General features: G+C 41.4%; 2 protein-coding genes across 2 annotated transcripts; both read left to right on the forward strand.

The window, feature by feature from the left end:
• The first annotated feature begins 570 nt into the window (after window positions 1–570).
• On the forward strand, window positions 571–32,418 carry LOC119647311 (transport and Golgi organization protein 1). The gene is made up of 11 exons (XM_038048229.1): window positions 571–735; window positions 883–2,976; window positions 19,424–19,911; window positions 19,991–20,123; window positions 20,180–20,499; window positions 20,570–20,713; window positions 20,776–20,936; window positions 20,993–21,094; window positions 21,154–21,371; window positions 21,440–22,027; window positions 31,816–32,418. The coding sequence occupies exons 1-11, from the start codon at window positions 621–623 to the stop codon at window positions 31,902–31,904; spliced, it is 4,452 nt and encodes a 1,483-aa protein (XP_037904157.1). The 5' UTR covers window positions 571–620; the 3' UTR covers window positions 31,905–32,418.
• A 13,786-nt stretch (window positions 32,419–46,204) lies between these two features.
• On the forward strand, window positions 46,205–61,591 carry LOC119646666 (protein ANTAGONIST OF LIKE HETEROCHROMATIN PROTEIN 1-like). Its single transcript, XM_038047196.1, has 4 exons — window positions 46,205–46,509; window positions 46,569–46,968; window positions 59,873–59,975; window positions 60,055–61,591. Exons 1-4 carry the CDS (start codon window positions 46,270–46,272, stop codon window positions 60,617–60,619), a joined length of 1,308 nt encoding a protein of 435 aa, XP_037903124.1. The 5' UTR covers window positions 46,205–46,269; the 3' UTR covers window positions 60,620–61,591.
• The last annotated feature ends 10,498 nt before the right edge of the window (window positions 61,592–72,089 follow it).

The raw sequence follows: 72,089 nt of genomic DNA on the forward strand, positions 1-72,089 counted from the left end.
AAGTTTGTGCGAATAGCTCAATCGGAATGTTCATTATTGGTGCCCTCGTTTATATCAGGACATGTGGAGCTTATGCAAAAGAATATTTCACAAGAGAGATTAAATAGATTGATAATCCTTATAACAAAATTGGTGGATGTAAAGGGCGATATTTCAGTGTAAAATCGGTTGTAAAATTTGTTTTTTATTGTCATTATAAAATCCTAATGCTTATATATTTTATATTTCTAGATTTGAAATTAGCATCTTAAGGTTACAATCCGATCTTGTCCTCATACATCTCAAATTGAGCTTAATTGTCCCTATCTAGTTACGAGTGTTGTTTGACAAAATCATAGGAAATTTTATTTTTTTGTGTTCCGTTTACTAAGCGTTCCGAATGTATTTTGTAAGATAAGAAAATGCGCAAATAAATACTAGATAAAAGAAAAGGTTTGTTTCGATGCCCGTGTAACGACTTTCCCAGCTTCCGGTCATGTTGCGTATTTATTATTTGTGCTGCCGCCCGCCGGAATATAGACCAACCAATCAAGTTGACACACGAATTCCAGCACTGCTGCCAACGTTCAGACAGTTCCAAGTTGTATGATGTGGCGAGCACAGAAGTGTCAAACGATGTCATGATGAAAAATTCCGTGGATTTACTAATTTATTTCGTTTTGTTTAGTTTATTAACCACATTAATAAGCTGTGAAATTTCGAATAAGCGTTTGTGTGCCGATCCAGAATGTAAAAGTAAGTAGAGCAGGCTGGAGACCGAGTGAAAGTGCGAAGGTTTCAGGAGACCATTGTTGCCCTCATTTCCGAACGCAATTCCTCTTTATTTATCCGCAATCGATGATATTTTCTCATTGGTTCTCGTTGGTTTCTTGTCTGGTTTAGCTTTGTTGTCATTAGCGCGCACGTTAATAAAGTACAATTCGGCCGAAGATGGTGTCCTGTCGTTCGCGATCAATAAGGACGTGCGGGTGTACTCCAAGTCGGCTGGCTCGAATCCGAATATGTGGGGAGTCGAGATTCAGGGACAGCGGGGGTACGTGAACAAAAACATGATTCGTGAGCATCGGTTGTTCGTGAAGTCCTCTGAAATCACTTACGAAGTGCCCACCGAGCTGGAAGAGCTGCGCTTGAAAAAGTTGGAGAAGGAGAAGGCCAGGCTGAAAAGCTCGGAGCCAGAGCAGCCGGTAATAGAGCAAACGACAACGGCTCCGCTACCGGATCATATTAACGAGAACATTGTCGTAGATAGTGTGGATGATAACTTGACGGTGGATGTCACGAGCGGGACGCCTTCCCGCGTGAAAAAGGAGGTAATTGACGGAACGACAGTTCTGATCCCAGATACTGATCAACTGGAGGTCAATGCCCCCGAAACAGAAAGCAATGAGCCTCCGTCAGTTTCTACGCCCTCCCCTAATAACAATTCAATTGAAAACCTCAAAGATGAGGAAGAGACTGAAAGCTCAATCGAATCAGAAGAGGATGAGGAAGAAATATTGGCGGAAGATGATGATGACGAAGAGGCATCAGAGGCAGAGGAGAAACCCAAAGAGGAGGAGGTTCCTCCGCTACCAACTGCACCCACAGACTCCCTCAATGGTGTCGGAAAGGCAGACGAAAATGAGCCTGTTGTAGAACAAATTAAAGCTTCAGCTGATGCCGATATTCCCCCATTTCAGCCGATTCCCGACAGCACAGTTGAATTCGCCAACGCTCAATTAGAGCAAAACACAAAGAGCGAAGACGTCTCCGATTCGAATGAACAAGAAAACCTAGAACCCGTAACTGAAACTGTTAAGGAAATGAGCACAGATTCTATAGATACGCCTAGCGGGGAATCTCTAAATATTTCAGATTCTCATACTGAATCTGAGCAAAACGCGACTGAAAATGTGGATCCGGCTGTTGATTCAACTGTTGCTGGCACAGAAAGTTCTGAGCCTGAAAGCGTTCCTAAAGTGGAAGATTCTATGAATACGGATGAGAATTCGTCCAAAGACAATTCAGCGAAACCGCCCTCTTCGGATGAAGTTCGCGCCGGTAATCTCGAGGAACCTAAAGCAATTGACGGTGAGAATATTACCAGCCCTGAAACCAAAGATCCTGCCCAAACAGAAGTAGTCGGAGACACCAATCCTGAACAAGAGAATGTTATAACTTCTAGCGATGTGCCTCCGATTTCGCCTCTGTTCCAACATCACAATCATAACCATGGACACGAAGGTCTACACGCTCCTGGCCACCTTCACAGTCACGATTCAATGCTTTCACCAGAGTCGATCGCAAGTCCATATGGACACAGTCATGAGCTTCATTCGCACACCCATGATCATAACATTGATGTCAACTCTGAGAGTGCCTCTGAAAATGTATCTACCGAACTCCCACACATTCAGTACACAACTCCAGCCTATGATGAATTCACTGTTCCAAACCCACTACACGATGGACCAGTTACCTCAGCTACCTCAGATGAAACAACGACGACAACTAACACTGTTGCTGAAACTCAAACTGAAACTCTCCCTTCTGCAGACGCCAATAATCAACAATTGAATAACGAATTGAACTCGCAGTCTTCTGAAATTCATGAAACAACACAAACTACATCTTCTAACGATCAGGAAACTAATCACTCAACAGAAACACCAACTACAGGAGGAGAGACAGTTGTTGAAAGCAAGAATCCAGAATCAGTGCCTCACGGAGAAGGCACTGCAACACTCATCGAACCACCTTCACACACTGGTGACAACTCACCACAACGTCCGACGGAAACTAACTCCGAACTCCCTGTTACCGCTGAGGCTAAAGGGCTATTTGATAATATTTTGGATACAGTGAATACCTTTTGGTCTCAATCGAAATCAGCAGAAGATACCGCTACGCAAGATTTCGATGCAGCATTAAATAAACTACTGTTTCCAGACAAGAGAGTAGTGCATGGAAATCAACAACCAGGCGACGTGAACGAGGGTGAGTATTTGAAATGCAAATTTACAAGTCGCATGTCCCGCTTCATTGCATCCTCTCCGCGTGTTGCATCTTAAACCTTCTACCGACTAGAGTGAGTGGCCCCGTGCCCCATTAGGTGCTGTAGTGTCTTAGTTGCTTGGAATTTGAACAGCACAGGCAAATCTAACTCTTTATTATCAGTGGAAAGTGTTATTCCCTCCGACGGAAGTATAAAGTAAATGGTGTCAAATTTTAGTGAAGGGGATGAAGTCAAAGTAGCCATTTATGTAAAATCTTTCGCCAGCACCTAACCCTAGTTTTTGATCTTGTTTTGGCAACAACCGGGTTGAAATATACTTCGCGTGGCGATTACAAAAATTTGTATGCATATATTCTGTCCCCCATAATAGGAACGGTCCCTAAGTGTTAAGATCAGAATAGTTAGAATATGAATGGCAAAACTTTCAGTTACGTAAAATCCTGAGACTGCCATAATCGGAATTCTTATCCATTCTGCAAATTTTAGTAATTGTTCTTGCTTCGCATAGCACTCACTAGTAACGTCAAATCGTCTTGTTTCATAGCATAATAACAAAGAAGTTGTTGTTTCTCATCCAATTATCAACTACATTCCTCTACGATTGCAGCTCATCATAACCCGACACCTTTTAATGGAAGGTGTCTCCAAAGAAAGTTTACATTCAAAAGGTCGACAAGAAATAAGCCGTTTTTCGAAAAAGCGTTCATTAATAATTAGAATAAACTGGGAATTTATTTCTTAAAAATAATGCCGTCCAAATATTTACCCTCGCGAACGCGACACTTATTCAACCTTACAACGAAATTTTTGACGATGACTTGGCAAGTAGGCTCTATAATGACTCCCATTTTGTGGTGGATATTTTCTTTTCACTGTACCTGGGAAGTAGGTTTATTAACGTAGACTTTGATTTTGAGGAAACGCCATCGAAAAAGTTTATAGGAGTCATCTGGACTTTGTGGGGGCGAATTGATGCCACCTCCTCTGGAAATTAATTTGCTTGGAAAAATTTCACGAACTCGTGTTCCATCTTGCCTGCTTAGTTAGCTGGGAGAATTCTGCAGTTTAGGCAATAAAAACTCATCCTAACATCGCCAGAAAAGCAAGGGCCGATCACTTTTGGCGAATGAAAGGATTTCTGATGCTTACGTTTCGAATTGATTGCACTCCAATAATGGCGGCGGTTCTACCTGCTTACGTGCATATTAACGGATTAGGCCACTGTAGAAATTTAAAAAAAAATCTATCTTCTGTTCTTTTGCTGAAAGGATGCCCTAACCCCTTAAGAATGACATATTCAACGGATTAAAGTGGGAAAAATATCTAAATATTTCTATTTTGAATTTTGACTCAACCTCTCTTTGACGCGTTTTTTTTTTTCAAAACTATATTTTCGAATAAATCTTGGCCGATTAACCTAAAATTTTAACTGCATATTTGTAATTACATTCTGCATGGAAGTAATAGGATTTGGTTTGATAAATAATTTTCTGGCTATTTTTGTCGAAATTTTAAATCTGAAAAGTTTGAAGGCAATCCCACTATTAATAACAAAGTTATAAAAGGTCAAAATTTTGTTACGTGAATTGATTGCACGCTAGAACGTGTGTGTGAACACTTATAAAAGGCGGGTGTCATGGGATAGTTTTAATTTTCGTTTTTTAGCTTTTTTTGTAGTTATTTGTATATCAGCATCAATTATTCTAAACAGATCATATGCATTTGTATGAATTGAAAAACGTGCACAGAAAGTTCCGCATATAAGATGAACACAAAATCTTTATACCTGAAGCGTCCAGCTTCCAGTATTCCGACTTGTTTTTTTTTTATACCTCTGCCAATGTTACAGAAGTGTCTCCAAATACATAATAATAATTAATAATGACCCATAACGAACCAGTTAATCTGGACACAAACCTTGACGCACCTCAGAAGACTTCATTTGAGGCCGTAATGGGCCGCTAGAAGGCAATGTGGCACCCGTTGCGCTTATCCGCAATTGTTATCCTAATTTATTTGAAGAACTCATTCACAGCTGGGAGGACTGATATTTAGTTTACGATATAACTATCCACCATCAATTTCTCCATTGGTGTTCATCAAGGAATCGCCTTCGCCGCTCCTCTTTTTAAGGTTTTGTGGAAAACAAAACCTTACTAAAATCGGTTTACTGCCTGTCTGTTACACGCAGTTTTCTTGGAGACGGTTATAGCGATTGGCACCGAATTTGTTGGAATAGTGGGAACGCATACAGTAAGTTACATCATTCTACGTCGGGTCCCCACACATGCAAAAGGGAGGGGTACATTTTTCTTTTCACCAAATATAGTCATGTAGGTTATTAAATGAAAGTTCTCGGGTCTTAGTTTTAACATTTGTTAGAAAAGTTGGGAGTGCAGGGATCGAAAGAGATCATTTCTTTAACGGACCCATTTTCAGAAACTATTCAACAGAAAAATCATCAAAAAAATCAAGAACTGAGCAATTTAAATATCTCGGATCAACGCTATCAGCTAATTGTGAATTGGGTTATAAAATTGTTTTAGGCATTAGTGCAGCTTCGATGAGGCGTTCCACAACAGGCGATCGTCTCAAATTCAAAATTTACCCCAGCGTCGTTCGCCCTGTCGCCTTCTATGGTTTAGAATGCTGATCGACTATAAAGCAATCAATCAATGCCGTCTCGCGGTGATTGAGGTAAAAATGTGACCAGTGGCGTGACAACTTTCGAAATTAGGAGATCTGTAATCAATATGGAGTGGTACGGATGAGAAGCGTGTTCGATGATGTGGAACTGCAATTCGCGTTCATGAAAATTCACTTGCCAAGATTGGTCTGAACGTCGGTCAATGGAAAAAACAAAAGGCTAATCAAAACAACGTTGGCTTGATACGCTACATGATGACTTGAAAGTCTCCATCCAGATCAGGTGAATGACCGGCGAAATCGATCAAGGTGAGCCGAATCTGCTCCTGAACGGGACAAGCCCGAAGAACAAGTGGGAATTTAACTGTGACTTTCCTCTGTGATAGTTTAATGGAATAATTTGATAGAAAATATTTTGATTTCGAAAGTGTTTACTCCTGTCGAAGTGCTTGTGATCCTGCAATACTTGTAAGCAGTAATCTTGACTGGGCCTTGCCCTTTAGAACACATCGCCTCCAACTGTCTGAATTCAACTTCAACTTTCTTCTTCTTTAGCGTTTGTCCCATGTGGATGCATTACACATGTAAAACAAGTTCATCGTTGTCTGCCAGCAAAAATCCGAGATATTTAAACCACTTAGTTCTATGCAGATCGCTAGTGCTGTTTCATTGCGGTAGGCTGCCAAAAACTCTGTTTTATTCAGATTCTCTCACATGCCTTGCTGCATGTAACAGCTTCAAAAACTTCAGCTGCTTAAGATCCGCGTTGTTGTAAGGTGCTATTAAAACATAAAGAAATATGTAGGGCGCTAGACCTTTAATGTCTTGCGCAAGATGGCGTTGTGAGCAGTTACGATTGAATACGAGTTTCTGTGGTACTAGATTTTGCCAAAGTGTATTTCAGATAGATAAATTTGTATGGCACAGGGCCATATGCCTTTTCTAGACTTAGGTTTGCAATATAGAGAGAACGAATCATCTCACGGGGTTCCTTCAAATAATATACGGATTAGTGTTTCTACGGTTTAAGACAAACCCAGCTAAGTTCATGGTGATTTGAACGTTATCGCGAATGCGTTTGATAAGAATGAATGAATCAAAAATCTTCACAACCGAATCGTACGGTAATTTGACCATTCGGTCTTTCTTTGCCACATTCTTCTTCCATATTGGAATGGTTGCGCTGTCTCGCCAAACAGATGGTGTTCTATCCTAATCAATAATAATAATATTAATGGTTGGTGCAACAATTCAATTAGATTTCGGTGTCGAGAATTTTAGAACACTTCATTCAAGACCTTAACGGTACACTAGGAAACAATATGGTTAGCATTCCGTCCGGCCGTGATTATTATCCTGATTTGACTCAGGTAGTCATTCTCAGCTTAGTCGACTGGTATCCGACATCCAGTCATGACACAAATCTGTCTGCCACCAGTGAGATTTTAACCGTGTTCTTCCGTTGTGACAGTCTAATGTTCCAGTTCTCGTCAATAACGCCATTGTAAGACTCGATGACCGCGAGTGTTGGGTCCTAGCTTTTTGCTTACCAAAGCACAACTGTAATGGAAAGAATGTTGTCATTAAGATAACAGAATCATTAGATATTCTGTGCGCATTGTTTTCGGTTTTTGACAAGTCGATATAAATCTTCCATTTTATCGTACAGGTCTTTGCTGTAGGCGTCTGATGTAATAGCGGTGGCTTTCTTTGCTTGACGTTTCGCATTCTTATAAAGTTGGACATTCGGCAGCGTTTTATTGACAAGGAATTTCTGATAAACATATTTTTTCTCCGGGGCCTTGATTTAGACAAGGTCGTTTCAAAGCCAAGTATCGCAATAGATCAATCGTTTTCTATGCTTGAGCGTTGCTTAACCGTCTTAGTGGACTATGCTTCTACGGCGCTGGTAATGTTTTGCGAAATCGCTACTATTTTATCCGCGGCGGCCTTCGCATTGTTTGAGCTTTGGGCAGGATAATAATCAGCTGCCGATGTTGAGGCGCGATGGTTCAGGAAGGTTTGGAAACTTCCTTATCAGCAGTCGTTAGGAAATGACAGCCTGTTATGAAAATGTAGAAGACGAGGCAATTGTTTAATAATATATGTATTGGTAATTACAAGCCATTAAGTGTCGACAAGAATGAAATTACGCTTGAGCATATTGTGTGTCTTCAAGCGCATGCCCCGTTGTATTGATTGCTGTCTGTCTTTTCTCCAACATGACCATTGAGTCACTCGCAATTTTATAAGGATTTGTGTCGATAAATTTTTAAAGGGCGCCTTACCCGTATCGGGTAAATCTGTCATAGCGGGTAGGCGGAAAAGAACTGAACCATGATGTCAGTTAAGGTGGTGAGCCTCCGCCATCTGAAATTAGCCGCTGTCAAGTAGTGTCAGCATTATTCCGCCCTTCACAGCCGCCATCGGGACACAGACTTCGCTCACTGGAAAACTGTCAAGAGCGAAGCTCCACCTAGCCAGTCCGTTGGCCCCTCCGCCCTTCCTTCTTTCTATATTCCTATGATCAAGAACGTAGAGGATGAATTTAATCGTGTCGGCTCAAACTTTTCAGCACATCTATCCACTGCACCCATTAATATGGAGAATGTTGCCACTCAATACAAGGTATGATTGGTGGTTAAGCTATCGGTTAGAATTACTATGTTATGCTTAAAGCCCAGCCACGACTCCACTTTGTGTTTATCCCGGAACACATGATCGGTGTTTCACTCCGCCCTGATTGGAAAGTCCGCAGCAAAGTTCCTCTTGAAATTGGGCTTGGAATTGGGGTAGTTCGTTGAGAATTATCAGAATTCCAGTGGTAATTCCTTTGGGATGCTGCTATGCCTTCAGAGCTTTACTACCCAGCATCCAGACTTACGGAGTTTCACACCACTGCACGATACAGTGTATTCAATACGAAGGTTTGTAATGCTACGAGTGGAAATAGGAGATCATCCTGAGTGGCCGATAACGACCTAGAGGGCAGAGCTATCCCAAAAATCTAAACAAATTGGCTAAATTGACCGTGAAGGTCCGCCCACAAAGATTGAAGCTCTATCAAAGTGCTCGGTCGACACGTTCTTGCACGCCTCTGTGCTAGCCAGGTCCGGGATGGTGGGGGGGGGGGGGGTCCTTTGAGCGCTTTGATCCCTCACGCTTCATTACTAAAAACCAACGTGTCTATTCCGATGCGTGGGTCCGCAACGGATTCTAAACTCGCCACTAATTAGGATTTCGCGATGGCCTATCGAATGAAAAACAGAACGCGAACTAAATTGGAAAATAGAAAAGAGAAAAAAAAACCGGCTCGACCGCGCGCGTGGATCTTCCCCTCCTTGATCGCGGCACTCGGGTCCGGAGACTTACGGCTCCACGCGCGCGGTCGAGTTTAGAATCCGTTGCGGACCCACGCATCGGAATAGACACGTTGGTTTTTAGTAATGAAGCGTGAGGGATCAAAGCGCTCAAAGTACCCCCCCCCCCCCCCACATTCCCGAGCCTGGCTAGCACAGAGGCGTGCAAGAACGTGTCGACCGAGCACTTTGATAGAGCTTCAATCTTTGTGGGCGAACCTTCACGGTCAATTTAGCCAATTTGTTTAGATTTTTGGGATAGCTCTGCCCTCTAGGTCGTTATCGGCCACTCAGGATGATCGACCTGATCTCCTATTTCCACTCATAGCATTACAGGTTCATACAGGAGTCAATTAAGGGTATTCGCCGGGCCGAACTGCAGAGTACCAGCAGCACTTGAAGTTCTTTGGAAAACCGTAACTCTCTTGCTACAACGATTTTTTATTAAATGTATACATGTATGAACGACTTCATTCTTTCTATAGTATATTTGCTATTAGCTTTATAGGATGAGATCTTTCAGGTCTTACATATCATTACATGAGTTTCTTAAAACCCCCATACATCTAAATGGAGAGTGCAACATTTTTTTACAGAATGTGGCCATGTGGGATATCAAACTTAGTACTTTTCGAAACTGATTCCATATTTGATATCAGGTGAAACATAGGGGAGCCAGGGCTCAAAATATGACCATCAAAAAGTGTAACAGGTCCCGTTCTCAAAACCTATCCAACCGAAAAATCTGAAAAAAAAATAACAGTGGTGCATCCTTATGAAATCTAGACTTCAAAATACAGCCGGTTCCGATATTAATGAAATAAAGTTAATAATAGTATATTTCCACATTTTATAAATTTACCCGGGAACCCGGCTGTGAATCCTTGGACAGACTGTTTCTAACGACTACTACAAGGTGCGCTGTGGGAGCCGGTTTTTGACAAGATCATATTTGCAATATTCCCGTTCACGTCAAAGAGCATCACAATTGTGCATTGCTACCTACCAACGGCGAATTTCAATGTAGTAGAGTAAGCGGGGCTTGCTAAGCGGACATTGTAATCGTAATGGATGATCTGAAGGCCAAGGTAAGCTCTGACAATTGATCACGCTCTGACAATGCCTTAACGGGGAAGTTCTTGATAATTGTAACAACAACGTTAAATGGTTTGTAGACATCTGCAATTTCCACTGTGTCGACATCAGCAGCACACTGATCGAACAAAGAACCTGGGTTTCGTCGGGCCGGCAACGAATATGTAACCAGAACAACCATTATCTGATAGTTGCCTTCCATCGTTTGCGCATTGTTGTTGGATCTACTTGCAGGGGAATAGAATCAAGGTTCCCAAATTCAATACGAGCCGATCCACATATCGCCCTGCAATAGGAAGACTTTCACAAGACTGAGAATATTGATTAGAACTGGGTCGTCATCAAAACTGCCTTCGTGTTTAATGAGGTTGAAGTTGCCGATCACGTCCCAAAAAGACGGTACAAGTGGTGAAAAATTATAGCAGATCGATTAAAGTAAGGAGCTGAGAGCTCTGTGGTTGACTGAGAAGAGGGATGAGCGCGGCGTGCTGGAGTTCCTTTGTCGTGGAAAAGTACGAGAAGTGCAGCTTAGTGTGCGCCATGACAAAAGGAATTCCATCATTTGTTGGTTTGTGAAGCAGAAGCTGTTGCAAATAGCAACCATTCCACGATCGTATATCGTATATGAAAAAACTTGCAATTGGTCGTTGTCCCTCTGTGGTACCACGTGGACTGCTAGTGGTAGACTTCTCATCCACGATGATTGGCAGATGGAAAGGGAAGAAGAGCACTTCACGACGATTCTGAATTGTATAACACCCTGTAAAGTTACACCTGTTGGGTATAATACATCGTGACTAAACTGCTAGGTAGAATCTCAGAGCAAGCAAAGCGGAGTCTGCCAGTATTGTCCCTGATACTTTTCCCTTTTGCTATTGATGCTGTTCTTCATACTGTCTTGTCTGTCTTTTTCCTTACACCCCTCGACTATGTTGACGTCATCTGCCTGCCATATTATCTTCACTTATATCATCGATCTGCCTATGGCGCCCCCGATCTTGATGCCGGTTGACGCATTAGCAGCATTAAATCTCCCTTCAAATATCGCGAGTAAGGAGGGTGTACATGCAGAACGGAATTGGATGGTTTTCCGTGGGCTCATGTCTTGTTTGTGCTATTATTTATGGCGGAAGCGGCTCTCATAAAACGATCAATCAATGTTTCTTATAACGTGGCCCGTATTCAAATAATGTCCAAAAGACGACAGTCCTTGGCCTTCAGGTTTAAAAAAGAGTAACGTTACTAAATTATACTGCGCCGGGCCGCATCGCTAACAGTGCGATTCATTCATATTTTTTTTTATATTAAAGCCTTAGCTTTCAATCTAAGGTATTAGAGATTAGATTAGATAAATTCAAGATATCCAAATCGAAACTTCATCGATAACTGAAGACCCCATATTAGTGTTTGATATTTTGCAGTAATTGCTATGTATAAGAAAATAATTTCGCACAGCATCAGGGAAAATTGCGAAATCATTCATCATCAGTTATTATGGGATGAGATTAAATTTTCATTTACAATTACACGCAACAGTCAGACTAGAAAAATTTCGGATCAATTTCGTAGTTTCTTGGAGTAATGCAATCAAATATAACTTAACATTTGTTATATGTTTGCCCGTCAAAATTTTCCCATTGCAACCGTAGATGTAATGAAAAATGAAACTCTAAATTGTCCAACCCTGTGAAGCAAATAACATAGTATAGCAAAATCTTGTCATTTAAATGAGACACATGAAAAATTAGATATTAACAAGATTTTACAGATTACAGGACGCATTGAAGAAGGGTATCATGTTGGATGTTATGACATGTTACTGGGGGAGAAGGCTTCGGCTCTCGAAAGCCTATTTGCTGTCTAGAAATCCGACATGTTGACTGCCTCACAGAAAAGATTGAAGTGCAGAGGCCATAAAGCGTGAATCTCCAAAGGGAACCACCACTTCTGTGAGTGCTCGAGGCCAAAAATTTACTGTGGCTGAAGTCCCCGAGCAAAATGCGAGGGAACTCCATAGCAGCGGGACAATCAAAATTGAATGGGTACTATTCAGGGTACGAATGCGGATAATCCCCATCAAGTGCTACAGGTGTCTGGACTATGGACACACGTTAGTAACTTGCAAGGGCTCGATAGGAGGACAGCATTCCGCAGATTGGGTCAGGTAGGTCACCAAGCGAAAACCTGCCATGAAAGGGAAAATTGCGTTCTCTGGAGGGATTGTGGCGCGTCTGGCGAGAGCGTTGCACACACTGCGGGTTCGGGGCGGTATCCAATGTTTAGGGCGGAACTAGAAACGGCTAGGGCGCGACTAGCATGATCCGCATCCTACAAATTAACATGCACCAAAGTGTGACGGACCACTCGATGCTAGCACAGTTCGCTGCGGAGATAAAGGTTGATCTTCTGCTAATCAGCAAGCAATACCAGAACAGGGACCGCCTGGCATCTCAACTTATCGCTACCATCTGGGTTCGGGAGGTGTTCGACTTCGTGTTCTTGCCCAAGGCCGCGGGAATGGATTTTCTAGATTCGTGTTGAGGGATAAGCTTTTTTAGCTTTTACCTGATGCCGAATGAAACGAACGGCGCTGACTTGATGTTCTGGAGGACGCCGTTTCGGGCACCGAAGTGCGAATCCTGATAAGTGATTTTATGATTAGAGACGTTGCATGGGGCATGCCCCAGCCAGACTCCAGGGGAAAATAAATTCTGGAAATGGCGGGTTCGTAGTTTTAAACACCGGATTCACGACAACGTTTCGGCACCCTGCCAGCGAAGGAAGCATCCCTGACATCACTTTTCCGTTGAAATCTCTGGCACCATCCCTGGACGGGTGGTGAGTCCTAGAAGGCTTCCCGGCAAGTGATCACCAGTATATCGCGTTCGAAGTGGTTGGCACTACTTGTCGTTGTGCACCAACCCGCTCTTCGTGCGTCGGGAAGTTCGTCGAAGCTCTTGCAAAAGGCAGAGTCGCGCTAGAGGGCGGAGTAGCGTCGCAGTTGATGCTGTTGTAAACTCAATGGTGAACCTGATAACGACAACGTGTGAGGCTTCTCTGCCGGAGGGCCCCCAGCCGTAACAAGCTTTCTATGTACTGGTGGACAGCAGAAATTGCTAACTTACACAAAGAGGATGATAAGCCGTTTGGCACAAAGTTTACACGCCTGCGAGGAGGCATGCGCCTTAAGGGTAGAGTATGGATAACAAAAAGAGACTCCGCAGTGTGATAGATAAAAGCAAAGCTCGCGGCTGGCCGAACCTAGTCAACGAGGTAAACGTGGAGAGTTAGCTATAAACTTGTCACTCGGAAAATCGGCGTCCTGCGGAAACCCTGATTATTAAGTACTAACTAAATAGATCGCATTGTACGGGCATTATTTTCCAGACATCCCGTACGGGTTGATGTCAATAGCGCAGAAAGTATCGCCTATTGCCCCCTTTTTATGTTTGGGCTCTTCTTATTGCGAAGGAGATTGAGCTCGAACGGCGGAGGGACTGGAGGGCAAGGGGTTCCCTGAACTAACTACTCCCTTCCTCCCCTCTTTTCCCATTGGTGAAAGTGCCTTGACTTGAAGGCTCCAAAAGCCGGAAATGCGGCAGGACCCGAAGTAGTTCCCGATGACAGAGGTATTTAGTTGGTAGTTGAGTGCGTATAGTAGCGGGAGCCCGTCCAGCTATCCCATTTAAAAAAAATGTTACGCCACTGGTCTAAGGCAACATTTTCATCTCCTTTACCGCGAGATGCCCTTCATTCCCTTTGATCTGAGATATCTAAAACGGTCAGTTCTGGGCAGATCAATGCCACTGACAATGATATTGCCTGTATGATTGGAATCGGTCGTCAAAAAAAGATTCAATCGAAGACCGGTTTGCATGAGGCGATACACTTTTGGACAAGTTGCTCGAGGTCAGCTTTGAGACGCTAGGAAAACATCATCTGCATAGAGCAGTGTGTAGCATACTAGCTGTTGGATCTCCGTATAACAGCGTCCATAAAAAGAACGAAGAGGAGTGGTGAGAGGGGGTTTCCTTTATGAACAGGGACATAGATACGAAGCAGTTTTTATATACCTGCCACACTTCGAACTTAACCCTTCGGATCATGGAAGAGGAATTAATCCAGCATTCGAGTTCCTCTGACATTAGGTTTTCTCGCAGAGTATCATCATCACATCGGTTTGTTTGACATAGGGTCAAACGCTTTCTCTAAATACAGCAATGCAATTCAGAGGGGGCAATGTTTTTCTCGGTGTTTCGCAACGTAACGGCTGATGCTGAGGTGCGATTATCTCATAGGTAACGGCTTTGCAGTGACGGTGATAAAATGCCGGAATCTTAAATCCTCATTGCGTGCTCCAAACCCTTTTCCCCCACGGCACCTGTCACCATCTGCCTCTCTAATCACATGACCGATAACATTCGCCCGCAGTGACGATATTGTCAATGGCAGTCAACTTTGGTGTTAATATGTTAGATCTGATGGTACCTCTAACCAGTTATAGCGATCATCATTCTACGTCGAATTTAAAAGGGGGTCCCCATATATGCAAATCGTGTACATGTTTTTTCACCAAATTCATGTGGAGTATCAAATGAACGGACTCGATTAGTACTTTCCAAAGCCGGTCTTGGTTTTGACATTTGTTGGAAAGGTGGGTTGCGCAGGGGTCGAAAATGATCATCCCTTTGACGGACCCATTCTCAGAAATTACGTGACCGAGAAATCTGAAAAAAATCAAGAGGCTGGCACTACATGGTGTCTAGGCTCCGAAATAGCCTCCATCAAATAAACTTAATAATAGTATATTAATATAATTTTCAGTAATTGGCTTCAAAACAAATTCAATACTATGAATATCAATATCGTCCGAAAATGGATACTCTCACATAATATATGCATATATTAAATGCAACGTCCGGCAAATGCACACTCAAATATTTTTATATAAGAAATACACAAAACTCTCATACCTGAAGCGTAAATCTTCCAGTTTCCCGGTTTGTTTATTTTTTGAGGAGTAATTTTGGGCAGTTATGCATTCGTTTGGACACATTAGCAAACGTGGCTCCCTTTTCGGTATCGCGAAAAGATGTTAAAACTGCTTCGTAATAATTTTAAATCTTTGTGCGCAACATACAATATATTTTGTTACTTCATCGTTTTACATTTTTAAGGTTTTGTGTAAACACAAAACCTTATTAAAATCGGTTTACTGTCTGTCTGTCTGTCTGTCTGTCTGTCTGTCTGTCTGTCTGTCTGTCTGTCTGTCTGTCTGTCTGTCTGTCTGTCTGTCCGTCACACGCAGTTTTCTCGGAGACGGTTACAGCGATTGACACCAAATTTGGTGGAAAGCTGGAAACTGTGAACGCTCACGCATACAGTGAGTTACGTCCTTTAATGATGAATTTAAGGGGGGTCCCTATACATGCAAAAGGGGGGTGTAAATTTTTTTTTCATCAAATATAGTCATGTGGGGTATCAAATTAAAGGTCTCGGTTAGTACTTTTCGAAGCCAGTCTTAGTTTTGACATTTGTTGAAAAGGTGGGGAGGGCGGGGGGTTGAAAGTGACCATTCCTTTACGGGGGCCATTCTCAGAAACTACCCAACCGAAAAATCTGAAAAAAATCAAGAGGCTGCCACTATATGGTGCCTGGGCTCCGAAATACCTTCCACACTGATATCTGCACAAATAAAGTTAATAATAGTATATTACTATAATTTTTAGTAATTCGCTGCAAGACCCCCCTTAAGTTCATGCTAGGACTACGAAATTTCGCAACAATATAGGATATAACATAGAGCATGATCCTACCAAGTTTGGTGGAAATCGCACTATTACTAACAAAGTTATAATACGTCAAAGTTGTCGCTTCTTTGCAAATGCAAGACTATGAATGTCAATATCATCCGAAAGTGGATATTCTCACATAATATATGCATATACTCGTATTACGTACTACGTACTAAGAAATCCACAAAACCTTTCGTACCTGAAGCGTCCAGCTCCCGGTATCCCGACTTGTTTTGGTTCAAGTGGCCATCAGATATTCCGTTAAAACTACGCCAACATGGAATGGTGCTGGTCATCGTGGCCCTTGGTTTCCTGTTGTTAAAAAGGCCTGACCTTGTCATCAAGCCATACGATTCTCGTGTTCCTCTAAAAGCAACTCTTAAATGGCGAAAATTATGGAAATTCTACTAAAGCAAGGATCCAGTTGAAAAATTTAATCATTCTGTAACCTTTATCCTAAAATGGGCAATGTATAATAAAAAAGTTCAAAATATTGATCTTCTTTATTTTCATTATATCAATAGTGAGGGAATGAATGCAATTTTTGAGATATTTAAATCGCTCAGTTCTGGGCGCGGCGTGTATTGCATCAATAATTTCGCAGCTCTTGACAAAGATTGCTCGAAAACGGTAGTCAAAAATGCGTGTCCAGATAGCTTTCTTCTTTTTCTTCAGCCTTTGTCCCGTTCACAAGCGGGGTCGGCTCGTCGTGATCGGCTTCGCCATTTGGCTCTATCGGATGCCTGATCTGGGTGCAATCTCGAGGCTTTCAAATCCCCATCCAGCGTATCAAGCCATCGTTGCTTAGGTCTGCCTTTTGGTCGTTTACCATCGACTTCGATGTTCAGACCAATCTTTGCAAGTGAATTCTCGTTTGCACGAATTGCGTGACCATACCATCGAAGACGCCTCTCTCGCAACTTTTCCACGATCGGTGCAACCCCATAACGATCGCGGATATCCTCATTTCGGATGTGATCTAAACGTGTGACGCCACTAGTCCAACGTAGCATCTTCGTCTCCATTACCGCAAGACGCCGTTCATTGTCTTTTATGGTCGGCCAACACTCAGAACCATAGAGAGCGACTGGACGGACGACATTGCGGTAAATTTTAGATTTGAGACGTTCGTTGATACGTCGATCACAAAGGACACCAGTTGTGGAACGCCACTTCATCCAGGTTGCGTTAATGCGTGAAGCAATTTCATAACGCAGCTCTCCATTGGCTGATAGCGTTGACCCGAGGTATTTAAATCGCTCAGTTCTAGGCAGATCACTACCGCTGACAGTGATTGTGCCTGTTTCATGGGGATCGGTCGTCAAAAATTCAGTTTTGTTTAAATTCAATCTGAGACCGTGTTGCATGAGGCGATCATTCCATTTTTGAACAAGTTGCTCGAGATCATTTTTGCTATCAGATGCTAGGAAAACATCATCTGCATAAAGCAGTGTGTAGGGCGCTGGACGTTGGATATCCCGTGTGACGGTGTCCATAACAAGGACAAAGAGGAGTGGTGAGAGGGCACTTCCTTGATGAACTCCGACAGAGACACGAAGCGGTTTTGATACACCTGCCATACTTCGAACTTTACTTTTCGGATCATGGTAGAGCAATTGAACCCAGCGCACGAGTTCTTCTGGCACGAAGTGTTGTCGTAAAGCATACCAGATGAGTTCGTGTGGTACACGGTCAAACGCTTTCTCTAGATCCAGAAAGGCAATGTAAAGAGGGCGATGCTTCTCACGGTGTTTCTCCATGAGTAACCGCGCAGCGTGTATTGCGTCAGTAGTTCCGCAGTTCTTGACAAATCCGGCTTGATTCACGGTTATTTCAACGATTTCGCGAATACGGTTGTCAAGAATGCGTTCAAAAATCTTCATGGTATGGGAAAGTAACCGGATCGGACGGTAATTTGAACATTCTGCTGGGCTACCTTTCTTTTTCCATATTGGAACAGTGGTACTTTCTTGCCAGTCAGATGGTGTTCTTCCTTCCTGAATAACCCGGTTAAAGAATTCACTGAGCCACAGTGTTGGGTCCCAGCTCTTCGCTTTCCAGAGCTCAGATGCGATGTCGTCAGGTCCTGTTGCTTTCCCCGATTTCATTTGTTTTATTGCCTCCTCGACTTCAATTGCGCTGACTGGTGGAACTGCTCCAAATGTCGGCAATGATTGTGGAAGTGGAGGATGAGCAAATTCTTCAGTTGAAATCTGCTCGAAGTATTCTCGCCATCTATCCGTTGCGGCTCGACGATTGGTAAGCAAAGTACCGTTCTTGTCATTAACACAACAGAAGTGTTCGATATCCTGTGTGCGTTCATCACGGCTTTTAGCAAGTCGGTACAGATCTCTCTCGCCATCCCGAGTGTCCAGTTTATCGTAGAGATTTTTGAAATGGTTCGCTCGGGTGACAGCGACCGCTTTCTTTGCTTCCCGGTTGGCATTCTTATAAATTTGCCAATTAGCAGGCGTTTTATCGTCGAGAAATTTGTGGTAGAGGCGTTTCTTTTCACGGACCTTCATTTCAACATCATTATTCCAAAGCCAAGTATCTCGGTTGATGTACCGCTTACCCGGCTTGGTGACCCCGAGGGTTGCAGAGGCCGCTTTGTGGATCGTGTCTTTCATTTGGTTCCATGATTCTTCCACATTCGTAATGTTTGGCAATCGTATGAGTGAGACCACTTCTTCTTTCTTCTCACCAAATCGCCACCATTTAATGCGCGGCGGGCCAGTGCGTTCCTCACGCCGTTTTATCGGTGGCTTGATTCGCAGGACAGCAATCAACGGCCGATGTTGAGGTGCGATGGTCTCATAGGGAACGACTTTGCAATCAGTGACAGTGGTAAAATGTTGTCCAGATAGCTGTCGTATGGAAGGTCGCGGTTCAAATCTCATTGGTGGCAGTGGGATTTGTATCGTGATTTGACGTCGGATACCAGTCGACTCAGCTGTGAATGCGTACCTGAGTCAAATCAGGGTAATAATCTCGGGCGAGCGCAATGCTGACCACATTGCCTCCTACAGTGTACTGTAATGTACCGTTACGGTCTTGAATGAAGTGCTCTAACACACTTCAAGGCCCTGATCCAAGACGGATTGTTGCGCCAACGAATATTATTATGGTATAAGGTATTCACCAAACTCTTCAGTATTATTCTCTATATTTTGAACTATATTACTGCACTACTGTTCCGCTAGGATCAACTTAAGGGGACACTCTACCAAGCATAACAATATGCTATTATTTATTATAATTTGAGCAGATATCGGTAAGGAGGTGGGAAGACGTTGTTTTTCACAAATCTTTCAAATCAGTTCGGATATTAGAATTAATTCTTTTAGAAATCTTAGACTACTTTCTAACGATTACTGACGAAATCTGACATCCTCATTGATCACCAAATCCTGTACGTTGCCATACTGGTTCCTTCTCTCCAGAAAATAAACCTACATAAATATGTAAATTTAGCTTGAAATTGGTTAAGTTGCCGCTATAAAAATTATATATTTTCTTTCTTTTTTATTCAGCTGAAGATGGCTACTGTGAAAATTTGTCACCAAATGCACCATGTCCAAAGGATTCTGGACATACTAAGCCGTGGGAAAATCGCGAAACTGACGGCACTCGACATCAGCATTCTGAAGAATGTTCTTGCGAAAATGACTACATCTCACTAACAATACAAAAAGTTTATGAAATGACTGACTTCATCATCTGCTTGGGAATAACCGGTCTAACAGTTCTGATATTCACGTTAGGATATTACTGCACCGCAAACGGACGAAAAGAAAACTCGTTAGTATCGAAATTGAACATAGTCGAACGTAGTTTATTAGCTTCGAACAAAGAAACGGCCATACTTAAAAATGAACTTACGGAAACATTGAATAAGTTAGCCAGCATTGAGGACAATTCGTTTGGCTCAAACGATATGGTGATAGCATTGAAAAAAGAGCTGGACGAGAATGAATTAGAAAAGGAGAAGTTACGGGAGCAAGTTGTCAGCCTAGAAAAGGTAACGCCACGAACCATTTCACTTTACGAAACAATTTCTTTGTATACGAAGAATACTCATGTTTTTCGTTTTTGGACAGGAATTGGAAAATGCCGCTGAAGCTGGGTTGGAGCTAAATAAGATCGTCTCAGAGCTCCTTAATAACCAAAGTGGTGATGATTCAATTATTAGCAGCGTCGAGGAATTACAGAAACAGCTAAACGAACAGCAAAGTAAATATGCCGATTTTTGCCTAACTTTTTATGCTAAATTTCTTATTTTTAAATAGACACAATCCTCGAGATCAACACCACTTTAGCCGAGAAAAGCCGCGAAAATAGTGAATTGCAAATGCTCATTGGTGAACTTAATGGAAAATATCAAGAGCAGCTTGAAGCACTGAAAAACGAAAACGAATCGTTAGTAAATGAACGCAATTCACTACAATCTCAGGTCAGTGATGCGAAAAATATTTTCGAAGGAGAAATGACGAAAGTGTTAGCACCCAAGAATGAAGAAATTGAAAAATTGACAAAGGATCTAGCAAAACAGTTGGCAGAACTCAACGAAATGCGGACGAAATATCAAACCAGTGAGGCAAGGGTTGAGGTAAGTAGTGGAACAATGAAGATAGAAGCAACAATGGGATTAAGTGAGTTAACCGATTTGCTTCGTACAGGCTCTCGAGGAAAGCTTAGATAATGTGAAGAAGAATCCAAACATCAACGTGAAGGAATTGCTGAAAGTGACTGAAAACAAAACTGAACTTCTCGCACTTAAAAAGGAACGCGACTCGTTGAAAGAACGATTGGAGGGAGAAATGGTAACGGATTATTTTGATTTTGCGTAGTTCAAAATTCAATATCATAAAATTTCAACTCTTAGGAAGCACGCAAATTGCTTGAAGATCACGTTAAAATCGTCAGCGAAGAAGTGTCATCCTTGAAGCAGGAATACACCCAATCTGAAAAGGAAAAGTTAGAAGCGCAGACCCGTTTGGAAGTTCTGTCTGGATATTTTAAAGAAAAGGAAACTCAATTGCAAAAGTATGTGGGATTTAAAGTTTATGGAATAAAGTTTATTGAACCTCTGAAATTTGCAGGGAATTAAGCGTTAAAGAAGCAATGTGGATGAAGCAACAAGGCGAAACTACGAGCACTGTTGAACGGGTTCGCCTGATGCAAGATGAAATTCAAGCTTTGAAGTAAGCAATGGTAGTGTGCTCTATTTCTGTCCTTTATTGAAAATATTGATTTTGCTTAGATCTCAAAATGATTCATTGCGTGCTGAAATCGAGGCACAGACTGCTGCACATAAGGCGCAAATAACATCGCTAGAAAACCGTGCACACGAGACATGGCTTGCAGCTCGTCAAGCTGACCGTAAATTGGAGGAGGCACGAGCCGAAGCGACAACGTTGCGACGCAAGTTGACAGCCATTGCCGGAAATGGAATTGGGAGCGATATTAATTTACAAAACAGTGAGTATCAATAAATAAACACCGATTGCAAAATATAATAATAATCTTTTTTTTAAATGTTTTTCCAGAAGTGTCAAATGCGTTGGACGGTCTACCCAATCACGATTTAAATCAAGCACCTTCACCAATACACATGGAATCGCCAGGTTCTCCATTGTTAGGCGGACTGCCGCCACCACCACCATTCCTTCCACCACCCTTTATGGGACCCCCGCCTCCATTTATGTCAATGCCACCGCCTTTCATGCCTCCCGGCGAAATGCGTCCTCCACCATTAGGCCGGCTAATGTCACCACCACCACCACCACCCGCCAATAGATATTCGCCTAGTTTAGTAGATGAACGCGATAGGTATTCGCCAGAGAATGGTAGATATTCGCCAGATAGTAGATACAATTACAATGCCGATTTGATTTCAACATACGACACAGAAACAGATTTCAGTCCGCCACCAAGTCCCCATGGTCGATCACGAGGTGGTGGCAGTGGTGGTTATAGTAGCCGAGAACGAGATCATGATCTGGAGCGAGACCGAAACCGAGATCGTGATCGTGATCGAGATCGAGACAGAGATCGGGACCGGGGTCGGGATCGAAACAACTACAATAAAGCTTATTCACCGCCACCAAACTCGGATCGGAGTAAAAAAACAAAAGGTAGTTGCTATACGGATTCGGAAGACGATAATGATTCGGATTGGTGATGTGATTGTTGTCTTAGAGTTTATTTAGTTCATTCTGTTATTATTTCTGTACCATTATTACCTGCAATCATGTAGTAGTTATGATAATGGCTCGTCATTGTGCATTTATTTTGTACGTACGGCATCCAGGCTTTGGTTCATTTCACATTTTTATTATTAACTAAGTCACCATTTGGTTGAGATAGGGACCCTGCCGCCAAGCGCAATGCTTAGTATGGACTATAATTTAATGCCAAAATAATCATTGTACATATTCGACTCGCTGTTGGTTTTTTCATATTAACAAAGTATATTTTTTAAGACAAGATAGAAATATATTTCTGATTTTGTTTAACGTCATTTTCATTTATTAACGCTCGGAAGTGTTGAATGTTATTGTTCATTTTTTTCGACGGAGGACCGGTACCACTTCTCATTTAATGCACCCACATAGACATAAGGATCATCGCATTTCACGCTCATGGCATTGGGAAAATTGGCAAGGAAGAGATACATTATTTCAATAAACAATAAGAATAATCTGGGAACGGGTGTACAATCTACCTAACTATAACGACTCAAGTCGGTTTGGTATAATCCCTTCAGTGTTGGATCTCGACTATGCAATGCAATTCACATCAATAGGCGTTCCATAAAAATATGGAATAGATAACTAGTATTAATAGCAATTACAAAATAGTTTGCAAGTAGACTTTTCTAGATTGAAAAATATTGTCGGTTGTCATCAAATTTGGGCTTCTTATAACTATAAAGATAAATTTTAGAAATATCCCTAAGCCAATTTAGAATAAAAATGCTACCTCATCCACCGTGAACTGAGCGTGAATCTCGGTGAATGGAGCATGGAGAATTCTTGGAAACAGCATTCGTTCCATTGCGAAACCATTCTTGTATTCCATTTGACTTACAGCTATAGCTTTTGTTATACAGGAAAGACGTTTGTAACCTAAATTATACTGCCAAGATCTACTGTAATATTACGACCAAACCAAAACTTGTGACACGAATTTATTTAGTCGACGCCGAATGTAAGTTCACTTAAAACTAAAGGCATCACGTAGTTTACCAGACTTCAAATTTCCGAAATAATCCGTGGCAGCTTTTTCCCTTGTTTTTTTTATGATGATTGTCAGACGGATGTTGGGCTTTTCTCTTACCCAGCTTCTGTTTTAATATTCATTCTACTTTAGGCTGTCCGAAAGCGGACTTAGCACTATTAATATAACATCAATTTCGGTGTCGCCGTCATCAGAAGAATGCTACCTAGATATACCAATTGTTCGACCAATAGTGTTCTGGCCAATAGTGTAAATAGAAAGAGTGCGATGACCAGTCAGACTGAGAACCTTGATTTTATTCGTGTTCATCGTCAAAGAGCTATTTGGACAAGGTCCATGACATGGTGGGAGAGCAAACAAATGTTTGAGGAATAATATCCTAGGCCATTGAACACTTCCACGTCCTCCAGGCAAGGTAGCATAGAAAATGTCAATGATAACGAGAACCAAGAAAATTATTTGTGACCAGATGCAACCCTTTCAACTTCAAATTCCTCGGAGATTTTATCTGTATACAGCACGTGACATTACGCGCCATCAGATTTCATTCTGATAATAGCCATTAGTTTTTTCAGAATGCCTCTTCTGCGTAGAGCATTCCAGATACATGTTTATCCTGCTTAAAGCCTTCTTGAAATCGTTGAAGGATCTAAATAACGCGCATTGTTCCACACTGATGTGGAGGGTACTAATGTGGTGGACATAGGATGGTGCAAAATGGACACTAGTTTGCTCCCTGTCGATCAAATTTGCGAGGTGTCCCTTAATGCGTTCGAGAATGATTCGTCACGGGTTCAATTTTTGGTTAAAAAAATTTATTTTATTATTGACTTTGGTTGGAATGACATTTGAAAATATGTAGTAAGAATATGAAAGTCATATTCGATTTTAAAAATTCGTAGCCAGTGTATATAATGCGGCAGGTCAAAGTTGAATTTTGATCCTCTTACTTTTTGTACCGTGCCTTTCTCTCCAAAATGTCTCCTTTATATGGGTATGTTACACATTCCCATTTTGTCAGCATGTTGTATAAATAGAAGAGAATACTTTGGAAACTGGTTTCACCGGTTATGATTCGGATTGTGTACTGAAAAGTGACTACCGTCATTGCTGTAATAAATTTTGAAACGCGTTTTTCTCAAAACAACTGGGTTGGCGTGGGTGAAAAAACACTGCATCATTCATTTTGAAATTAATATGTTATTGTAGACATTCAAAGCAATAGAATGAACCTCGGAGACGAAGGTAGGTGCTAAATATTATGATTAATATCAGGTTTTTTTGTCGCCAAAAACCGAAAAATTTGAAAACTCGATTTTGGTTCATTCTATAGAAATTTTCATGCTGTTTAAAACGTTATTTTTCGTTTTTTTTTCGAGGTCTCTTTACCCGAAATCACCCACGCCATCAATTTTTGACATTTTATTAAAAAATTTGTAGCAAACAAAAACCAGCTAGGAAAATTTCATAAATCCTTTTTCTTTAAACTTTAACATTATAAGTTTGAAAAAAGTCAAAGTTTGAACCCATCGCGTTCCTTAATGAAGTATTATCCTCGCAAAAACATGGAGCACGTAAATAACCCCCCTTCAGTTGTCGTACTCCAGGAAGGTGGCGTTTTTCGGAATATTACCAATCATCCTCCTTTACCATTTAGCTAAGAAACTCTTGCAAATAACTTGATTGGCTTGAGGTGATATATTGTGTAATAAATGTTAGCTACAATAACTCATTTGATGTAAGCCGCAGATATTTGGAAGAATAGAGCAATTGCTAATTTGATTTGCATTTTTTTCTTGTCTTCTCATTCTCTTCAATTAGCTTCTTCACATGATTTGATTTTTTAACTAAATCAACCAACCAACTGTTGGGCAATGACATCGCCATCCTCGATATTCTGCTGTTGTCAATAGCTGATCGACCTTCAGTTTTTGCACATTCTACACATCAGGAGTTCTGGTCGAACTACGTATATGTATTTTCGTTAATAATTTCTTATTTTTATTGAGGATTTCAAATAAAAATAGACCCGATTTAGTTGTTCTTTAACAACTGCTCATTATGATTATACCAATTAACTACTTTCATTCAGTTGTTCATAGGATATGATACTAGGTTTGTCTGAATTTGTTTTCCATAAAAGGTACCTCAAGAGTTGTCGCAAATAAAAGTACACTATACTATATGCTCCACATAAGCCAAAGTCTTCTCATAAATTTGCAGACCTTAGTGGTCAATTGTACTCGATTCCCGTCTAACGGAATATCCCGGATTCATTTATGTATCGCAAGATTTCCGTTAGTGGATATGATGCTATCCGCTGTAGTTGGAGCACATCACCACCAAAACTCGGATGTCTGATGCGTCCGTAAGCGGGGCACTCATATAAAAAATATTCCGTAGATTCCGCTTCCCCATATAATCTTGGATAATTCCTATTCTGAACATATGGCCAGTCAGAATGCCCACAATAGTTCTGCAAGTCCTCCTGCTTTTCGACAGGATAAACTTTGCAGTATGTTTGTTTGGTTCAGAGAGGAAGGAGGGTTTGGTCTGTCTAGCAGCATTAAGGCTTCGCCACCTGTCATTATGGGAAGCTTATTCCCAGTTTTTGATAGCAGCATCAGCCAATGCTACCGACACCCCAATTGCTGGTTCCGGTCCGGGCATGGGGTAAGTCGAAGCCTCTTTTGCTAACGCATCCGAAATTTCATTTCCCTCTACTCCACAATGACCAGGTACCCAGAGTAAATCCAATCTGGAAATAGAATTCAATCGGTTTCTACATTCCTGAACGATTTTTGAAGTGATCAAAGTACTACTCAACGCCCTCAATGCAGCTTCACTATCGCTACAGATTGCGATGCGGCTGCCCTTCAACAGCTCGTCAATCATGCAAGCTGCAGCCTTTAGGATCGCATAGGAAAAGCCCATTTCTCGTTTTTATTCGAGAGGCTCCAGAACCATTTTCTGTATTTGAGCCATCGGTGTAGAAGACGTCAGTATATCCCGACACGCATTCTTCTCGTTCGTCCCAGTTTTCTCTCCGTTTCAAGATAACATCATATCTTCTACCAAACAGATGTTGATCGTTTGGTTTCCTGCGATATGACTCTCCTCATAGTTCGAAAATAATTGCCTGATGACCGCTCTGTATGTAGTCCTCGCTAAGGTGCCAGGACGTACTACCTGCCAGCGAAGGATATACACACTTCGGGTCTACAATTGAGGCCCCTTTTCCAAAAGGTGTGTACATCACCTTCGTTCGTTAGAACTATGTCCTACTGAGCAAAAGCCTTTACTAATAGATTTCGGTCCCTTGCATTATTATCTCTTCTTCTCTACTCGGGGGCACATTAAAATTACCGCCAATCACCTTTTGTCCCCTTGCTTCGAGAACAAGTTTGCCATCATTAATAGTAGGTATGTTACTGTGCCATTCTCCCAGAGTGAGTTTAAACTTTGTTACGAAAGTCATCGTTTCTGCCTAAGCTGGATTTTTTCAGCTCAAACATGATTTCGCCTTGGTCCTTGGATCTTGCTGACATTTCCCCCTAGATCTTTTGAGCTAGGATCATTTTTAGTTTGTCTCGCTGTGATACTGATAGGAAACTTGATGGTAAGTTTAAATCTGTGAATTACCATGCATGTGGCTAGAATCACCATATTTACTTGAGCTTATTCTAAACATAGTATCCATACCTTTCAAACCATGATTTTTTCTTGAAAAACCGTGGTATAAAGGGGCATATGGCAGGACCTTTCCTATTCAGTCCTTCCGTTAAAATCCAGTGAAATGAACTCCAAGCCTGTTCAGACAACTTCGCAACGTTAACAATAGTTCGTCATTGGTATTATTCACCGGAATTAAAAAAGTTGCGCAATTCTATGGGCACCGGACCGTTTGCTCTGCAATTCGTAAATAATAATAATAATAATCGTTGGCGCAAAAATCCATATTGGATCAGGGCCTTGAAGTGTGTTAGAGGACACTTCATTCAAGACCATAATGGTATACTGCAGTACACTGTAGGAGGCAAGGTGGTCAGCATTGCGCTCGCTCGAGATTATTACCCTGATTTGACTCAGGCACTCATTCACAGCTGAGTCGGCTGATATCCGACATCCAGTTACTATAACAAATCCCTCTGCCACCAGTGAGGTTTGAACCGCGACCTTCCGCTACAACAGCCCAGCGCTCTAACTACTTGAGCCATCCGGGCACAATGCCCATCGTAAATGCGGCCTAAAATGATATTGAGTGCTACTACTGGACATTGAAAATTCATTTTCACTGGCTCAGCCAAGAGCAACCCAGATTTTTGCGCTGGTTGAAACTCTCCAATGTTCCTGCAGACTGTCACAAAGAATCATTTCCATAACCGAATTGACCACATACGTATCACTTCATTTTTGTATGCTGGAAAATTTAGAGGCTTCTACTATGACTGATCATAATTTAGTAACAACAAAGTAGTCTTGGAATTGGCTCAAATACGTTGAACCATCGAGGCACCCTAAAAAAATTAATTAAGGAGAGCGGCGAAGGAAAGAATGTATTTGAATGTGAAGAGGTACCTACTATTACTAGGTATGCTTATTGACAATACCTGAAGCGGCCAACGCGAGCCGGGAAAGTGAAATGCCACCATATGCAGAGAAAAGCAAATGAAATCATTGCACTAAAAGAAATAAACAGCGCTCCGAAAATTATAAAAGGTTTCTCACTACTTTCTAGGTCATTTTAAGTGCTCGAGATGTTTCCAAGAAAGATGAAGAAGGAGATGCCAAAAAGGGGGCACCGGTCTAGAATGTAAGGAATGGAAGAATATTTGCGTGTTTCTTGCCATCGACGAGATAATATTTAAAATAATCATGGAAGGTATCAAGAGATATCTCGAAAGTTCGATCAAAAGAGAGCATTCTGGCTTCTGCTTTGGGTCGTCTTGCACTGACAATACTGCATCCTGAATCATTTCGGAACAATGTGGGGAGTTTATACATAAGTCCGCTTCACCTGCTTTTCATCGACTTAGAGGAGGCTTCTGCCAGCGTGAACACTGAGTATATCTGGAATGCTCTATGTAGGCGGAAGGGGAATTTCGAAACTAATAATTATTATCAGAGTGATATATAACCGCGCAAAATGTCAGATATCAAATGTTGTACGGAGTCCGACATGGTTGTATCCTGTCACCAATATTATTTCTTCTTGTTATCGACGCCATTCTTCATGCATTGTCTGGAAGATTCTTCAAACATCCTGAATACGCTGATGACGTTTTCTGGTTCTTTCACCGAGTCAAGAAATTGGAAAGGTTAACACCAGCAAAACCAAAGTTCCATTATGACTAGTCATGGCACTCCTCCTATCTACATTAATGGGGAGATGTTGATCAGTTTGCACATCTAGCAAGCGTTGTTTCTGTCCTGCACTATATCCGCTTTCGGATATAGCGCAGTACAGTAGGGGTAGCGTGCGGGATGTCCTGGGGGAATTGAAATCGGTTTCAAAAAACCGTCCACAATGACATGCAGGTGCCCCAGTCAGGCGTAAATGACAACCATATATGTATGTCTAAATCCGAAATTCCCACAAAATAAATTCGTGTCCGAAAACAAAACCTAGCGACAAACCCTTTTTTGATAGTTCTGGACTTTAACTTCTCTGTGGAACTGCTCAAAAGCATTTATCGGGGAGGTAGATCAGTCTTTAATAATAGTCCGTGGCATTTTTTTACCTTTTTCCGTTTTCTTTCTGTTAAAGGTTTTCATGAATACATAGTTCGTAACATCTTCCCGAGCTCGCTCAACTTTTCTTTGCCTCCAGCAACAGCAAGAACTCTATTATATTTTCTAATGTTAAGCACTTTTTTGAGACAGATCCTAACCTTGTTTGGTGTTTAGTAAAGCTCCGGCAGTAAAATACAAAATGCTTCTACTTTTGTAGTATCGTAGTGGTCAAATTAATGAAGACATAGTTGATAACCTCCAATTTTACTCAAAAAATCTGTTTCCTCGTACCGGACTTCGGTGTGGCTTCATAATGCTGCAGTATTCTACACACTTGATGGTAAGCTCACAGCACTGAGACAACACAAAGAGGAACATAAACATCCATGGAAATCAAATTTCAAATTATGGCAATGAGATCAAGAGGCCGACGCTCAATCAGCTCATTTATACCGCCGAAAGCAACTTTCTAAGAAAATTGAGAAAACAGATACAGATACAGTTTGACACGTGTATCGGTCTACATGAGGAAGAGTTTTCCCTTGGTTTCGCTGTTCTTGAGGTCAGGCTGAAATTCTGTGGCTTCCACTGTGTGCGGAATACTTCTTTATAACATTCTATAAAACCCCTCTATAAAAATTTGGTGTTGTCCTAACTGCTACTTCTAGAGCCTTGTTCGAGTCTCCATCCGGTCTCAGCATCTTATTGTCTGTGAATTTCGTCGCGGCATCTACGATGGTACTCTCAACCAGATACTACAGATCGTCGAGGGTTACAGAGCTCATATCTCTCGGGAAAATTGTGGTAGTTGTCTCCAACAACAACTTAGAACGAGCGATCAGTGCCTTTGCCTTTCAGTAATAGTATCGGCACCTGATATAAACCACTCTATGCATATCCTCAAAATGTTTGGTTTTGTCTTTCGCAGTAACCATTTGCAATTTTTTCCTCGCGTTTTGCCAGGCACATGTATTTTCAGACAATCTTCAATTACCGACTTCTATTAAAAATTGAGTTTCGTTTTTTAAAAGTGGTAAGCCGAGAGAAAGAGAAGGTGCAAGCCTGCTGCAATTTTCCAATAAACATTGAAACCTTCTCTTTTATACATCATTGAGGGTTTGTTAGGCAAGCATCAAGATTACACTGCGTGTATTCCTCACACGGGCAAGGTCTACTACCGATCCTAATTGTCTCCTTCGGAAAGTGTTGGTTTTGGTCTTGTTCACGTTTGCGACACATTTTGCCAAAGAAGGTGGTAGAAAGCCGATCAGAAAAGCGGAAATTAAACTCGTGCTAATATATCTGAATCACTGCCTTGCGAGTTAATGCACGATGAGGCCAATTTACCAGCATTTATCGCACTGGGTTCCGTTGTCTTAGCCACCAAGCCACCCATCCAATGTGTACTTCACCTAATGCAGTCTTTTATAGAACAAAGCTTATTCAATTGGGTTTGCTTTTCTCAAAAAATCCTACATCGATTGAACTAAAATTTGGTGGGCATATGGAAATTATGAGACCCGAACCCATGTCATTAATTTGTGTGTTCAATTTCTCCAAATGTATCCGTGTAGGATATCAAATGAAAGGCTTCAATGTTTTTGAATCTTAGTTTCTACTTCCGTTACGAAATAAGAGAATAAAAAGTCAAAAGGTGTGTAAAATGAGACAGCACCCAACCCAAAGATCTGAAAAAAATTACGATGATGCGCTTATATGAAATCTCAATATATATTAGACCCTTATATTTACGTACTCAAATGAACTTAATAATAGTATTCTACCAAGTTTTTTCAATTTACTCATCCGAGGAGTACTAAATTGAGCAAAACCATAAAGAACGTGGCGAATAATACTGGAAAGTTTAGTGATTATCGCGAACAAAGTTATAACACGTGTCCGGACGGCTCAAGTGGTTAGAGCGCTGGGCTGTCCTAGCGGAAGGCCGCGGTTCAAATCTCACTGGCGGCGGTGGGATTTGTTATCGTGACTGGATGTCGGAAACCAGTCGACTCATCTGTGAATGAGGACCTGAGTCAAATCAGGGTAATAATATCGGGAGAGCGCAAAGCTGACCACATTGCCTCCTACAGTCTACTGTAGTGTACCGTTACGGTCTTAAATGAAGTGCTGTAACACACTTCAAGGCCCTGATCCAATATGGATTGTTGCGCCAACGATTATTATTACTAAGTTATAACAGGTCGAAGTTAAAAATTTCGTATAATTCCGTGTCAAATGAAAGGTTTCCATTAAAGAAAGAAGCAAATTTGAAATTGTTCGCAAAATGTACGAAATTATTCAGGAAAAGTTTGAATTTGCCTGGAAAAATTATTTGGGGGGAAAAACATGGAATTTATTGAAAAGTAGGGATTGTGACGAAAAAGCTATCGATATATGTAATAATAAACTATCGGCATATAGTGAAACTGGTTTGATAGCAATGGCTACTGCCAAGTTACTTGCAGCTGCTATTTAAATGCAATAATCTTGATCTTTTTGTTATCAATGTTGAAAGAGACTTAGCCATGATCTGTTCTGCACTGGAGAAAATTTCTAATCCATTGGTGATATTTATACTTCCTAAAAATTTGCTTTGTTTTTGCGCTACTGGTCTGGTAAAATGCCTTCTAATAATGCTTAATCCAATTCCGATTGAGTCCAATTTGCTTTTTCCTGAAAATTTGATTAAATTCTTTCATCCCATTGAAACATATTCGCAAACTATTAAAACAATTAAAATCCATTACACCTTCCATAATGCATGCATTGTGATACATTTACTCAACTGTACGAAGATTCATCGAAGAAGTTTTCACAAGTGAAAATGTTTTGGAGTGTTATGGAAACATCTGAGAGTAAAGGTTTTTGAATATAATTTTTAAGAAAAATATTGAACACTCTATGATCGACACATGAAATAATTTTTTTTTCATACTTTTCATTGAAGGTGTTCTCAGCTCCGGTTCAGCAGATTCATACGACTCCCGGAAGGGGAGCAGAGGCAAAGGGAAGGGGAAGAACAAACCGCTTGTGTGATGGGAACTCGGTGATAGCAATATGAGGACACATGCCTAGTCTTTTTTATGGTAAATCAAGTTATTTGAAAGTGGTTTTGTAACAAATATCCAAAAATTTGTTCACTAAAAATATCAGAAAAAATAAAAATAATTACGTTACACAAAGTGTTACAATACAAAATTCTTTTTCTTTATAAATGTATGTAAGTTCAAATGTCGTAAATATTTTAACACTAATTGCATTTTTTTATTGATTCTCTTAAACGATTTTTCCTAGGAAACAAATTTATTTTCCGAATGATTATTTTTATTTTTGCTATTTTAAGTTGAAAAAGACGATTGAATATGTTCGAACATTAGTTACTATAAGCACTACAGCTAGCGTCAGAATCCTTTAGGTGTAATATAGCAACTTATTTGTTCCTTCGGAACGACTTTGTAAGTTATACAAACGGCGAGAATATAAAGTGATACGAACGTTTCCGAACTTTTCGTGTTATATTAAAAAATAAAGCGAAAAGTAGCCAAACAAATTTTGCCTTTTATTTAGTCTAGTAGTCATTACTTTACATACAAAACAACTACTAATCATTGAAACGTAAGAGTTAAGGGGGTAATCCCGTGTGTCGGATCTGCGGAATCGAATTTTTTTTTGGCATCAATTGTATCTGGATATAGTGTAGAATGTATGGGCATTCGGTATTCGGAGTCGTTTGGAAATTATAGTGTTAAAGACGTGGTAAGGCAGATGCCAGATTTATGTCGATCGCTGTAATAAATCTCATATTTATCGGTCCGAATGACGTTCGAATGACTTCGCTAAAAGGACAAGAATTGAAGCCAAGACTGTACAGGTTTATGGACTAGGTATAGCAGATTAATTGTCAGTTAAGGTTTTCTGGCTAAAAATCGCATTGTACTTTTTAAATGCGTTTTTCTCGAAACTGCATGTTGAAAATCGGCTGCCACCATAGCCCAAAATCTATACAACGAAATTCTTTGAAATTTTCACCACTTATTCAGAACATATTTCTACCGTCCGCAAACTAGGATAATTGCGATTCATTCAGTAGTTTTTTTTTATTCATTGATGAAACCGTGAATAAACACCAAAATTCAGAAAAAAAAGTTTAACATGGCACCAAAAATTTAGCTTTTAATATTTTTTAATAATCTTTGTTTGCAGACTGTAGTAAAGTCTGTACGTTAAAATGCCGTTTACTTTTTTTCTTTAAGATGGCCGTAGCGCCCCCTAGCGTGGCAGCAGAAAACACCTTTTTTTGGAGGTGGGTGAATAAATTGCTCTGTATTTCAATAATGAACAATGTGATCGGGCTGGAAAAATTACTATGCACGTTTAAGATATTAATAAATCTATGGTGAAAAATTCGAATTTGTATCTTTATCCAGTTCTTCACAAAAAAATTCTAAAAAAAAGCCAAAAAAACGACCCTCACACGGAATGACCCCCTTAAGGTGAGACTTTACAGCTAATAAAGTAGATCTGTATATTATCTGATCGTTGCTAAAAAAATGCATTTAAAGCTTGCTTCTAACATTTACTTTTGTTAAGTTTTCGGTTAGTCTTCTTTTCTTCTAGTTTTAGTGTTTATAGTCCGTCATCATTTCTTCATTTACCTCTTTTCTTCACTATTCCCGGATAGAAAATATTTGGGAATAAATGTAATGAATTTCATTCAGTTTTGAACTCTCCCAAACAAACCTGGATTCGAATCCCAGTTGTCATAGGTGTGTGTGTTCGTATTGTGTTTGGCTCGCTGCTGTGAGCTTATTACTTATAGCATTAAGTGTGGTGATAGTGAAACTGAAGCACCATCTAATTGTGATGCTATATACTCCACCGAGAGGTGAACATGAAAAACTAAATAAAATTCATTCTGGGCAAAAAATGCAAATAAAAATCGGATTAGAAATATTGAACGCAAGCAGCGAAAATAAAGCACGAACTCATGATGAATTCTTTTCATCAATTGGGAAAATAAAAGAATTTAAAAACAAAACAAAAATATTACAATTACATTTGTTCGTATATGTGTTTTCATATTACTTATTACTGTTATTGTTTTTATTTGTTTTGAAACTAACCTGTAGCGCAAGATTTCTTTCTCTGAGTCTAGATGCAGCTGGTTGCCGATAACCTGTCCTAGGTTGCCCCCGAATGGCAACGATAAATTTTTTTCTATCGATGCCTTATTTTGTTCGCACAACTACTGAAACTGTATCAGGACTTGGGTTAATAATGATAGCAGGATTTGAAGTGCAATTCCTTTTACCATCAAAATAGTGCTACCACAACGGTAAATTCCCTCTGATTTGACGAATCAGATTTGAAATTTCCAGTTTTAATTTTCAAACGCCGAATGCGGGTAAAAAAAATTGCATTGACGTAACAGCGTACATTCCAAAAACCATCTCCTTCCCTGTAAGATTAATAATAATAATAATAATCGTTGGCGCAACAATCCATATTGGATCAAGGCCTTGAAGTGTGTTAGAGCACTTCATTCAAGACCGTAACGGTACACCACAGTACACTGTGGGAGGCAATGTGGTCAGCATTGCGCCCGCCCGAGATTATTACCCTGATTTGACTCAGGTACTCATTCACAGCTGAGTCGACTGGTGTCCGACATCCAATCACGATAACAAATTCCTCTGCCCCCAGCGAGATTTGAACCGCGGCCTTCCGCTAGGAGAGCCCAGCGCTCTAACCACTTGAGACATCCTGTAAGATTACCGCTCCTTATCCGAGGCATTGCTTTTAAGGAAAACGTAAGAGATTTAAGGGTAATATCTTTAGTGCCCTATAAACTGCTGTTTTCTTAGCGTTTCACAGAAAAGCTGATTTCGAGCAACTCGTTCAAAATTGTTGTTCAAATCATTTATTTTTGACAGCCGATCAATAGGAGACAAACACTATCTCCCCAGGGCCGGAGTCTTCCTGAGGGCCTGGAATAGAAATTTTAATGAAGAAAGGGATAATACGATGAGCCGCATAATTTTCACACCAAACCCGTATAATTTCCATCCCAGGCCCGATTTTTTCGCATAATTTTCAAGCCTGGCATTGGGCACATTTCGATGATTTAATCCGTGCATGCCCAGAGCCATGTTCGTTAATGTGCTCTCTTGGTGCAGTTAGAAAAAAGATAGTTTCGCATTAAGAATAAGAAACAACACATTTTGCATTGCCAATTTCCCACCTGCTTTTTTGTAATAAACATGGTCCATAGCCACACCCTCCTGAAACGCACCAGGGGTCTCTCCGATCCAGGAAAGAAATCTCAAGCACAGAGCCAGCTGTTTGACAAGTGGAGATCGTTTGTCGATTGCAACCAAACGCTATTCACTTGTTTATCATACATTGTCCGTGACTTTCCACTTCACGCCATTCAGAGTATTGCCTTATAACTCGCCGTATTGAGGAGACTCGCATGATTCTTATTGCAAAATTAAGAAAACAACATTTTTTTGCGAAAACAACAATTTTTTATTTCCTAGAATGAGTGAATATAAACTTATAGCTAACTTATGGACTACCTTAACAGTTAAACTTAATCTAAACTTATTACTAAAAAGGCTATGGGAAAAAAAAAATATTTACATTTCATTTTGGAGGAAAAGTCGAAAAAAACCTCCACTCGGTGAGCATATCTAAAAACAGGGGGAGGGGTGCTAATGATGGGTAGGTTTAAAAAATTGATAGTCGGAGAAATTGCCTGTGTAGAAGACTACTCTACCTAGGGGATCGAACAGACGGTTCTGGGACTGGAGGGATAAAAGGATCTGGGGGAACAGATGAGTCAGGAGAAGGTTATCTTCGACGATCTCGATCTGCATGGCATTGGCGACAAAAGGATTGGGATGGGATTGGCACTTGACCAAGAAGTTGAGGGCAAGACGGGCAAGGAAGGTGTCAATGCGTGGGGTTTGACAGGACTCAAAGAGGATCTGGTTGGAAATGTACTTGGAGTGGTCTTCGTTCTTAAAGATGTTGGCGCAGTGGCGAAAGATCCTGCGCTCTCTGAGGCGGAGTCGCTCCATTTGGGATGGGGAGCAATCGGACCAAAAAATGAAGCCGAAGATGAGGGGTGGGCGGATAAGCTGTTTATAACAAAACAGCTTAACGTTTTTTGGAGTTGGGATGTTGTATTTAAGGATATGATACAGGGACTGGAAGGCACCAGTTGCACGGCCTAGTGCCTTCATTATATGAGGTACGTGGGAGAGGCGGGAGTTCATTGTCACCCCGAGGTAGGTGACTTCTTTAACAGTGGGAATGGGCTCGTCGTGGACTGTGAGTGACAATGATCTGGTGTCACTCCACATTTTCGGCGCTCGTCCAAATAAGCATTCAGACGCGCTTTACCACGGAAGATGTCTTTGGTGGCCGTATAGATGATTAGGTCATCCGCGTATTGGAGGATTTGGATGGGACACGGGTGTGAAGGTGGTTTGGGGATGTCTGCGGTGAACAGCGAGAAAAGAGTTGCAGACAGGACTGAACCCTGGGGAATGCCGGCGGGACAAGTATAGGACGAGGAAAGGTGTTGCTGGATGCTGAATAAGGATTTCCGCCCATCTAGAAAGCTAAGTATTAGCTTACAGAGGTGCGGATGGAAATTGAGGTTTTCGGAAAGCTAGTACGTGAGTCCGTATTGCCATACGGAGTCGAAAGCTTTCTTTAGGTCAAGGAGACAGGCTATGGTGGGTGTCCTCCGATTGATACCCAGGAGGATATCAGTCTTGAGGACAAGTAGTGCGTGCTCAACCGAGTGTTTAGTTCGGTTGGCGAATTGGAACTCTGGTAGAGTGTTGTTGGAAGTGCAATGCTCGTCTATGAGGGATTTGATAATCCGCTCGAACATTTTGGTGGAGGAAGAAAGGATGGAGATAGGCATGTAGCTATCAGGATTAAGTGGATTAAGGTTCTTTTTTGGGACGGGAACTATGCGAGCATTTTTCCATTCGGTGGGGAAGTGAGCGTTGAGGATACAGTGGTTGATGATCGAGGAGAGTGTGGTGGAAATGTTGGGGGCGCACTTTTTTAAACCTATGGAAGGGATTTTGTCCAGACCCACTGATTTTTTGTTCTTAGAGGCTGCAATTGCAGCTTCCACTGAACTTGGGCTCACAAAGTGGATGGGAGAAACATTATCATGTTCATCGGGATGGATAAGGAGTTGAGTGGAGAGGTTTAGGTTGGGACTGGGTTGGTAAAAAGTTGGTGTGGATTGAAGTTTCTCCATGGATTCGCTCACAACACTTTCGAAGTGTTGATCGCGAATGTGGAGGGTGCAATGGTGCGCTTGAAGGAAGTGGTCGGCTAGGATGTTCACCTTTTCGGGAGTTGTGATATTCTGTGGGAGGATGGTGGTTTGTTGGGAGGACTTGCCTAGCCGAGGACAAGTTTTTCTGAGTTCCCTGAAGGTATCAGGGTTCAGTTCGATGTTGGAGAGGTGGTTGGTATAGAGTGTTAAAATTCTATTGCGGATTGACCTGTCAAGGGAAAGGATTTCTTTACGGAGAGGAGAGGATTGCGGAGAGTATCTATTCCTAAATAGCCTCCGTCTTAGGGTACGTTTGTATTTGATATCCACGAGAAATAAGGTTACGGTAGTTGAGGGACCGAGAAGGTATCAGTTCGTCAAATACTTGCTGAATTGCTTCAGTGTACTGACGAACTGTCCAATCTATAGTGTCTTTGGAAACTGTTTCATTGGTAGGGAGGAGGAGGGGTTCAAGTCTGGATTTAAGGGTGCGGTTGATGAGTTTCCAGTTCGCCTTCTGGAAGTCAGGGACCAAAGTGGGAGAGGGCCTGGTGGCTCTGTCGGGGAATGAAACCTCTAAGACCACGGTATCATGGTCACTGATACCGGGGGTTGTTTCTAGGAAGGGATAAGTATTGGGATTGGGTTTGATGGTGAGGTTGCTGCTGATTAGGAAGGGGTCAAGGCAGGAATGGTAGTACTCTTTATTAAATGAAGGGAGGGCAGGGCTGAAGTGGGAGAGGTTAATATTGGGATTAGAGGTGGTTAGGAAGCGGTGGAGAGTTTCCCCGTTCTGGTTCGACCGTACATCGAACCATGACGGGTGCCTGGCGTTGATGTCTCCCCCTATAATTATGAACCAGGACTTGTTTGCTCTCGGTTGAGTGGCACAGTAGGATAGGATCGAACGGATGTCATGGGTATCAAAGGATTGATCGGGACAGTAGACAGCAGCTACGAAGACCAGGGCGAATTGGGTTTCAAAGGAAATAAGGGTAACCTCAATCGATTTGAAGCTATTGGGCGGCGGGAAAAGTTGTTTGGTAAGGAATTTGTCGGAAATAAGGATGGCCGTTCCACTACAGGTTTCTCGGCCTAGCGGATTGGACTGAGGACGGTCGGACGGTAGTTTGCGGGGTGGTCATTGCCCCCGCAGTTCACGCACTTTGGCGCCTGCTCAGGTGTTTTTGAGCATTCGTCCGGACCATGAATCATGTTTCATTTCACGCAGCGGGACGCGAGATGGCAGTTTGTTGCTGCCTGACCCAGTCGTTGGCAGTTCTTGCATTGCAAGACGTGCTTGTTGTTGATCTGCTCGAAGCGTACCAGGGTATGTTGGATCGCCCTGATACACGAGATCTGCTGCTCCGAAAACGAGGAGTCGAAGGTGACCAGCCACAGATCTAGCTGGACATTCATGGTTTTCGCCCAAGTTGTGACGAAAGGCTTGACACTCATCGCGCTGGAGGCTCCTTGCGCCTTTAGTTCTTCTAAGATCTCGGCAGGCGAGAAAGAAGCGTCCAGGCCTCTGAGGATGAGGCTTGTGGTTTTCTCTGAGGGAAGGGTGCAGGTGAAGAGCTTGTTCTTGATCCCCACCAGGGTTTTTTTTGCTACAGAGTAGTCTTCAGGCGTTTTTGTTAGGATTTGATGAGAGTTACCTGATTTTTTAATCAGGTAACTGTTGGGTAGGGCACGCGAAATGGATTCTTTAATATTCTTGAAAGTGATTAGTGGCCCAACAACCTCTTTCGACTTACCTCCTTTTTAGTTGGTACTGGAACAGATGGTCTCGGCTGTTGTTGTCTTGGTGGTAGTTGTTTGGCTGCACCGACGGGCTGTCGTTTTTTTGCTTTGTTGAGGGAAGGGAAGGCCTCAGGTTGCGACCCGGATGGAAGGGCGAGTGGCGCCGGCGATGTTTGCTCGGTGTGGACAGTGGTGTCCATCATCTCAGCTGTTGTCGTTGGTGGGGTTGGCGCTGGGGGAGCGGTTGATGTCCCGAACGTGCGGGCGATGGTCGCTTCGAGCAACTTGATGACGGCCAGGAGCTGCCGGTTATTCTCGAGTGCTTTGCGGAGTTCCCTGAAGAGCAGCTTGTTCTGCTTGCGCAGAGCTACGGCATCGCGGATGGCGCCGACGAATACGGAGCTCTTGACCGTCCCGTCCAAGCTCGTCTGCGAGTCGGACTCGCAGTCACTGGAGAGCGTTACCTCAGACGCGGTCTCCATTCCATCGTCTGAGTTTAGCGGCTGTGTTTCGCCTGTCGGGCTGTCAGTCGCCTTCCTGCGCTTCTTCCGGGTCACCTTGAGGAACCCGGTTGCGTCAGTCTCACTCATTGTCTTTCACTGATCTTGCTTTTCACTGTTTATATTGTTTTTTTACTGCTTTGAGGATCTTTGAAACCAGTAACTCGAGCATGGATTTTTCGAGTATTTCCAGGATTTGATATTGCTGTGGGATTTATTATCAATAATATACGCGTCTTACCAACTAACAGCAATTTAATTTTTGAACAAGAGCGTCAACTTTGACCTGTCATAACTTTCTTAGTAATAATGTAATTTCCACCAAACTTGCTTTATATTATACCCTATACTACCGCACTGTTTACAGGATGAACTTAACTAATTACTAAAGAATATAGTAAGATACTATATATTATTAACTTTTTTCAGATTTTTCAGTTGGATAGGTTGTGAGAATGGGTCCGTGAAAGGCCCTCCCCCCGCCGTCCCGCTGTGTACATTAAATGACAGCTTTAAAAAATACTAATCGCGACCTTTCATTCGATATCCGATAAGGCTATATTTGAAAAAAAAAGTGCACCCCCTTTTTGCACGTATGGAGGCCTTCTCCCTCAAATTCATGACAGAACAATGTAACACACTGTATGCGTGGGCGTTCACAATTTACACTTTCCAACAAATTCGGGGTTAATCGGTATAACGGTTTCTGAGCAAAATGCGTGTGACAAACGAACAGACAGACAGTAAACCGATTTTAACAAAGCTCTGTTTTACACAAAACCTTAAAGATGAAGTCTTTAAGGGGGCAACCATATTAGGTTTTCAGAATCGATTTTTTTATTAGATAGATCGCTGACTTAGCTATCCCAGAATACGGTGTAAAAATTTCATAGCGAAATCCGTGCTCCTTTAGATTTTATTAAGGTAGAACGGAGCGACTATTGGATTCAGGCTCAGGCTCGAAAGTCCAGGCGGGAGTCTCTTTATGTCCTTACATAGTCTTGAAGCACTATGTAAATAGCGTATTTATAATTACTTGGCGTCAGTACTTTGTACGTTCACATTTATATTCATCATAACTATTAATTTGTTTGTAATTAAGGGTGAGAAATGTCTTCACTTCAAAAACGCGATTTTTCAAACACGCTTTTCTCAAAATGACGTTTTTCACATTTGCAGGAATTCTAACTCAAAAACTAATAAACCAATCATTGTAAAATCTGGAGGTGTTATTCTTTGTAAAATTACCAAGAATATGAATCGACACTTCGTTACGATGAGAGTACAGTCCCATTCACAGGCGGGGTTGGCTCGTAGTGATCGCGAGGCTTATCCAGCGTATCAAGCCGCCGTTGTTTCGGCCAGCCAGACCGGTTTTTGCCAAGTGAATTCTCCTTAGCGCGAACTACCTGACCATACCATCGAAAAGGTCTCACATCCAGTTTTTCTACGATCGGTGCAACCCCATATCGATCGGATATCCTCATTTTGGACGTGATCAAAACGTGTCATGCCACCAGTGTAATGCAACATCTTCGTCTCCATTACCGCAAGACGTCTTTCATTCTCTTTTATAGTCGGCCAACACTCAGAACTATAGAGAGCGGCAGAAAAACGAAACTGCAGTAAATTTTAGATTTGGGACGTTCGCTGATACGGCGATCACAAAGAACACCAGTTGTGGAATGACACTTCATCCAGGTCGGATTAATGCGTGAAGAAATTTCAAAATGTAGTTCTCCATTGTTGAAAACATTGACTCGAGATATTTAATTCGCTCAGTTCTGGGCAGTTTATTGAAGCTGACAGCGCTGAGCAATTTAAATATCTCGAATCAAAGTTGTCAGCCAATGGAGAACTGCGTTATGCTTCTCACATAGGGGAACACTAAACTGTTTATACCTGAAGCATCAAGCTGTGTAGAACGCTTGACATTGCGTGTTCTGGTATGTCCATGATGAAAACAAAGAGTAGTGACGAGAGGGTGCTGCGTACCATATCAATTTGTGTGTCACATGATATTTCTCTCTCTCTCTCTCTCTCTCTCTCTCTTCTAATTTGGGGCACAAAGTCACATCAACTTACTTAATACGGTTTGGATTTCTTCATATGCTCAAATATCGTCTGGTATCCCAAAAGCAAGCATGGTTTGCCTTTAATATTGATTCCATCTGGTACAGGCATAATGTTCCTAGAAAATTAGCGCCGTAGTTTTGGAGATTTATAGTACCTTTTGAAAGTCCAGTCAGCTTGTGCGAATAACTACATTACATCAAACTTAAATAGGATGACTAACACATGAGCAACGAGATAGAATGTCCTCCACGGAAACAAATAGATCCTGTGGACGGTGGACATTTTAAAACAAAGTAACTGGAACTATTTGCCAGCAGTCTCTGCTTTTTGATTCTAAGATAGATTTACAAATATGGATGCTACGGTATTGGCGTTACTCATTTCCAAAGATCCAGAAATTTTTATCGGGTAATTTAAACAAGCTCCCCACATCTGGGTAAAAGGCGCTGCGGAAAATTTTTCAGAAGGTTGAGCATACAATACTTGAAGCTGAATATAATACACGAGCATTTTGAAATGAATGAATCCTAAATTATACAACAAAATATTTATTTACTTAATCTTTATTAATTTATTTATGTTCTTTATAGTCAAAGTAGACTTCTTGAAAAAACGATGATATCACTCAGTGAAGCAATTTCTATTCTGTTGACTTGCCCCAATGTATGGAATCTCGAATATGTAAAGATTTTTTAAAAATAACAAAATGGCGAATTTGCATAAACAAATCTTCAAAATCTTTGCTTTGTTTATGTATAGAAAAAATATTTATTATTATAAAATTAAATATTTTGAAGGTTCCATAGATCGGTGTTGGTGTATAGAATAAGGGATTCAAATTTCAACTAAATCGGTTAATTACTTTTTTGTCAGTGCTTCCTCGAAATTTTGAAAATGTGGTTTAGAGTAAAACGCGTTTAAAGTTAACGGTAACGGACTGTAGGTTATTAAATTAGCAGTGTCACACGAAATGATTGTTGGAAGTACCCGGTTTGCGCGGAAAGCGGTCCAGAAGCAAACGTGGGCCCCTTCAGATGGGACCACTTTAACCAAATTGACCTGATCTAACGCCGCCACCTTTCAGCCTTGATGAATGTCAGAACATATAGGGGCCAGTATAGACTCGGATAAATATCTCGTTGGCATGCTGCTCCTAGCTCGAATAACAACACCGCCCAGAATCTTATCTGACAATCAGGTGAGAGTTAACACTGAAGCCATCCACGGCACAGCCCTCCGCAACACCTATAAGGGGGAAATGGATGCGGCAGTCAACAGAGATCCTGGAGATGAAGCATCAACAACTTTGCAAAATTACCAAGAATATAAATCGACACTTCGTTACGATGAGAGTACAGCGCTGGATCACGTTGGCACCAACTTGATCACCAACGCTTTCACCCAACCAAACTCCCTTAACAGGTTGGCCAGCCGTAAACACCGGCTGCATGTGATAATATATGGAACCAGATGGCACGTGCTGGAGCTAACCCGAATGCCCTCAGGGCCGGCGTTCTTGGTTCTTAGATATTATTATTAATAATAATAATAATCGTTGGCGCAACAATCCAATTGGATCAAGGCCTTCATTCAAGACTGTAACGGTACACTACAGGATTATAGTACCCTATAGGAGGCAATCTGGTCAGCATTGCTTTCGCCCGAGATTATTACCCTGATTTGACTCAGGTACTCATTCATAGCTAAGTCGACTAGTACCCGAAGTCAAATCACCATACAAAGTCCACTGCCACCAGTCAGATTTGAATCGCGACCTTCCGTATGACAGTCTTGTGCTGTAACCACTCAGCTACCTAGTTAATATCACCGAAATTTTCTTTACCAAAGAAGATAAACTGCTAAACGGCCTAATAAGGGAGGGGACAAAAATCACAAAAAAACTAACGCGCGAGGGATAGACGGAAAAGGGCTAGTGTTATGATAAGAAAAATCCACGCTAAAAGCTTCATACACTTTTGGTACGTAGCAGTGGTACAATCCCGAAGCGAACCAGCATAGAGAACGAATGAATCTCTCATGCTGCTTTGACGAATACCCGCATGCCCACCATTTCTCACCACGTGCTTTGAGTAATAGCTGTTCTTTGTGTATACATTTTTTATGCATTTCTTGCATATTGATGAATTGCGTTTTTTTATTGCTACGGAAGATTGATGTCTGAACTTTACTCAATTAAAGAATCGGCAATTGTGGATTTTTGCCGATTCTAGCAAACACAAAATTCAAATAAAAGTCGAATCGAAGTTAGGAAAATTGGCCTGTCTTAGTTCCTACACTGGACAGGTTGGTCACTAGTTGGTTCCAAGTAAATTCTGACTTTGTTTTTTCAAAATTTTATTTTCTTCAAAGAAATTTGTCATTCAGCGGGGTTATGGATGGTATTGTATAATCGTAACAGGAAACTAAGATCTTAGCCCCGTTTCCACGGGCATTAGGTACAGTATCTTTTTATTTTTGGTAGTTCAAGATTTCTAATTTCTTCTCAATTTTCACTAAATATAATAATTATTGATAAAATATAAAACGTGCAAGTGCTTCAAAGTATTTTCCGGGCACTTTGACTTAACTCGGTAGAATATATTCGAAAAATTATAATTTTATTTTTAAGTTAAGAATGTCAGGACTGCCCATTGCCCATTTTAATTTCCTTAATATACGTATATAACACATTATTTCTTTCAAAAGCGTTTGATCTTAATAATTTTTTTAAGGTTTTGTGTAAAAGAAAACCTTATTAAAATCTATTCACTCTCTGTCTGTCTTTCTGTCACATGCACTTTGCTCAAAATCGGCTGAACCGAACGAAATTTGGTGGACAGATGGAAACTATGAAATTCCAGCGGGTGACATAAATTTTGGTGGAGTCTAAAGGGGGGCTCCTCATACATGCAAAGGAGGGATTTAAAAAAAAATGTCGCCGGATGTAGTCATGTGGGGTATCAAATGAAAGGTCTCAATTACAATTACTGTACTTTCCGAAACTGACATTCGTTTTTAATCGTTTTTAATGGAAAACTGCGTTATACTTCTCACTAAAGGGACAAAAAAACTTTTATACCTGAAGTGTCAAGCTTCCGGTTTCCCGGCTTGTTTCTTTTCTGTTAATGCTTAGTTGAAAACTTATCTGCAATGGAATATTGGTTGGAAACGACAGCCTCCTAGGCTATGCTTTCCAAAACACTATCATCCAGTGCCGTTAGTCCGAGTGGGTTCCTTTTTCAATGTTTGTTAAGTTATTCCATCAAATGGCGGTGTCCCTCATGGGGGTTTGAACGAGCAACGCTCGGACGCAACCACGGTTTTCGAGCCAGAGTAACAACTTAATTGGAATTTCGGGTAGCTAAAGAGGATTCAAAAGTGCCACTAGGACGGCCCGATTTTTAATTCTCGATTACACGTTATTTGCTGAATATTTGGTACCGATAAATAAGCCTTTGGCGAAAGAATTCATGCCGAGACTGTCAAGCACTTTTCAGTCACAAGACTTCTCTGCTACCAGCAACCGGCAATGGCGAGAAACGATCTGCTCAACTTACTAAATTTTCTCTGTACTTTTCTCATTTCTTACGTAAAAACTACGCGTTTCGGGGAAGCCGTGCCACGAGCCCTCCCACGTTCCCGTTTTTCCCCGTTTGCACGGCAAAGCGGAGCAGGAAAAGCCATAATGTGGCCGAACCTTGGTATCTCAAAAATTTGAATATCCAAACCTCGAAAGCGGGCAGGAAAATTATATCAATGTACCAACTTGGGCTAATATAATATTTTCAAGGGTCCTGTTTTTGCATTATTTGTAAAAAAAGTGATGAAAATTGAAAATTTTTGAATAGCTGTAAAACTCTCAAAGGTTGTTCGAAATATGACTAATCTAATTTCTAATTTTGCTACTGAAAAAATCACAAAGCAGACGTGAAAATAGACCTTCTAATATGGTTTCTAATTTAAATACCATAACATCATCGATATAGCATCTAGAAAGATTTCTTTGGCCTCTTCGGGCTTTCTCGCAATCAGTTGCCCCACCTGTTCCGATTTTATGTTATTTTTTTTCTTTTCTCCTTTTTAGGTTGCGCCATCTATCTTGATACAAGTCCAAAATGCACCGGGTCCAAGATAAGATGAAAGTATATGTCAGTCTTCCTGATAATGTTTGGTGCTTTTTTGTGTTTTTTGGACAATAAATTTAGTAAAACTTGCCGAATTTTGAATTGGTGAAATTTTTATCGATAGCTTTTTGATAGCGGTTACTATTATTGTTCTTCTTTAGCCTTGGACCCGTTCGGTAGTGATAATTTTAATAATTATGGTGAGTGAATAGTGATAATTTAATAATTTCTTGACTTACTCCTTGAGATACCTAACTGTTTCTTGGCCGATGTCGAAGTTTCCTAATTTGGATTTGCGGGTGTGCAGCAAACCAATGCATATGGATATGCACTTTCATTGGACAATTCCTACATTTAATGAACTGGTTTTTAACGAAAACTGAAGAATGTAATTTCTTAGCCATTTTTTATCCTTCTGAACGGCTTCACGCCATTGATTGACTTACACGAAAAATTTGAACAGCTCAGCATACCGGAAATGCAAAAAAAAACGTTAACATTCCCATTGCGTTACAATTTCGTTGAGTGGTCCATCCTCCACCTGGAGGCGCTGCACTGCTGACATTCTTGTTGTCAAGATTCCTCCGGCATTTTTGTTTACAAACTAAACTCGAGCGTGGAGCACAGTCGGCGGCGGAGTTTGGCTTATAATGGAAAGAAGGACGTTTGTAAGGCGTTATTTGAAGTTCATTTCGCAATATAAGAAACTGGAGGAGGAAAAGAAGAAATGTTTGAAGCAGTACTTCGACAACCAAACCGTAATTCAAGTGCACAGCGCGAATATAATTCGCAGCATGAATAGCGTTCTGAACGTGGACATGTTAGGACACTTTAAATTTTCGGAAGAACTCATAATCAACCGCCCCGTGCAACGGCAAATCTGGAAAATAGTAAGTATTTAATGGCACGTGTTTTGCATAGTTAATCGTTTGTATTGTGTTTTCGACAGAACCGGCGAGGGAGTTTCTGGGAGGTGGAGGTGCCCATGTTTACGGAGGAGGAGTTCAAGCAACAGTTTCGCATGAGCCGCCGGTCGTTCGAGAAGCTCTGCACAGAACTCTCATTTCTGACTCGGGAGGACACCAATAAAAGGAAGGCCATACCCCTGGATAAGCGAATCGCAATTGCTTTGAGCACTTTGGGCAGATGCCACAGCTACAAGACGGTGTCAAACTTATTCGGGGTGGGTCGAACCACCGTTGGCGAGTTAGTCACTCAATTTACAACAGCAGTTTGTGAAGTTATGCAGGACCAGTACATTAATGCTTATCCCCCAACGCCAGAAAAAATCGAAGAGATTTTGGGAGGATTCCAGCAATTGGGCCTTCCTCAATGTTATGGGGTGCTCGGTAAGTCGCAGTTTTTTTCAAGAAGTTTCTTTTGGTGTTGTTTTTGATAAAGTAAAAAATGTCAACAATTCCCGTGATGAACGGAAAAGTGAATGGGGAAGGTCTAAGAGTTTTCATCTCACACTATTATATGTCCCGTTTTAGAATTGTCAACAGGATTTCTACTTCTTCCAAAGAGGAAGAAATCAGGATAATCTTGATTAGTTTCTTCCATGGTTTTCCAGTTATGCTTTCGGATAAATACGACCACGTATATCTGGCCAGTGGTCGATTAAGTCTTCATTGGTTACTGTCTTAGGCTGGAATGCCCTGATGTCCCGACGCAGACATAAATTGATGAAATCTTTCAGCTTTTTGGTAACAGTGGCTATCACTGATCATGTACTATTTCCATATAGCAGCGGAAAGAGAACATTGCTGAAGAAAATTCTCAACTTTATATTAGTGCTGACATGGTTGTATTTGCAGATTTTGAACAAAACGAAAACGAATGCGTTGCGTGACATTAGTTTGGTGCCGCTGTGGGCAGAAACAATGCTTCTCAGATACACAAGTTCATGAATGCCCTCGATGTTTTGCTCATCAATGCAAAAAGGAAGAGAAGAAAAGGAGTCAGATCGGGAATTTTGAGTTTTTAGGTCTCAGAAATGGGCAAAATTTGATTTGATTACGTGATTATGGTTACGAATTTCATGATTACGTGATTGTAATCATAATTAACTCTCGTGATTATGATTGTAATTATGTAATCATAATGCTGCATTTTCAGATGCGATTGCCTTATCTCGTTGTTGAACAAAGTGTATATTTGTGTGACTTTCAGCTGAGATAAATTGAAGAAATGATATTAAGGATGCTTTTCGATGCTTGGTCATTTATATGGCTTCTTTGAATTGTTTGGAATAAACGATATTTGTCATCAATAACAAGCGATCGCTAGAGGAGAGAGAGAATATATAATCACATAGAGGGCGTTAAATTTCTCGATAGGTACTGATCAAGTTTTGGTGTTTTAACAAAGCGCGGGATGGGGGTGGTCAGTGTTCTGCACAATGCTCTTGTAATTTACAATACTGATTGCAATTTCATTATTCGCAATAGTAGCAGGAAATGAAAGTAATAACAACAAATGCAGTTAGTGGCTTGATTTTGAGTTTAGTTGAGTGGCGGGGGGTTATTTATTGTGACGTGGGGACATCTTTACAATTAAGTTGCTACAGATGCAAAAATTTGCCCTTTTGTGTTGGTTTGGAGCATTATTTTGTAGATTGCTTTTGGTATGTTATTTAAATCTTTAGGATGATCTAATTTGGTACATTTGAGGCCCACGCCAACTGGGAACGGCACAACACGACAGGATATTGCGTGGTGTATTGGCAGGATATGCGAATCGAAAACACTATTATACAAATGTCTGTGCCTGTTCCAAATAAATGTCTGTTTCAAATAAACATTCATTCGTTTGAGGCAAACCTCTGTAACAGACGAGCATTTGTGCGTAGAAAAATGCCTGTGCCTGACATGAGTGTGTCTATGCCAGACAATTTTTCCATCTGAACCGTATATCACGACAACGGCCACTTACGAAATACATCATACACATGTATGAATGCTTATGGATTGGGGATATTGGTATAATTATGCGCATTCCAATTCACCTTCTCGGTTTGCTAAGCATGGGCTCGTACATATGCTTGTATGTATATCCCCACAAATTGAAAGCAATCGACATCATCCCCATTTAGGGTTATTTATGTGCGTACCGTAAAGGGTTGTTTGCACTTTGTAGTTTGTAGGCATATACATATTTACGAGCCTAATCACAGCAAGCCGAAATAGTCAATTGAACACACAGCCGTGATTGTCGATCGTGATTGTCACGATCACTACAATTAATTTTGTGTCTTAAGGCCATCCACGGCCATGCACGTTCAGTGAAAGCACCATCCACGTACCTTTAAGCTAAGCAGCATCATAAGTTTAACCCTGGACGTGGAAGGGGTCAAGACGCAAATTTGATATATTTTTGTGTGTGAGCATAAATAAATAAATGTTCACCAACCATAAAGATATCCATCAAATTCTCGCTCACAACCTAACAAACAACAAATTCTCGCTCACTATACAACTTTTGTGCGACGACCATCGACAGGGCGTTTAAACGCACACACGTACTTATCTCAGGCATAACTGACAGGCAGAGCTGATCGTGGAAGACGACCTCTAAATAGCGCGTCCAATGGTTACCACACGGCACGCCACGACAAATTTTTTAGAGCAATATTGGCAGCGATGGAATGTTTTTTGGTGCATTGAGACATTCATATTGGGAACTAATATTGTGCAGCATTATTGGCTAATACTGGATTCTCTAAATATTCGGCTGCTGACTGTCTCATCTTCCCACATTTTATAGTGGGCACAGTAAAACGCAAACCGATTATATTCTAATAAGACGCCCATATTTTAACACAAGTTTCTCGACGATAAAACGCCGGCCAATTGGCAAATTTATAAGAATGCCAAGGGGGAAGCAAAGAAAGCAGTCGCTGTCATCTGAGCGAACCATTACAAAAATCTTTACGATAAACTGGACAATCGGGATTGCGAGAGAGATTTGTATCGACTTGCTAAAAGCCGTAACGAACGTACACAGGATATCGAACACTTCTGTTACGTTAATGACCACAACGGTACTTTGCTTACCAACCGTCGAGCCGCAACGGATAGCTGGTGAAACGCTTTCTCGGTACTTCTCTTTGTTTTTGTTATGGACACCGCCACACGGAATATCCAACGTCCAGCGCCCTACACACTGCTTTATGCGTCTGATAGCAAAAATGATCTCGAGCAACTTGTCCAAAAATGGAATGATCGCCTCATACAACACGGTCTCAGATTGCATCTAAACAAAACTGAATTTTTGACGATCACTATCAGCGTCAGTGATCTGCCCAGCACTGAGCGATTTAAATACCTCGGATCAACGCTATCAGCCAATGCAGAACTGCGTTATGAAATTGCTTCACGCATTACCGCAACTTGGATGAAGTGGCGTTCTACAACTGGTGTTCTTTGTGATTGACGTATTAACGAACGTTTCGAATCTAAAATTTACCGCAATGTCGACCGTCCTGTCGCCCTCTATGGTTCTAAGTGTTGACCGACTATAAGAGACAATGAACGGCGCCTTGCGGTAATGGAGACGAAGATTGCACCGATCGTAGAAAAATTGCAAGAGAGGAATCTTCTATGGTATGGTCACGCAATTCGTGCTAACGAGAATTCCCTTGCCAAGATTGGTCTGAACATCGAAGTCGATGGTAAACGACCAAAAGGCAGGTCGAAGCAACGGTGGCTTGATACACTGGATGGGGATTTAAAAGTCTCGAGATTGCATCCAGGCATTCGATAGAGCTAAATGGCGAAAGCGATCACGACGCGCCGACCCCGCTTGTGAACGGGAGAAAGGCTGAAGAAAAAGAAGAAGAAGAAGTCATAAAAGACAGATGAACAGAAAATTAGTGGTGTCCAGAATGGATTTACCTTATGTCAGTACAGAACCTTAAAGCAGTTCCATTTTCAATTTGCATAACTCTAGAACGCATGCGCCTCTAGATTCAATCAACAATTAAACCAGTTGTTACTTACTCTGCCCATCCATTAACTTAATATTATTTGGAAACCAATTACCAATTGCATTGATTGTGATTTCGTATGATTCCGTGATTATGATTACGGTGATTACGATTTCATGATAACATGATTGCAGTCGTAATCATGGCCTGTGATTATGATTACAATCCTGTAATCACAAAATCACGCTCACTTCTGATTATAATCGCAATCATAATCTTAATCATAATCAGGATTATGATTTTGTCAAACTTTGCTAGGTGTTTTCTTTTAGTCCGAAAAAAACTGGCTTCCTTTTCCAACTCCAAGCCATTTGGCCAAGGTCCATGAGGTGTGAGAACAAGTACATGTCATGAGCGTAGCCGAGCTGTTTGAGGAAAGATGACATTATCCATTCAGTTGTTAGCGGCGGTCCAACGCCAGATTCACATCTACTACCACTTGGATTTGTAGAGTACAGGAGCCGACTATTTTACTTCAACTTGGCACAGAATGTCGATGTGAGTTAGTAGAATTGAGCTCAATTCGGGGCATTGATGATGTTTCAATAGAAATTGAGTATCGAAATTTGTAGGTTGCTAGCCCACAAATTTCTATTCCTTTTAGTTGTCTTTTACGATAATTAGGGAATACTTTGAGTGTATTCTTAAATCCAAGCCCACAGGACAACCTTAACTAAGAAAAAGATTTTACCGATTAGAAATCCTTAAGAGAATGTCGACGCAACTTCGCAAAGCAAACGATCTAATTTCCCTATAGCAGAATGTGTTGTATCCCTCATTTTAACCACTCACCCAAATAAGGCTATCAAGGCTGCTAAATTAAAATTTGAAAGCCTTCAACAACAATTCAAATCCAGCGAAAAATCGAGGATTATCCAGATTTCTATTGATTTGGAGGTTGCGAAAGCAGGAAATGGCGCGAATGGTGACAACATCCAGGGCCGACTTTTGAATCGCAAAGAGTGCCACATCCACTTGGCATCATCTCATCAACACCATAATAAAAACCCTAGACTAGGATGGATTGAGACATCAGCAACAACCTAATTCCAATTTCAACCAAAGGGCGGACTCAATTGCAGCGTGTAGTGTAATAAAAATAAATTTGCAAAAGCTCACGTTCCCGTAAATTAATTAATTTACCCTGATGTCTACAGTCTGAAATATTAAAAGCAGCCTTTCATACTAACAAATCCAGGGATCCACAAATCCTGGGTTGGTGGAACTCTTCTGTAAAGTCTTTTTTTGATCAGAAACAATGGTCCTACAAAGATGTTCATGCTAAACCGAACCCAAGCACTTCGATTTATTTAAGAAAAGTTTAGATGAATGGGAAAGTCCGTAATGCAAAGCGTCAGCGTCAGCGTCAAATGGAGGAAATAATTCCTTTCTCTAATTTCTATTTTCTGGAACTTCACCAAACAAATTTGGAACTGCTTGCAAGGAACTCAGCTAAAATTCTCCTGGAATGACGAGTACAACACCCGATACCTTGATTTGCTGAAGGTCTCCAGTGTATTGAAATCTTTTCCATCTGTTGATCTCATGATTGTTCTTTGAAAGATTCTGCACACGCAACTGTTGTGTCCGGATAGCTCAGTGATTAGAGCACAAGGCTGTCGTAGGGAAGGTCGCGGTGCAAATCTCACTGGTGGCAATGGGATTTGTATCATGATTTGACGTCGGATACCAGGCGACTCAGCTGTCAGTACCTGTGTCAAATCAGGGTAATAATCTCGGGCGAGCGCAATGACCAAATTGCCTCCTACGTTGTACTGTAGTGTACCGTTACGGTCTTGAATGAAGTGTTCTAACACACTTCAAGGCCCTGATCTAATATGGATTGTTACGCCAACGATTATTATTAAAACTGTTTTGTAGATCAGCTGGTGTTACCTAATAATAATATTGTCAAGGGAAGTCGCACCGTGTCCTAAAAGAACTATTGTGCTGGTATTGATTATAGTGTACCTACAAACTATAGTATATCTTTTAAACCTTTAACCAGCAGAGACTTTATTATGTTTCCTACTTCCATGTGGATGTTTTATAATTCTCACAGTGTCCGCAGATATCCCTAGCTTCCCCGGTGATAGTTTAGTCTGCAGTGACCAGTGAGATTTTAACAGTCTTTCGAGCCCTCCGGTTCGTATCCCCCATGAATACCCTGGACTGTTCCATTCCTTGCAAGTTCGCCCAGTAAAGTTCCTTCAGTCGCTCCTCTTAATTTTTCAATGTCGTGACCATGAACCCATTTCCGATTCCACAGAATGGCTCTGGCCCGTATAGGGACGTCGTTGCTCCTTTCCTCGTTGCTCGCTCAGCTCGTCGCTACCTCATTGCCTTCTAACCCAATGCGGCCTGGAACCCAGAGTATCCAGACCTTCTTGAGCCGAGTGTGTTCAGTTTGTTAAGGCATTCCCATACCAGCGTGGAATTTACCTGGCCAGATCTAAGTGCCTTACTATCCGCTTATCTGTCTGTTAGAATAGTAACAATCTGCCGCCTGTAGTTCTTTTCGAAGTTGAAGGATGGTGTGCTTACTCATAGGTTCAAAATAAGTTTTTCTTGGACCAAAGATCCCGGCACCTGCTTCCTCTACTGTAAGGGATCCGTCAGTGTACCAGGTAATCAGTTGCTGGTTTAAGCCGTATATCAATGCCACATTCTCCCAGTTTGCCCTATTGCTCCAACGTGTTTCAAACTTCTTACCGAAGTGAATGAAACCTTGTTGTCATGTTATCCCCTGGTATCAGTAATTCGGGATGCCGCCTAGAAATAATATCAATTTTCCTTCGATTTAGGTAGCTCCCGCCTTATTGGTACTCCCAAACATTCTGAGGAGGGTGTCCTTGCCTGTAAATACGTACAAATGTACGTGAAGATGGAGAGTAGTCAATCCCAGAAGGACCTCCAGGGGTGCCGTCAGTTCAGTTCTTTCTGCCCAGACTACCGGCCCATAGGTAATCATTGGCCTTTCTATTGCAGTGTATATCCAGTGCAGCATTTTCTGGGTGTATCCCTATTTTTTCCCTGCTACCTCTGTAAGTCATCAGAGACCTTGTGGCTTTCCTACATATGTTTTCAACATGTGTCTTTCATAGTAGTTTTTGGCCTAGCATGTCTAGTATTCCCAAATATTTGACTTCTGTTACTCATTTTCCCTTCATACCATTAATGGTGATAATACCTCACCTTGTGAACAACCTTGAGTAGTGTTCATGACAATAGAATTTTTACCTGTCGGCACTTCTATTTGCCTACTATGTGACATTCTGCCCATCCCTACTACCCGTTTTAAGAACAGACGATGCCAGGCAAATTAGCCTGAAAGATTTAGGGTGAAAAGAATCCTTTTTACCCGCTTTCGGAATAGAGAAGGCTCTTGCCCCTCTTCATGCGCTTGATATATATCTCAAGACTATGCTTCCCCTTACCACTCTTAGGAGAGATGCTAAGATTATTTCAAGGCCTCTCTGGAGTAGTGCTCTGGGTGATTTCAGTGGTTTAGAGGTTCCCACTGCCCATCTTATTCTCGCATACCTCTTTAATGGTAAACTGCGTGATGAAATTGCCTCAGGCATTAGCCCAATCTGGACGAAGCGGCTTTCAACAACTGGTGTTCTTTTTCGCTCTCTATGGTTCTAAGTGTTGGCCGAATATTAAAGATAATGAACCGCGTCTCGCGGTAATTTAGACAAAGATGTTGCGTTGGATTAATGGCGTAACACGCATTGATCACATCCGAAATGATGAATCACGAGCGATATGGGGTTGTACCGATCATGAAAAAATCGCGAGAGAGGCATCTTCGATGGTATTGTTACGTAATTCGCGCTAAGGAGGATTCATTTGTCAAAATTGATTTAAACATCGAAATGGATGGTAAGCGACTAAAAGGCGGGCCGAAGCAACGGTGGCTGCATACGTTAAAGCCCCGCGACTGCATTCGGATTGACGCCATTGATAGTGCAAAATGGTTCAACCGATCACGATATGCCGACCCCACTTGTGAAGGGACAAATGCCAACGAAAAAGCTTCCGTTATGTCAGTGTTAGAGCCTGAAACAATATTTAGGAAACAGCACAGGTTTTTATCTTCAGAGTTACGCGGAAAAGCATTCCCGGTGCCATCAGGTGGGTATCGCTTCGAAACGAACGAGAAACTTTATCGGCGTACGGGCCAACCATACATTGGGAAAGGACGAAAATTCCCTGCTGGCGACGCCATGCAATAGAATCCATTATCCTAGAATAAATCGCCCTAGAACTTGGTGGCGCAGGATATGGAAAAGGCGTACAATATTCCTGGGAATATCGACAGGATCGGGCGCTCATCTGAATCCATTAATTTAGGTTGCCTAGACAAAGGGTTCAATTGATTCAAAACTTCAGCTTTTTATAAATTTAATGAATATCGATACTTTTCACTCATGGTCGGAATAATGTTTTTCATCTCGAATTTCTAAAGATATACAGGGTGCGGCAGCATAACTTCCTTTTTTCAAAACTCAATAAAAACTATTGTATGCATCGGAAAATATTTATTTATTTTTTATACTGTAGGTACATGTCTAAAGTTTTTATTTACATTGTTTTGAAGATCAAATCTGTTAGGTGACGTCCCCCATTCTCCATACATTGCGTAAACCGATTTCTGGCGTTTGTCTTGTTAGCATAGCAGGTGTTATGTTGGCAATTTCTTCTTGGATGTTGGTCTGCAAATCTTGTAGGGTTCTTGGACGGTTCACATAAACACGGGATTTCAAAAAAACCCATAGAAAAAAATCACAAGGGGACAGATCGGGAGAGCGTGCCGGCCATTCCAAATCGCCTCTAATTGAGATAAGGCGCTCTGGAAAGTGTTCCCTCAAAACAGCCATCGATGCTCTTGAAGTGTTTGCTGTTGTACCGTCTTGTTGGAACCAAGTGTCCCCCAAATCCCAGCCGTGGGAAAAAAAATTCTGTAGCATGTTTACATACCGGTCCGAATTCACTGTCACTGTAACCTCATTTTCCTCAAAAAACCAGGGACCAATAATTCCAGCTGAGGAAATTGCACACCACACTGTGACTTTGGGTGAATGCAAAGGCTTTTGATGCGATTCTCGAGGGTTGGTGTCAGCCCAGTAGCGCATGTTTTGTTTGTTAACCGACCCACACAAATGAAAATGGGCTTCATCGCTAAAAAAAACAATAGCACCCTCGGAAACGACATCAAGAAGAAGCTCACACGCGTTCATCCGAGAATTGAAGTCACGTTCTGAAAGTTCCTGCACCATCGCCAACTTATAGGGATGAAAATGAAGATCATCACGAAGAATTCTTCTCACAGAACGATCGCATAGTCCAAGGGCAGATGCGTGTTTGCGCGCAGAACGCCGTGGGGATCGCAACATTGACGCTCTCACTGCTTCAATGTTCTCAGGTGATCCAACGGGCCGAGGGACTCCAGTTCTTCCTTTTGTCGCACTTGCAGTTTGTCTGAATGTAGTGACCCATGTAACAATTGATTTGCGGTCTGGGACGGGAGCCAACGGGACTAAATTAAAGCGATTCCAAAATGCACGCTGTGTTGCAATAACCGAACATCCGCTTGAAAAGTAAACCTCAACGGCAAAGGCATGCTCCTCAATATTCCAACGCATGATGGCGACTGAACCGTGTCGGGACAAAACTTTACAGTATCCCCTCTTGAACAAGACCACTAGCGCTCCGCTATGACATTAACTAACTGAGTGGCGCGCATTTTAAAAAAGGGAAGTTATGCTGCCGCACCCTGTATATCACCGACCTTACACGATCAGTATTTTATCAGTCTGGCGTCAATGAATAATAATAAACGTTGGCGCGACAATCCATGTTGAATCGGGGCCTTAAAGTGTGTAAGAGCACTTCATTCAACACCGTAATGGCATACCACAGGATTACAGTACCCTGTAGGAGGCAATGTGGTCAGCGTTGATTTGGACTCAGGTACTTATTCACAGCTGAGTCGACTGGTATCCGACATCCAGTCATGATAACAAATCTCTCTGCCACCGGTGAGATTTGAACCGCGACCTTTCGCTACGACAGCCCAGAGCTTTAACCACTTGAGCCATCCGGACACAATTAGAATGACAAAATTATGGCAAACTGATTGTCTAGGGAATTTTTATGGCATTGACTAATGAACTATGGAAATTTAAATTTTTAAATAAAATCTGTCTGGCTGGAATAGTGATAAGTTGTCGTTATTCGAAACATGATTTCCGAATGATTCGGATCTTTAAATACATGCAACAAAATTGTTTTGTCATCTTGTTTATATTGAACATGTCAGTCGGATCGATCACTTCGCGTTCAGCAGTAGAATCAGGAGCTGTTTTTTAGATGTGCATAACAAGAGAGACGCCGACACCGACCTCGAAAGAAATCACCATCTGATAACCGCTTACGTTCGCTTGCGTATTGCGTCCATTACTTCTCGCAGGGCTGGGGAGCTGCGATCCACTAAGTTCGATATTGACTGTTTGTACGACCCAGCTGTGGCTCGACAGTGGGAGCTAATCAAAAGGCGGATTTAATGAGTAACGTGCCTGAGAATATCCATGAGCATTGAGTCGCCATCAAAAATGTTTTAATCTCGGGTATTGCACAGGCAATCGGCCACGTCCCGAATGGGTGTCATAAAATCTGGCTGACTTCGTAGTCGTGGAAGCGGATCGATGGACGGAAATGGTTGAAGGCTCTATTGATCGTTGCGAGTGATGGCGGGCATGACGCGCTCGAACTTCGATACCGATCGAAATCCCAAGAAGCTCGGCGTAGTCTACGCCGTGACAAGAGAGAATTTGCCATTGCGCTGGTCAGGAAAGCGGAAGATAGCGCTGATTGCAATGAGTTCAGAAATGTATACCACATTACGAAAGAGCTTGCATGTGGTCGCAAATGTTTCGATGGTCCTGTGAAGTACGTCAATAGTCGACTTCTCCACAATTATGAACAACTGAAGAGATGGAAAAAACACTTCAACATGGATTTTGACCGTATGAGTGTGAAGTTCCACCTGATGAGATGACTGGTCAGCGTAATATGGGGATACGGACTGTTCCTCCAAGCAGAAGAGAAATCATTTCGGCCATCAATGCACTCAAACGAAGTAAAGCCGCTGAGTTTGACGGTCTCCCTATAGGGTTATTTATCGCTCCTTTTGCAGTCATACGGAAATCTTGGGAATACGAGGCCTTTCTTAGAGAGTGGGAGAAGAGGATCATCGTTAAGATTCCAAAAAGGGCACTCATGTTGAGTGTTAAAATTGAAGGGATATCTGCGTACTAATTGCCGTCGCAAAGATATTAGCGAAAATAATCTTGAAACGCATCAAAGAACATCTCGAAGCTTGATCGACAGAGCACAAGTTGGTTTTCGGTCCGGTTCCTCCTGCATTGACCACATTAATATTCTACGGATCGTTTTGGAACAGTGTACGGAATTTAGATCTTCGCTGGCCGATTAAGAGCAATAAAACCAAGATTCCCTATCTGCATTAATGGGCAGAGCATCGAAAGCGTCAATCAATTTGTATATCTAGGAAGTGTGGTTTCTGCGACGGCGGAACCGAACTAGATCATCATCATCATCAACGGGGCAACAAAAGGCATCCGGTCTATAATAATAATAATAATAATCGTTGGCGCAACAATCCATGTTGGATCAGCGCCTTGAAGTGTGTTAGAGCACTTCATTCAAGATCGTAACGGGACACTAGGAGGCAATGTGGTCAGCATTGCGCTCGCCCGAGATTATTACCCTGATTTGACTCAGGTACTCATTCACAGCTGAGTCGACTGGTATCCGACGTCAAATCACGATACAAATTCCACTGCCACCAGTGAGATTTGAACCGCGACCTTCCGTACGACAGCCTTGCGCTCTAACCCCTCAGCTATCCGGACACATCCGGTCTAGGCCTGCCTTAATAAGGAACTCCAGACATCCCGGTTTTGCGTCGAGGTCCACCAATTCGATATCTTTAAAAGCTGTGGGGCGTACTGACCTACGCCATCGCTCCATCTTAGGCAGGGTCTGCCTCGTTTTCTTTTTCTACCATAGATATTGCCCTTATAAACTTTCCGGGTGGGATCATCCTCATCCATACGGACTAAGTGACCCGCCCACCGTAATCTATTGAGCCGGATTTTATCCACAACCGGACGGTAATGCTATCGCTCATAGATTTCGTCGTTATGTAGGTTAGGGAATCGTCCATCCTCATGTAGGGCGCCAAAAATTCTTCGGAGGATTCTTCTCTCGAACGGGGCCAAGAGTTCGGAATTCTTTTTGCTAAGAACCCAAGTCTCTGAGGAATACATGAGAACTGGCAAGGTCATAGTCTTGTACAGTAAGAGCTTTGACCCTATGGTGAGACGTTTCGAGCGGAACAGTTTTTCTAAGCTGAAATAGGCTCTGTTGGCTGACAACAACCGTGCGCGGATTTCATCATCGTAGCTGTATCGGTTGTGATTTTCGACCCTAGATAGGTGAAATTATCAACGATCTCAAAGTTGTATTCTCCTATCCTTATTCTTCCTGTTTGACCAGTGCGGTTTGATGTTGTTGGTTGGTTGGTTTTCGGAACCAAACTAGATGCTTCCCCGTTTGTCTAAAAAGCAGTTATCTCAGCTCTTACATTAAGTTGAGACTGTTGTGTCAATGTTCTTTCAGGGTTACTATACGGGAGTAGCACATGGAAAGTGAATTGCACTGTTACTCAAAAGCTCCAAGCTTTCGTCAATACCTGCGTCATATTATCGGAGTACCCTGACCTGACACTATCTCAGACGAAGAATTCGGTCGGCGCACAGGTTGGCACTCTTATGCGATGTGATAGGAAGACGGAAGTGGCAGTGGATAGGTCATACATTAAGGAGGGGCGACAATTGCATTGCGGGCTATGCCGACGAGTGGGTTGATCCAAGGGCACTTGGCAAGAAAAGTAGAGGACGAGTGCGAACGTCTCGGAAATTCATGGGGGGAACTGAAGCGCAGAAAGCCTGTTTCGGTTTACTCTGCTGTAGGAGAAATTATAGCCGGTAGGTGAAATAATAAATTAGTAGATGAACAAATTACGAGTAAAACACGGATGGGACATTACATATATTGTACAATACGAAAAGACAACGCTTTTATTGTTGGTTATGCTGTAGATCAAAGAAGAGAAGGATTAGAATAAAGTCCCTTACTAGTTGAATGTTTCTGAATTTGCATCTCTTTATTTTCAGGAGTTAATCACATAGAAATTTCGCCTAATCGTTCGGATTCTGCTGATTATCTGAATTCTGAAGGGTGGCACTCAGTTATTCTACTAGCGGCAGTTGATCATAGGTATGTATATTATTATTACAATTAATATTATTAATACAATCAATAATTATTATTACAATTAATAATTCCGTAATTTTAGCGGAAAATTCACTTTCACACACGTGGGATCTAAAGGAAAAACTCCGAGTAATGACATTTTCGAGAGCTCTACTTTGAAAGCCATTCACAAATCTGACGAGTTGTTCGCAGAACATAACAAGTTGCTAGATGGCTCCAAAGTTCCAATCTTTTTAGTTGGTAGTTCGGCGTTTGGTCTGACTGAACATGTCATGAAACCTTATCCTGAGAATGATGAGTTATCTGAAAATGCGAGGATTTTAAATGATGTCCTGTTTGAGTGTCAAAAAATTGCTGCCGCTGCTTTCAAGTATTTAAAATCGAGATTTGCCATGATAGGCCTAGGACTTGAAGTTCATGAGAATAATTGCAACACAATAATCAAGGCATGCTGCGTATTACATAATTTCCTCGTTGAGGAAAATGATTACGTATGGGATTCTTGGTTGACTGACTTGGACGAGCAGGTAAATAGGAAGGCAAACATCCAGCCTGAAGAGATCGTAGAATTCAACGCCGATGCTAAGGAAGGAATAGAGATTCGTGAGTCGCTTACAAAAATTATAAATGAACATTGTAGTAGCTAGACGTCATCGCTGCAGGCTATAGCCCATCTTAGTCTTAAGAGAATAAGTTAAGGGGTTCGTTTTGGAACGCAAATTGCAACTATATTTTACTGTGCCCCCAGAAGGGGAAATATAAGGAAATAGAAATAATTGTATTGAGGCACTTAAGCGCGATCCTTGTTTTCCGTGAAAGCGATTTATGTTTTTATATAATTGATTAGTTTACGACACAGAGGAGTGAAACGATATAATTTTCAGTATTTCCGCTCAAGTACCGAGGTATGAGCACAATAAATACGCCTCTAGGAAGATAAAAAGATGGGGATAGTATTATATTTTAATTTCAATTTACATTTGATATACCGATATTTGTAGAAAAATGGACAAACATTTTAAATTGTTGAAATTGATGCATTGTTTGGTTTATTTCTTCCTTATTGTATGTAAAGACGACAACCATGAACCGATTTACTCACTAATTCTTCACAGGATGCTCGTAATAATGGATTGAGTGCATAAACACATCAGAGTTTAAAGTAGTATATTTAAATTTTGGCTAATCTGCTTCCACTGTAATGTGTAAATTTTGTGGGGGAAGGAAGAGGGAAGTCATTATGGCATTTAGGTGTTGCTGCCAAGAATAAATGTTACGAGAGCTAGAACTAAATTAAAAATTTGGATTGAGTGAAGAATTAAAGAAGGGGAGAACGTGTACATCAATAATCAGAATAGAAGAATGTTGAAATTTGTGATTCTCTCATGTGCAATTTACTCAGATAATGTCATGTGATAAAATCACGTTGCAAAGAATGATTCTAAGCATGGACGCATGTAGTGAAAGTAATGATTTGATGCTGCTTATAAGTGAGTAGAGGGATTTGTCAAACGGCAGGAAACAGACTAATATTTCTATTGTGGTTTATTATGACGAATATGCCAGTAGCTTGATTTTAAAATTTCTGTTACATATGAATGCACAGCTACCAAATCGAATGTGAAGTTTTTCTTGCAATGCCTCAAACTAAATTGATTCCCTACCTTTTGTTCATTTATTGCTTCATCTGAGGTTCTTGATTTTTTTCGGTGCTGACGGATATTGTGAAATTATACGAGTGTGATCAGCACGTTACTAGCCCAGTTTTTTTTTAACAACGCTCGTGCACTCGATCATGCCTGCGGAGTAAACTCCACAGTAGAAACACATGGACATTTTTCAAAATGATTATTGCTTTGCAGGTGTTGAATAGATTCAACGATATTCCAAAACAAAAGAAACAGAATGCTTGTTTCCTTTTCAACTTTTTTCTTTTTAATAAATTGTTCATGATCTAATAAATTGTATTGTTTGCTATATTTTCTGCCATTCTTCTGATAATACGAATATCATGCAGAATATTTTCTACCAGTTGTTTCTCATTCAAATTCGAAGGTGCGGATGTCTGTTTCATCTGATTGGGAGATCCTTATTTGTACTTAAAATTCACCACTGTGTACCGTAAGTACTCACTGCCATTTCCTTGTACTAGTTTCTAGTCAGTATGGGAAAGTGGAACATGTTCGTGATACGTCAACCCTTTTCATGTTATTCGAAAAAATTCACGTCTTTTAAAGCCCGCGCAAGAAAATCATCTTGATAGGTCGATATGATAAAGATAAGCGTGAAATCGAATCTTCCATTGAATGGGAAAAAATTTCGCGTCTTTGTTTGATACTTTTTTTTCAGCTCAAATTAAAGGGTGTGTTATAAAAAGATGCGAACTGGTCATGATCTACGATGAGGGAGCAATACGAAAGTTACGAAATATCCATCAATACGTATTTATTTGCCTTTTTGGAAAGCCTGTATGTGTTTAAAATTGGGACCTTGTTTTTGTACGTGACACAAAGCGGCCGTTGCCATTCATCCTTAATTGGAACACAGGTCAACAACGTCTATGTGCGCTTCAGTTCCCCCGGGGCTTTCTGAGACAACTAAGTGGATTCCTGTATGTATTTAACGATTAAATTAAATGCAAATGAGGAAACGATCTCCTTTTCGCTGGTGATTTTTTATTCTGGTACGCATATGCCGATATTTCAGGAACAACTTCTTCCCTTCTTCAGTGTTAGCAGACATATAGCACTAAAGAAGGAAACAATCTTATCATCTGTATTTACTTGCCGAGACGCCTGCACTCCTCCTCCACTGTTCGGTGTCGTCAGCTACTTTGAGATAGTTGATTCCACTGCTTGGTGGCACAAACGATGGAATTATCGCGCTTCCTCAATGATTTCAACACAATTCAACCTGAACTCAACGCATCAACCTTTCCATAAGTATAGCTAGCGGCGGTCATGTCCTACATTCGAGCGAGAAGAACTTGATTAAAGTGGTGCGATAGTGTAGTATATCACACTGCCAATAGTGTTTCTAGTTGGTCGTTCTAACACTTCGATCCTCCTGTTTGTCTTTTTTTTGGGTCCGTATCAGATTCTGAAAAATAAGCGAAAAGGGGATTCGCGTGAGCCTAACAAAATAATATTACGCGAGTTAAGCTAGAAAGAAAATAGAAAAAAATGGTGACTCGACCGCGTTCGTTGCGCCGTAAAAGTTTGGACCAAAGTGCCACTCGGATCGATGGATTCCCCTGCCTCATGTATTGTGCGGCCTTCGAGGTTCACTCCCTGCCTTGACATCCGCAGGCTATTATATTGAAGTATGCCACTTTTGTGGAAAAGAGTTTTGCGGGTGAGAGGGGTGGGGAAAAGGAGGTCCTCAAACTAGAAAGAAATTAACTCGTATTAATTTCAATTTAATAATTCAGATGAAAGCGAAGAGAACCAATACAAGAACAACTATAAACAAAATAATACAAATTCCTAAGAAACATAAAAGAAAATAAACTAAAACAAATAAAAGGAATAAGGAAAATATAAATTTCGCACATGTGACTATGCAGCGAGTCGCAGATCAGCACCGTTTTATTACTAGTAGCGACACAATCCTGGCCATCATCAGGGAGCGTGCTTGATTTGAGGTCATCGCGGAAACTGGTGATCAAGAGCCAATGGGGACGAAGACGACACCATCAACAACAACACGCTGCACTGCAGGCAATAGTATGAGTACTCGCCGAAGCACTCATCTTCATCGTCCAGCTGAAGTCTCCGCTGAGCTTCGGGACGAATTCCAAAGAGCGTGTATAGAATTCTCGGAAATGGATCTTTTGCATAGACCAGGTATTCCCAGGTTGTATTCATCTCCAGTAACTTAGAGAATTATATCTCAAATGAACGGTGGGATTGCATCTCGACTGGGTGCATGTCGCTGCTGCAACCACAATCAGTTGTGTATTGTCGTGCCGTTGCGGCTGTCAGATTGCAGGGTCAAAAGATTCGTTTTCGCGTTATTGGTTTGACCAAAGAGATCCACCATGGAAAATTCGTGTGGAACGTCAACGTGATTCACTGAGGCAGGACATTGCTACGCTGAGTCAAATCAGCTCTGGCAATGCCAACAGACGGGTGAAGAATAAAATGCAGAGAGTTTACAGAAACTATGCCATCCTCAGTGAGTCACCCGTAGTTGAAATTCTAGACACACTAAAGCAGAAACTTTCTGCCGTATGGAGTCGATTGCGGCGGTATGGCGAAAGCCACTCCAGACGTATCCAGAGTGCAACGTGCGCGAGGAACCAGCCGAGATTTTCAAGACCACTCAACGAATCCCAGCAGAGCGTCCGGATAGTGCAGTTTTCGGTTACGGAAGCAGAAGAATATTGGGGTGGACTTTGGGGATTTGGATGACCGCTGAAGGCATCTCCATGCCACCGGACACGAATTTTGCGGATGCTACCTAAGAGGAGGTTCAACGAACCATAAACAGCGCGAAGAATTGAAGGGGTCTTGATCTGGATCGAGTGCGGAATTTCTGGTGTAAGAAATTTACCAGTGTAGACAGTCGGTTGGCACATAGCATAAATCGGGTCATTAGTCGCCCAGAGGAATTTCCACCCTTCCAACCTGCGGGGATTAGCTGCCTCATCCCTAAAAATGACACGGTGCAGGACACCGCAGACAAAACCGATTACTTGCTTACCAACCCTCTTCAAATTCATGACTTCCATTATTAGTCCAAGGGTCAATTCGCACCTCGAGACAAACAACCTTCCGTCCGAGGACCAGAAGAGCTGCCGAGTCGGTTCAAGGGGTTGCAAAAAGCATCTCATTATCGACTCAGCAGTTATATCTCTTTAGTTGTTATATTGATTACGCCAAGACTTTTGACAGAGTCCCGTGCACCTGGCTAATCGATGTCCTACATCCATATCACATTGTTTCCAAACTAATAAAGTTTCGGGCGAAGTCGTGGAAGGGTGGCATACCACATTATCAGTGCGTTCGTCTGAGGGTGCCAATACCTCAGAGCCTATCCATATATGGAGAGGTATCTTGCAGGGGGATTGGTTGAGTCCCCTTTTATTTGGCATGGCACTGAATCCCCTTTCATGGCTACGAAATGATACTAGAGGGCATGGTTTTACAATAAAATGTGGCCAGCGTGATAAGTGCGATACACTTGATTTACTATTACTATGTCCAAGTTGCATTATCCAAACTCTGCTGTGGAGCAGATTAACTTGCCTCGTGACATCGAAGAGAATGGTGTTGTTGACGTGGCGGCACAAACTCACCGCAAAGTCGACTCGCTGTGCGCTTATTTTTACAGAAAATAGCAAGCAAGTCCACTTAACTTGAAGGATCGATCTTTCAATTCTCTGAGTGGGGTGAAGTGAGACCAAGAGCGGATCGATGAATGGAAGTCGAAGACAATGCACGGTAAACAAGTGAATTGTCTTTGGCAGCCATTTGTCGAACAGGTGGCTATCCGCTGGGGAGCTCTTTGCTGAGACGAAGGGATTTATGTGTGCTATTTAGGACGGGGTGGTCATAATGTTCATAATGAACGAGTGAGTGGAGAACGACCAGTGCAGATTGTGTGGTTCGGCGTTAGAGATATTGGACCATATCATTTCTAGTTGTACTCAAATGGCGTAGGTGCAATACACGAACAGGCACAATACTGTATGTAAGGTAATTCACAAAAACCTTGTAAGGTTTGTATGTATACAAGCATGGGCTGATCACGGGAACATGCCTGGTTTTCCGATATGAGCCAGAGGCAGTAGTTGATAGTTTCGCTGACAGCATTTTTTGGGACCGGCAAGTTCTAACTGTTCGCCACATATCACATAACAAGCCTGACGTGCTGTTAGCTGACAAGATCGGTTGTTTCGGGTATATAATTAATGTTGCTACCCATATAGCAACATTGAACGAAAATACGTGGAGAAGAAGGTGAACTATGAACCATGAAATTTGGCATCTCGCGAAAGTGGTTGTAGTTGTCATAATATTGTCACTTGCATGTATTGTATCTAAGTACCTCACCGCTTCCCTTGATGTCCTGGAACTCTCACACAGTTTGGTTCAAACCGTGGAGAAATACACCATTCTGCATACGTGCTCGATGTTGCGGGGAGTTCTCGACGGATTCTCCCATTAACCTAGCATCGACCACCATCACCAGCGTCCCTTTATCTTTTAAATAGGTAGGATTGTCCGAGCCTAAGTGCTTGGTATTTATAGTAGTACTAGGTAAAATCCGGTCCCTGTCGAGATTGTAACAATTTGGGAAAAATAACTTAGACGAATAGTAAAAATAAAAAGAGGAGATTGAATAAATAATGAAAATAAAAACAAAACTTAAAAAAATATCAATTATTGTATGTGAATATGTAGAAATTATAAAATCCCATTACGATATGTGAGCGGATGGCTAATCTTCTCAGAATCAACTTAATAATCTCGTGGCAATAAAATTTAAGCGTAAACGAAAGGGGGGCGGCAAATTTAAGTTGATTTCTAAAGTATTTTATTTAAGTCTTATGGTAGTTCGCTATTGCATCAGATACTTATTTTAAAATAGAAAGCGTTCTTCATGTCATCAAATAAAAAGTGCCAGTTCATTATTTGTCTCTACTATTGCATGTTTTTTTAATAGTAAGTCCTTATGAAAGCCGCAGCCTCCGCACCTGCTTGAGCTCCGCATTTATGGTGGTACCAGCAAATCGTCGAGGCCGATGAGGGTCCCTGCATGCGACTACCCGAACGCTCATTTCGGGAAGCAGGCCTCGACTGTGATTGCGAGAGATCTACCTCCGGAATGTAAAGTACCAACCTCGCTGCGTGCTTTGTGATCGCGTCGGCCAGTGTCCTCACTATGGACTTGAGCTCAACCACCTCCCGAGTTGTATCTCGACCACGGGTCGCACCTGCACCTCGTGTGCCTTGTCAGGTGTGGTGGACAACACCTCTAGCGATCTCGAGTCCGCGCAAATCAACATGGTGCGGATGCTCTCCGGGAGTCATTGCAGTCAGAGGGACTTTAACAATTCTGACACAACCTTATCCCTAACCAATTGCTTCATTTCTCGAAGCAACTGGCTGCCTAACGTCAACTCAGTCAGCAAGTGATTAAGCTTCGCCTCCTCACTCACTGATAATCGCAGAATTAGCTGTTCCTTCAGGCGAACGTACTAGCAATCGTCAAGTACGACCGAAACAAGCCCGATGGTCTCCTTGTCGAGACCGATGGAGGCGTGGTTGAACCGCCAGCGCAAATTGCGCCACCAATTGGCGGCCGGATTGTGCCGCTAAAAGGGAGGCACCCTAACCGTTACGCGCGAAATATTAAGTTAAACTCAAGGAGAGCAGAGAACAAGGAGAAAGGACGGAACACCTGAGCGGACAAACGGCTGTAGCCCCAACGAATTTGCCTCCGCGGACACAACAAACTCCTCAGCTACGCGGAAAACAGTTTGGCGGCAAACCAAAAGCCTACGAAAATCCCGCCGATCATAGCGGAATTTAACTCAAACGAGTGCTTAATCATCACTCATCACTAAATCATCGAAATTAAATTATTATTTTTTTAGTAGTATTTTGTATTTTTTATAATAAATGAAATTAATCAAAAGAAGAGGAAAATAAATGAATAAAACAAAAAACAGAAATGAAATAAAGTTTTTGCTTGTTTCTGGCGTTGTTCCTATTGACTGCCCGCACGATACTCCAGAAATTCCATCCACAGCTGGGGAACCTTTGTTCCGAAAGCGAAATCGTTTTGCTGCCGATTCTACCTGCTGGCCCATTTGGGAAAATCGTTCGACCCGTAGTTTTTTTTTTTATAATAAAAAAAATCCAGTGCGATCCATATCGCTGTCCCTTATTGTGCGTTTTGGGCTTTTTATATACATATGTTGGTCCATCAGGTCCAAACATGCAAAGGGGAGGTGTAAAATTTTTTTTACCGAATATAGTCATGTTGGCTATCAAATGAAAGGCCTCGGTTAATACTTGTCGAAGCCGGTTTTAGTTTTGACATTTGGGGGACATTTGGGGGGGTGGGAGGGGTGGAAAGTGATGATTTCTTTATAGGAGCTATTCTCAGAAACTACCCAATCGAAAAATCTGAAAAAAATCATGAGGCTGCCTCTATACGGTATCCAGGGCTGAAAATACTAATAATAGATATCTGCTCAAATTAAGTTAGTAATAGTACATAACCATTTTTTGGGGAAATTGTGTAAAAACCCCCTTTAAGTTTATCCTAGAGTTATGTAGTTCTGTTGTTGTAGTAATATAGAATACAATATGTGGCACGTTATCCCCAAGTTTGATTATTACTAACAAAGTTACAGTAGCTCAAAATTCACTTTACCGTGTAAATTTACTGCAACTAAATATCAATATCACACTAAAGTGAGTTATCTGACATGCTAAATCCATATACACAACGGGCTACGTACAAATGGGATAGCTGTGCACTCAAATATACTCACAGAAGAAGCAAACAAAACCTTTCATACCTGAAGCCCCGAGCTTCCGGTTTCCCGCCTTATTCGTTTGCGCGCATGAAAACCGCAACAGTTGATTTCTCTAAGAGCCGTACGTTTGGAGATACTCAGGTTGTAGCGCATCGGCTGATTTTGTTGCACTTCTCGAGGGTTTTTTGTTTCTTCTGATGCAATTAAACGGTGAACAGCACTTCTGTTCCTTTCCGATAAGATCCGTTTTCTTCCATTACTGCCCGTGGAAGGTTTAACTGCGTTTTTTAGTTATATTATCAACAGATTTGAATGATATATTAAATTTGCAGGATATCTACCCATAACAAAGTCCCGCTTGCAGCCCCTTCAGAAAGCATTTTTCTACTTCAGCGCTTATCTCTTTCATCATTGAGTACTCTGCAAACGGTTATGAAATCATTGCCACAGAATTATAATTGGAATAAATTTTATTTAAACTTACTCTTTGTTTCACTTTTCACTGTGAATAGAACCCCAAAAAAGTTTTATGGATCCAAATTTACTTCACTTTACTACTGAAGGAGGTGGTGCGACAAAATTGTGTAAATGGCTTACCGATGCTTGACTATGTAATTCCGCACACGTTAAAATTTGTCAACAAAAATGATTGCATTTTTCTTCTTCTCAAATTACGTATAAATGGAATGATACGTTCGCCTTGCCGATAGGTAAAGTACAAAAAGTAGATATGGGTAAATGACACATGATTTGCGAACATGCTGAGATGGCTTTTGAAGCATAATACGAAAAAAGGTCGTTGAATTGTTATAAACATGCTGACATAGCTTTGTGGGATTTCTATTATGAAAGTTATTGATCTTCATTATCTTCATCAACGGCGCAACAACTGGTATCCAGTCTAGGTCTGCTTTAATAAGGAACTCCAGACATCCCGGTTTTGCGCCGAGGTCCACCAATTCGATATCTCTAAAAGCTGTCTGGCGTCCTGACCTACGCCATCGCTCCATCTTAGGCAGGGTCTGCCTCGTCTTCTTTTTCTACCATAGATATTGCCCTTATAGACTTTCCGGGCGGGATCATCCTTTACCATACGAATTAAGTGACCACCGTAACCTATTGAGCCGGATTTTATTCAAAACCGGACGGTCATGGTATCGCTCATAGATTTCGTCATTGTGTAGGCTACGGAATCGTCCATCGTCACATAGGGGGCCAAAAATTCTTCGGAGGATTCTTCTCTCGAACGCGGCCAAGAGTTCGCAATTTTTCTTGCTTAGAACCCAAGTTTCCGAGGAATACATGAGAACTGGCAAGATCATAGGCTTGTACAGTAAGAGCTTTGACCCTATGGTGAGACGTTTCGAGCGGAACAGTCTTTGTAAGCTGAAATAGACTCTGTTGGCTGACAACAACCGTGCGCGGATTTCATCATCGTAGCTGTTATCGATTGTGATTTCCGACCCTAGGTAGGAGAAATTTTTGATCTTATACATATGAATTTGGAAAATTAAAGAAAAATGAATTTGGAACTCTAACATCCACTCTTTTGTTTCGGATGCTTTGAGCATTCCATTTAGAAGTTAACCTAACAATAATATTATAGTGTTCAGCCCGCATTGTGCACTGTGAAAGATTGTTCATTACTTCAGTTGCAATTGTGAGCAGTTCATCAGGACTGAATAACATCTGATTACTATTCGTATTTGTTGCGCTTGTGGGATTAATTATATTGTATTCGGTTTAGCTACAGAACTATAGGCTCTTTTCTGCGTTTTATTAATATTACATATTACATTGGGTATGTTCTCCGCCGAGCGGTGGGCAATCCACAGTAGAAAAGTTTGTAAATGTAACGCTTGAATGACTACGTTGCCATCGGTTCCTTTCTCGAAGTGTAGGATATACATATGTATATTGTTTGATCCCTAAACCGTGGTTTTGTAGGCTTCAATTTTTTAAATTCATACAACAAACGACATGATTTTTTTCTAGCTCCTTTTGGAGCGCACTGCAATCCATTTCGTGCAAACTTTTTAACGTTACTTTTAGGGGTTGTTTATCAGCTCTTCAATATGTATAAACGTTGACATTGTTGTTAATGAGATACCGCTCAACCGATTCATAGTTTTCGGTGGATGATAGTTGTATTTTGATTCCCAACGACGTATTGCGTATGTCATAGAAGCCTACCCTAGAATATTTAGTTCTTGCATGATAACTTCAATTGTACTACGATCTAAATTAGTGAAGACGATTAGTGGAATTTTAACTTTTGCTGCTGAAGAGAGTTGTTGAACTGTAGAAGGGCGAGACTTATCTTTCGTTCCTAGGTTGGCTGACTCTGCAAATCGATTTCCCTGTTTGCGTGGCATTTTGATGCTTTGTCCTACAGATAGGTGCCTAATTTTGTTCTTAAGTAAACATGGGGATAGTTCTTCCCCTGAACATCGAGATTACTTTACACGCGTGGTTGTTCCCTAATTCGCCATTAGTAAGAAATAGTGAAAATTATATAAGAAACTAGCTGACCCGACAGACTTCGTACTGCCTCAATCGATAAATAAAAGACCTAAACTTTTGTATCAAATAATTTTAAAACAAACAAAACGAATCCGTATTTAATAAAAAAGTATATTGTGAAGCATTCCGTCTGCGGATTCGATCAATTTCATTATGTCGTGATTGCTGTTGTTGTCTTTGATGTGCACGAACTCGTTGCATTCTAAGCCTATCTCCTTCATTATCACTCACTAAATAACGCAATTCTGACATAGCAATACGACTATTTTCTTGATCTGTCTCTCTCTGGTCATCAGTGCGGTTAGCACGTGAGGCAGCTCTTCGCACATTTGATTGACTGCGACGACCTAAGTCAGGTCGTCTTCTCCTCGGCATCGTAAATTGTAAATAATCAAAGTGAGGAAATTTTTCGCTCACTTAGCAGTAAAGTGTCACAATCACAAAATATCAAAAAAAGAGCACATTACCTGGAATGTCACTATCACAAAGGATCGCCAAAGTAAAGAAAGCACTCATAGATATCGTAACGCAATATCGTAATACTTCCTTCCGTATTCTAAAGTGCAACAGGCTGGATTGACATATTAGTTGGTTGTCAAATCTAATGTCAAATATCATCGTTGCTTTCAGAAATGTTTTTAGGGTTTTACCGGCAATTATTCGAATTTTTCTCACCTTTTAAACCTTCCCTAGACCTCCACGGACATTTCAAAACCAAGATAAGATAAATGCGTTCAGCCGTTCTCGAGTTTTAGCGAGACTAACGAACAGCAATTGATTTTTATATATAAGATTTAGAAATAGAGCTGTCAAAGTATAAAATTGTTTTTTGGAAATAAAGTAAGTTTTTGAAAGTGGAAACGCGGGTGTTTGTAATAAGTTCAATACTTGAAAGTTCACAGTGGAGCAACGACGTAGGGTAAGTGATAGTATTAAATCTTTTAGCTTCTCCTTTTCAGGACTAGGAATACCCTATCGTTCCGGAGCTAAGTTTCGGCAAATCCAGGATCTAGCGCGCGAGCTTGGCCAATGTCCAAGCAGAATAACCCCTGGACGAGGCCGTCTAGGGTATTGCCGGATTGTTTTATTTTTTTCAAAGG

Source organism: Hermetia illucens, chromosome 1 (assembly GCF_905115235.1).
Source record: "Hermetia illucens chromosome 1, iHerIll2.2.curated.20191125, whole genome shotgun sequence".
Lineage (NCBI taxonomy): Eukaryota > Metazoa > Arthropoda > Insecta > Diptera > Stratiomyidae > Hermetia > Hermetia illucens.

Bases quoted from the DNA above. Each gene is read 5' to 3' on its own strand.
- LOC119646666 (XM_038047196.1), top strand. From the start codon at position 46,270: ATGGAAAGAAGGACGTTTGTAAGGCGTTATTTGAAGTTCATTTCGCAA. The intron at 46,969-59,872 runs GTAAGTCGCAGT...CTTTATTTTCAG, and splicing joins TCAATGTTATGGGGTGCTCG to GAGTTAATCACATAGAAATT. The intron at 59,976-60,054 runs GTATGTATATTA...CCGTAATTTTAG, and splicing joins CTAGCGGCAGTTGATCATAG to CGGAAAATTCACTTTCACAC.
- LOC119647311 (XM_038048229.1), top strand. From the start codon at position 621: ATGATGAAAAATTCCGTGGATTTACTAATTTATTTCGTTTTGTTTAGT. The intron at 20,124-20,179 runs GTAAATATGCCG...ATTTTTAAATAG, and splicing joins ACAGCTAAACGAACAGCAAA to ACACAATCCTCGAGATCAAC. The intron at 22,028-31,815 runs GTAGTTGCTATA...TTTTCATTGAAG, and splicing joins TCGGAGTAAAAAAACAAAAG to GTGTTCTCAGCTCCGGTTCA.